This window comes from Primulina eburnea, chromosome 4 (assembly GCF_022965805.1).
Source record: "Primulina eburnea isolate SZY01 chromosome 4, ASM2296580v1, whole genome shotgun sequence".
NCBI lineage: Eukaryota > Viridiplantae > Streptophyta > Magnoliopsida > Lamiales > Gesneriaceae > Primulina > Primulina eburnea.
In genome coordinates, this window is record NC_133104.1 from 42,120,381 (window position 1) to 42,192,469 (window position 72,089).

Genomic DNA, 72,089 nt, shown 5'->3' on the forward strand with positions numbered 1-72,089 from the left:
GTGATGATGAGTTGGAAAATCTCCTCTCAAATCAAAATTCCATTTCTTTTTTTTAATCGCAAATATAACCTAAAAAATAATCAATCACGGTGCATTGGGCCTGAGAGTTGGAATGGGCCATCGCACAGAGTGGATTGATATAGTGTCCAACCTCAGCCATTGCGGCCCAACGCTTGAACTTAAGCCAATTAAGAAATTTTCGTTAAGATCTTGTAATAAATATATAATTTTGATTGTCCAATCCAAAATTTGAAAATATTGTCCTTATTTTAATCGAAAATCGTGAAACAAAATGAGGCTCCTTAGCGGCCAGGCCGGTCCCTTATAACTGTTAGTGCCAGACTTAGGCAGGTCTCGATTAACCAAGAAATAGTTTTAAATTATGAAACTCTGAATTTGAAAAGGAATTTAACAGCATACCTATATACTTCAAATCATAAATATGTAAAGGTGAGTTTTCGGTTAACTAGGGGAAACCTATTCCAAAATTTAACAACAATGATCAACTACTGACTACAGTTGGTCCAACTAGATTAATCCGTGTCGGGTTTTTTCCGAGCCGACCGCGGCTTACGGTTTTTCTCGGGACCAGACAAACCTTATGGGGGAGATTTATACTTCCACTAAAAAAGCATGCATGCTAGCTAAGCTGCATGCCCATATGCCCCAACTTGCTTCTATTATAGCTCAACAAAGTTGCATGGCTAATGGCAAGTGGCGTCCCATAAATCAGGCTCAACTTGTCCATTTAAGAAAAAACAGTACCAAGTTGCCTCTCCTTTGCTCCTACAAATTCCTTATCTGATGTGTTCTGCTGTCTGAAAAAGGACTATCTCCAACAAAAGTCGATGCAAACTTTTAACCATTTGGTACTCAAACACCCTTTTCTTTCCCCGACCGATTGAAAGATCTTAATGCGTGCCTTTCTATCTCTCCAAAAGTTTAGGCCGCTTTTTATCCTTTCTCAAACATCCTTTCCACCGCAACTTGCACAGGTGGGGTAGTCGGAACGGATTTATTTGAGAATATCGTTTGGATCATTGACACTCTTTTCTTGAATTGAAAAAAAAATAATCCTAACCTGCTATATATATTTTGCGTACGTCGGCCTAGCTTGTATCCGAGCATCCCGATAATTTGAACAAACTTGACGCACAGTTTTCCTATGATGAAACAAGTAATCCGCGGAGTGAGAAGTCAACAATGTGGAGCCTGTAATTTTGAATTGCTACCATGAATTTGCACTTTCGATCATTGTAATTGCACGAAACTGAAATCCCAATGCGAAGGGTTAATTAGTAACAAGTTTTGGTTAATTTTTTTACTTTTTAGGCAGAGAGGAGTTTGTTATAATTATGTCTCGAACTTGATATCTCGTCTCAAATTTGAAGTATTATTGTCAAATAAGCCGTAAGTCATCGACATTTTATATATAGAAGATTCTTCTTATTAAAAAGACATTTTATGAGGATAAAAATGTAAAACCTTTTAACAAATTAGCATTAAAAATTTCTTGCTTCTATTAGCTAGACAATGAGATATTGTTCTGATTTTAAATTTGATGTTTTATTTTCTTTTCTCTTTTTAATTCCAACAACGTTAACGCAGGTGAACATCACATGTCCTTATATCGGGCAATTAATACCCTTAAATATATGATGTCTAAAGATAAGAAAAACTGCAGTGCCAGCTACTTCATTTGACCTGGAAAAGAACAATACAAGAAAAACAAGAAAACATGCTTGGTGTCTTATTGAGAAGATCGATACATGTTAGAAATTAAGCTAGCTAGATTGGCGAGGTATTTAAATTTCAAAAAAAAAAAATTGGTTATTATATTAACTATCAAAATCAGCATCGTTTTTCTTTTCAATTATGAAGTTTTTTCATTTTAGTTTTTCTATGATCGGTCGTAGGATATAAAATTCATTTGACTCGACGTCACTTAATCATAAAAATTCTTCTCGACGAGAAGAATATTTATTTACTTTATTGGTTGAATCAACTGCTTTAATATTATTTACCTAGAATTCATGATAACAGGAATTCATCCAGGGACGGACATATGTTTAGCCCGTTCTAGGTTGTAGTTCAGCCCCATTTTTTTTACAAAGAGTTATAGAGATTCGAGCCAATTCTATTTTTTTTTTTTGGAAATATATATAGAGATTTAAGCACAGTCTAATTTTTTTAAAAGATATTACGTTGCAAATAACTCATAAAAGTTAATATCTACAATACCTATTTAAGTTTCACGATGAATAAATATAGATTTTCGATATTTCAAGGGGGTTTGGTGCAAATAACTCATAAAAGTGATAAATTTATTTTATCAATTCTTTTATTTAATAGAATTTAATTTTGAAAGTACATTAAAATATATTAAAAATAGTTTTAAAATGTAAATTTTGAATCTAAGTGAAATTTCTCTTATATTAGACGAGTTAAATATTAATTTAAATAATATATAATTTTGAAAACTGATATTGATTAAATATCTTTTTTGAAAATTAACTCTCCTATTTCGAATAGGCTAAGAACAATAGTATTTTTTTAAAAAAAAATACCAAAGCCATTTTGTTAACTATTTTCATATTAATATCTCATATATATATATATATATATATATATATATATATATATATATATATATATATATATATATATAGACACACACACACACACATACATACACACATTTTTAATTCAAGCCCACCTCAATTTTAATTCCTAGATCCATCCTTGAATTCATCTAATCGTAAAAACAGACATGACTTATCAGTTTCACGAATAAAGATATGTAAGATCATCTCACAATATACCTATTATGCAAGCAAAAAGTGAGTCGCTTCTTCCCTTCTTAAACCTAGAAAACTTCAATTTTTTGTTTAGTTTAGTGAAAAAATTAATTTCAATCTCCAAGATTTTATCAACAATTTCCTAATATGAAACTAAGTATTTTTCTATCATGACCTTTTTTTAGTTAAGAAGCCTAAATCATGTTTAAATTCATGTTGCTTTTTTGACTTTTCCGTGCCATGAGAATAAGCATTTTTGTCATAATGTGGACCAAACTTTTAACCTAAATCCATAATTATTTTCCCACTAGCTATTTGCGTGTCAAAATGTGGGAGAATTTGACTTGGAAAATAGCTAATTCTGTAGTAAGGACGGTGTTACCGAACTTTTCAGATTGAAGACCTTGAACTATCCCACAAACTTGGGAAAAATATGAATTCAACATTAGATCAAAAGAATGGTCAATGAATTAGGTTACCAGTTTAACGGTGGATGGTCAACAAGTGTGACGGTCTTGATAATATAAATTATATATATTGATGAATATTTTGGTGAATAGGGTGAGCTGAGTCGAGGCAATCTACCGGATGATGATGATGAGTTATGTTTTAGGAAACTGAGCAAGGGATATGACCTCAAGTCATAACCTGCAGACAAGGAAGATGACTCGTGAATAAGCGTCGGAGCCGGCGTGTCCACTCTGATGCTTAAATCAGCATGTTGAAGATGAAAGATAAAAGTTGTATATGTGAGTGAATATGTATGAAATGCTTAAGAGTTTCAGAATGTAAAACTTAACTCTCATGCCGAATGAGATGCATACCTTTTATTCGAACACTCGAGTGTGGCACTGTTATCGAGGTATTCTGGGTAAAAATTAACCTGGAGCCTGTAAAAGCCCGGGGAGAGGAGGTCTCAGACACTCATCTGCTCGATCTCTGAAGAATTCATCCTGCATATTTACTGATTTGAGCTATCTATTTTATATCTCGGGTCCTCCATGACCCGGGTTCTTAGGTAGGTATCACTATATATATATTGCATGATATTTGTATAGGTATATTGCATGATATTTTTATAATAATAATAATTGATGTCAATGTATTCGATACCAAATAGAAAATCTTTATGGAGAATAGTTCCATGCGCGCGGTTGAGCACATGTAAATACATGTGCACCCGTGGACTAATGAATTCTAGAGGTTGGCCATTTTAATTTTGACTGGCAACACACACATGCCCGCCATTAATTCTTGTCTAACATTTATTCTTTTTCATTCTATATGTGTGTTTATGTCTACTTTCACGTAGTTTATTGCATTTCGTAATTCGTTAGATTTAAGTTCCATTGGATAAGTATTTATAAAACATTTTAAAAATTTATAAAAGGTTTTTAAAGTTGTTTTAAGGAGAAAAAATGTGTTTGAACAACTATTCTATAAAAACATTTTTACAATTAAAAAGTACTATATTTTGATTTCTATCCTCGTCTACGCTTCTAATAACATAAAAAAATCTCAATTGTTCTTTTAAAAATATACTTGAAGAACATTTTTTTTATAAAAAAAAACGCATACTTTAAAATTTTCACTTATAAAACATAAAAAATGTTTGTAAAATATTTTAAAGTTTTGATTCATATTTTCAAGACTAATTATATAATATCCAATTCTATTAAAATTCTAGTGTTTAATTAATCAAATAAATCATTATCGAGTTGTTTGTATATTTCAGATTTCTATATTCTTGCATGTCATTAATTATGATTAAATCAGCTAAATTTTAATGTTAAAATTTGTTAAACCAAAGTATCGCTAACTAATATTATAAAATGTTAACTCACCTAAACCACTATACATTTTATGTTGCTAATCAATCATTAACGTTTCAATAACACAAATACCAAAGCTACGGGACACAATTATTTATAGGAGTCGTGGTCAAAAAATTATAAAAAAACAATTTTTTTTAAAAAAAATAATCAAATCTTTAGTTGATTAATAATGATTAGATATCACATGCATGGTTTAATTAGAAAAAGTAGTAGTAGATCACGGCAAATATTTGCTATCTGCAAATAATTATCATGTGCTGCGATCATCGTAATTAATAATTGAATTAATTTGTCACGAAAAATTTAATAAACGGACTTATAAGCCTTTCAATACAATAATATACAAAATAGTCGAACATGCAACATTTTGCTACCCATTACGGGATATATGAATTAAGGCAGATTTGATTTTATATTATTTATTTTTTAAAATATGTATATCGTTAATTGTGCCTCACTTGGGAAAATTCAATTGGAAATATTAAAGTAAATAGTCGGATGCGCTCGATTGGAAGAATAATTGAAATAATTGAAGAATTAATTAATGGACTGAATTAATAAGCGGTAAATCAATATTATTTGATTAATTTGCATGCCGACTGCATGTGCCTCACTTCAATTATTAATTATGTGTGACGATTTAATTATCTTATGGAGAGTTGTGTAATTATCAAGCCACTGCTGGCTGAGGATTTGTCTCATTTGACAAAATATTGTCTACTTGTCCGATAAAGTGTCATTTCATCCAGTGGATTAAAAAACCATATAGTTTCGTCCTTTTTTATATATATAAGGTATTTAAAAATAAAGTTGTTAGCACATATAAAAATTATTATATTTTCGTTTCAATGATAGACACAGAAGTGGATATAATTGATTGACACGATTTATCAAAATTATATATATACAAAAAAATGTTAGAGTTTAGAAAGTGAATCTTGTCAATGGTTTATTTTACATTTCACAAATAAAAAGGTAACTTCTAAATTATAATCAAGAAATGCAACGTGGTTAATGGTAGTGCATATAGGAGGAACTCATGTTTTAGGAAGAGGGCAATCTAAGTTATTGACTCTAATTCTATTAGTCAAATCATGCGACCGGTTGATTTACATGCTTCCTGGAGAAGATGCAACCCCACGATCATACATATACATTAACTCCCATTCCACGTGGTCTTCTTTGAGATGTCTAATCTGGTCCAGATTTAACATGAAAGCACCGAACAAACTCGACCTTCTCCTTTCCCCCCACACCGCTCTATTTAAACCCCCATTCTTTATCCCCCTTCACTCCCCTTTCTCATCTTAAGAACAAAGCTATTTCAACTTCTCTTTTACACACCTCGAGATGATTAAGCATATGGCTTCATCTTCTTCTGTGTTTGACACAAATTCAAGTTATTTGGCAGGGAGTAGAGTTTCTTGCCCACAGTTCTCGTTTGTCGAGGTGGGATATCGATCAAACTCTGTCTTGATGACGAATAAGCATTCGAAAAGAAATAGCATCAGCTGTGTTTTGCATTCACCTTCGATTTCCACTTTACCCAAGCTGCCCTTTCAAACAACCACGACACCTAGAACAGATTTGCCACCCAAGAAATCTGATGTTCAGGCGCCACCGCCCCAATGGAACATACTAAAAAAGGTGGCAGCCAAAACCTTGGACGCGGTGGAGGGCGTATTGGTTTCACACGAGCGCCAACACCCACTCCCCAAGACTGCCGACCCTGGAGTCCAAATTGCATGGAAACTTCGCTCCGGTTCCAGAGCAGCCGGTACAGAAAAAGCTTCAGGTAACCGGTAAAATTCCCTCCTGCATTAACGGCGTGTACTTGCGTAACGGCGCCAACCCTTTACACGACCCAGTCGCGGGCCACCACTTATTCGATGGTGACGGCATGATCCACGCCGTGACCATCCGAGGAGGCAAGTCCGTCAGCTACGCTTGCCGGTACACGGAGACGCAAAGACTGACTCAGGAACGTAAATTGGGACGGCCCGTTTTTCCTAAAGCCATTGGCGAGCTCCATGGGCATTCGGGCATAGCCCGGTTGATGCTCTTCTACGCCCGAGGCTTATTCGGGATACTGGATCACAGCCATGGCACAGGGGTGGCTAACGCCGGGTTAGTATACTTCAATCAAAGGCTCCTAGCCATGTCTGAAGATGATCTTCCCTATCAAGTTCGAGTGAACCAATCAGGAGATCTCGAAACAGTTGCGAGGTATGATTTCTCGGGGCAATTGAAAAGTGCCATGATTGCGCATCCAAAGATTGATCCTGTGTCTGGGGAGCTATTTTCTTTGAGCTATGATGTTGTTCGAAAACCTTATCTTAAATTCTTCAAATTCTCCAACGAGGGCATTAAATCACCTGATGTCGAAATACCACTCGTTGTTCCCACAATGATACACGATTTCGCCATAACTGAGAATTTAGTGGTGATCCCTGATCAGCAAGTGGTTTTCAAGCTTCAAGAAATGATCAAAGGAGGCTCCCCTGTGATCTACGACAAGGAAAAGATTTCCAGGTTTGGAATTTTGTCGAAAAATGCTAAAAATGCGGACGATATTATATGGATTGAGTGCCCCGAAACCTTTTGTTTTCACATATGGAATGCTTGGGAGGAGCCGGAGACTGATGAGATCGTGGTGATTGGTTCATGCATGACTCCACCCGACTCTATTTTTAACGAATGCGATGAGAAGTTGAAAAGCGTTTTATCCGAAATCCGGCTGAATCTAAAAACCGGCGAGTCCAAAAAGCGGCCAATCATCAACTCGTCCGTGCAAATCAACCTAGAAGCCGGCATGGTTAACCGGAACCGGATTGGCCGGAAAACCAGGTACGCTTATCTTGCCATTGCGGAGCCCTGGCCCAAGGTTTCCGGCTTCGCAAAAGTGGACCTCTCGACTGGAGAAGTCGAAAAGTTCATCTACGGCGATTATAAATATGGAGGCGAACCGTTTTTTGTCCCCAATGACACGAATTCCAAAAGAGAAGATGATGGGTACATTCTCACATTCGTACACGACGAAAATGAGTGGAAATCAGAGCTTCAGATCATAAATGCCATGACATTAAAATTGGAAGCCTGCGTCAAGCTTCCATCAAGAGTCCCGTACGGGTTTCATGGGACCTTCGTGAGCTCAAAAGACTTGGAAAATCAAGCATAAACAACGTACTGGAAGATCGAATTAAATGTATAGATACGCATAGCAGTTCGTATGTATATATTCTGTCGACGGCAGTGCCAGAGGGATCGGTAGATTTAGATCGGCGTCCCCGGAATTTTCTGCCACACTCAGATTATGATTTCGACAGTCGTTTTGTTAGCATAAATTATTTTAGTTTTACTCCGGTGCCAGGCTTGTAGCTTTTGCTGTAGGTATTAATGGAGCTCAGCCGGTTTCTGTTTCTTCTATATATTCCATGCTTGCTTTCGATTCCCCAATAAATGCATATTATTATTTTTTCTTCAATATGGTTACATTTTGTCAATCTTTTTTCTTTAAATTTAAGAAAGAAAAAAAATTATATTAAATGTTCTCACGGACCATATTTTGTGGGATGAATTTTTTATTTGGGTCATCTATGAAAAAATATTACTTTTTTATGCTAAGAGTGTTACTTACTTTTTATTGTGAATATCAATAGGATTAATTCGTTTCATATATAAAGATTAATGAGATCGTTTCATAAGAAACCTACTCTTTACGAAGTTCATATCATATAATATTATTATCAAGATTGTAATAATAATTAGATATACTTTATTTTATTTTCATTAATCATTCCTTGGATAGAACTATATATACTACAACTATTAAAAATGAATGTAATAAATTAACTAGAAAGTTGAAAAAATAGAGTTTTTATTTTTAAATTGAAATATAGAGTATTAATCAAACCGAAAGTTGACCTTCAAGTTGAATTACTAGCTCTCTAATTAACTATTTGGCTAAATCTTCCCTCGGAGCTATCTTATATTTATTGTTCGAAACAACTGTCTTAATCAAATAAATGGTATCGAGGAAGTAGGGGAAACACCAATAATTTGCATTCATCTCTATTACACTTCATATATCGACGCTTAATTTCATTGACATATTATAAATTTTACACTCGATAAGAAAGAATTATCAAATACATAAAGTACAGGGAGAAATGCAAATAACCCGGAAACATGTGTATGTAGGATTTAATTTGGTTGTTGTAAGAGACATGGTGCTTGTGTTTGTATTGAGATATTTGGATGATGAGTTTGAAACGACATTCATATTGACAAAAACTTGTGTGAGACGGTCTCACGAGGCGTATTTTGTGAGATGGATATCTTATTTGGTTCATCAATGAAAAACTATTATTTTTTATGCCAAAAATATTACTTTTTATTATGAATATCGGTAAGGTTGATCCGTCTCACAATAGACATACTCATTCATATTAGGGTATATCTCAAATTCATCACACACACACTTTATAGACAAGATTTTACGTGCTTTTCGAGTGTGTTCCGGGCATAATATGGTTGTTGCGATATATATTTTGAGTTAATAAAATAGATTGGGATATGTTTATAACGTCGTCTCAGCTTGGATAATATAATCAAAACATATAATAGATTTAAGAGCGGGTAGTGCTGCATTATCTGTGTACGTAGTTGGCCATTCTCTCAGTGTTGTTTTTCCATAAAGAATAGTCTCATCCTCAGCAAGTGGAAAAACCAACGGAAAGCTTTAATTTTGTGATAGATAATAATATATATCCTTTCCCTTGGAATTAAGTGTGCTCTAGTAAAATGTGGTCGATTGTGCACGTCCATATATATGTATATTCAAATGAGTTATAATTGACCCGACATGACGCAACCGCCTCGCACCTCCACCCACTCGGAGGAGAATATGTTTTATAGAATCGACGTTTCCAAAACACTTTCAAATTATATATTTTTAAATAAAATTGTTTTATATCTTTTTTTATGACGATGAATTTGCGGTCGTTCTTTGGATATTGGTGTTAGCTTGTAAACTGCACTAAATAAGTGTTGTGCGACGTGCTCGAACCGGGTTCAACATGTTCAACCCGAATCGGGCTTACCATGTCCATGTTCATATAAACCTTATTCAGGCATCTGCGCGCGTTTCTTTAATATTATACATTTAATTTATATTGTTAGTATTATGTGTGGTATAAACAATGGTAATAAATATATTGCAAAACGACAATACGAGGATTCGGCACAGAATTTCAAAAATTGAGTTTACGCACCACAAAATTGTTTGGATGAACAAAGTGCATGTGAAATTCACGTGGACCACAATATAAAACAAACTAGAGTCCAAAAATATGGGACAAGCTTTCGTATTTTATACAAATACAAAGATATTTATTACGTTATTTTATTTTACTCTAATAAATATAAATATTTTTTTATTGTATGAATATATTAACCTATTAAATAATTGAATTTTTTTACAAAATTAAATTTTTAAATATTATTTAATTTGATGTATGCACTTAAAACAGTACCGGGGAGAACTAATTAAATTTAATATTATTTAATATTATGTATGCACTCGACTAGGATTGAGCAGAAAACAAACTGGGAAACCCAATCGCTGCTTTGGATTGGTTTTTAATCGATTACGATTTTAAAAATAGTCAAATCAAAAAATTTGTTTTGATCAATAAAATCAACTGCATGTTAATATTTATCTATTTATAATAATTAGTTTGAAAATTTTCAATTATGTGAAAAATAATCAAAATATTTATTTTTGAAAATTAAAATTGATCCAAACAAAGTCAAATCGAAATTTACGTTTGGTTTTTAATTGTTGATACTTTAGTTTGTTTGCCTTCAAAATTCGCAAAACCGACAACATAGTTTGATTTGAATTTATCAAAAACCGAATCAATACGGTGTCTCTTACCCTACGTGTCGAGCATGATCTTTTCTAGACATTATTATTCAAAAGATTTTTGACAAAAAATCATGTGAGACGGTCTTACGAGTCGTATTTTGTAAGAAAAATCTCTTATTTGTGTTATCCATGAAAAAATATTTTTTTTTATGTTAAGAGTATTACTTTTTATTTTGAATATCGATAAAGTTGATCCGTCTTACAAATAAAAATTCGTGAGATTATCTCACAAAATATCTACTCAAGATTTTTTTGGATGATATTTTATGTAAAGCCGGTCGCATATCAGAGACAGCTGATGACATTAATCTCGGGAAATTCACTACCCAACTTTTTGCGCCGCTTTCTTATGTACCAACCCATCTTATTTTTTTATAAAAAAAAATATCTTTTAATTGTAATACATTTCAAATTTGTGTATGGAAATAAATTTATGTAATATATTCATTACAATATACCTTCCAATATTTATTTTATGCCATAAAATGTGTTTGTTATCAACTTAATAAGATTTGAAATAGAAGATGTGCAAGGCACTATGCTTATAAAGAACATCAAATTTGGTGCAAGTATGAAGTAGCTTGGTTGGATTCAGGCCGAGTTGGAACAAGAGTATCACAAAAAAATCTCGAACCAACCCGGGTAATTTCTCAACCCTAATTGATTTTTATTATTATTTTACTATTTAACAGAATATAAAGTAAAATTATGAAAAATCAAACATATTAATATATAATCATAATAAAAAAAATTAATTAATACATATGATAATAATTTTTTTTATCTAAAAATGAAATATATGTTTCATGCGTTTAAATATTTAAATTTAGTAGTGTAATTGTCTAAATGAATTAATTTCTCCGAAATTAATAGTTGTTTAGAAAATTCAAATATTTCATAAATAAATAAGAGTGGGTTTCATGTGAGACCGTCTCACGGATACTAATCTGTGAGACGGGTCAACCCTATCCATAATAATAAAAAATATTACTCTTAGCATAAAAAATAATACTTTTCATTGATGACCCAAATAGGAGATCCGTCTCACAAATTCGACCCGTGAGACCGTTTCACACAAATTTTTTTCAATAAATATTACACTTTAAATTTTTAAAATTTATAATATTATTAATATACAATAAAATATCTTCAAACATAAAAGAAGCAACTCAATCATTCCAAATTACACTTCTAGATCTTTTTATATTTTTTTGTACTAGTCAAACCATGAAACTAAAAATTTAAATAAAATTGAAAACCTTTTATAAATCTTAGTTTACAAATTTCAACTAACTTGTTTTTCAATTTACGTATCAATAACAACATTATCATAATTAATAATCAATGGTAGCATTATTTGATCTAACACCATAATTAATGGGGAAAAAATAATTTTTTGGGGTCATATTTCATATCTATCGGGCTGAACCCGACCCAACATATTTTCGAGTCAGATACCCGAAAATCCCCCATCCTCACCTGGAATTTGTTGAGTATGGTTGACGAATAGGGTTCGCTTTTGGCATCCTTATATATTTCATGCATAACTCAAGCCGAATTGATATAAATTTGAATGAAATTAGGTGGTTTTTCGTTACTAAAAAAAATCATATTTTATTTCTCGATAATAAGAATTAAGCAAAACTTGCGTGAAACGGTCTCATATGTCATATTTCGTGAGACATATCTCTTATTCGAGTCATCCACGAATTTTTTTTACTTTTTATTGTGAATATCGATAGGATTGATCTGTCAAACAGATAAAAATTTATGAGACCGTCTCACAAAAAACTTATTCTAAGAATTATTATTCCCCTTTTCTTGAATGCGTTCAATGGGGGAATTAATTCTATTTTGGGCAGTCAAAATATGAAGCAGATCTCCTCGAACTTAGCATGACATCATTTGTCCCGTAACTCAAAATGTTCAACAAGTGTCCCGTAAATCCTTCGGGCGTAATAGATATTTAACCAAGTGGGTCGAAGAAGTTTCTGTTTCAGAAATACCACTGAGATTACATTATTTAATCTATCAAACCTTATCGAAAAAGAGGGAACTAACTAGAAGAAGCACTTTTATATTTTCAATCGTTCTGTAATGGCGTTGACAAACAACCCATAAATAATAAACAAATTAAATTATTGAGGTAAATTTAGGCTTCGTTTGGTTGGAAGGATAAGATAAACTAATGATTAGTATGTAAATGATAAAGAAAATGATTGTGGTAGGATGGATTAATATGGGGTAAAATAATATTATATTTGGTAAGATTTTTAAGTGTAGGATAATTTTGAATTTTTTGATGAAAAGACGAAATTGCCCTTCCCCTTCGCGACGGCGGCGACGGCGTCAATGGCGGCGGCGGCCAGCCGGAAATGGTCCGCCGGAAACGGCCGGCAGGGGGCTGCGGCCGGAAACGGCCGGCCGGAAATTTCGACCGGCGCTGGAAATGGCCGGCCGGAAATTTCGGCCGGCGGGCGGCGGCGGCGGTCTTTGCGGCGGCGGGCGGCGGCGGGAAGTGGTGGTGAGTTTGAATTTAGGCGGGAAGTGGTGGTGAGTTTGAATTTAGGAGAAGGGTAAAATTGGAAAAATAGGATGGATTAAGAGTAGGATAAATAATCCTAGGGAGTGAGGAGGTATTATTTTAACCTACTTAATATAACCTAATCGTTCATATGAGGGATAAGGTGGGTTAAATAATCACGCGTACCAAACGAGGGATAAAGTAGATTAAATAATATAAACCTACTTTATCCTTCAAACCAAACGAGGCCTCAGTGTTTTCTGTCCATAGCCGTCGGTCAAATGCTATATATAGTATATAATTTTAACAAAAACGAGGTATTGTTTGATACGAACGAGAAAATAGTACCCAGATTACACATTTTATCATTTTTAACACTTGATTAAATTAAAATATGTATGTTATCGATATATATTGATTCATAATCCATATATCATTCATCATTTCGTCCCACGATTCAAAATGTTTCGTGTAACTGTTAGGACCAATGGAATCCAGATATCTCCACGCTGGTATGATATTGTCCACTTTAGATTTTAACCATCATGATTTTGCTTTTGGAACCATCCAAAAGGTCTCATATCAATGAAGATATCATTCTATCTTTATTAACATATGATCTTTCAACATGAGACTTTGATTGCATCCCAACAATAACACCGTCAAAGTTATCTCGTGATGCGTATTTAAATTCGTAGGGAAAGTGACATTTGTAGTATTCATATTATCTGGCAATAAATGGGCATAAAAATAATTAACGATTTGGCACTTAATTGGTACGATAGATCGCACGTGTCATCTTTGTTCTTAGCGTTGTGTCGATGGTGGAGGATCTGAATTACTTATTTAAGGCTAAAAAAAAGAAGAAGTAACGGTGTGGTATGAAATGAAACAGAGCTGCGCGCACTATATATAAATGATGTTTTGAATTTTCGAGATGATATATGTATATGATAATAATGTACTTTCGGAAATTATCAATTCAAGACTTTGTTAAACAAATAATTATAATATTATAATAAATGTAAAAAGGGATGAAAATCAATATATCTTTAGAAAAAAGTAATAATAAAAAAAAGGGTCATTAAAAAAAATAACTTTTAAAAAGAAAACCAGGCAGTGTTTTTCTAGATATGAAAATTAACAACTGATGGATAATGACGCCGTATGGCACATACATGCATTTTTTTAAAAAAAAAAAAAATTATCAATCAATTTCGCATATTTCGATAGATAGAAATACTTTGTATAAATACAAATTTAAACTTTCCATTGGATATATACGCATGCAGGAGAAATACCTAATTAAGAAGATTACGTGTTTTATGAAACGATCTCACGGATTTATACGTGTGAGACGGATCGACTTGATCTATATTTACTATCAAAATTAAATTTTTTATGTAAGTTAAATTTGGTCGAAATGTTCTATTCCCTAAATTTATGTATTTACGTGAATAACTATATTGTAGTCTTTCATAAGACTAATATATCAAGATTTTGACTTTTTAAATTCATTATTAATATTAAATATATGAAAGAAAAGAAGTACGAGTAACTTGATTCGGACTGTTCTCACGAAAAGTTTCGTGAATTAAGAAATATAGAAATTCTTACGCAAAGTAATATTGATTTTATATAATGTTTTGATCTTGATTTTCATTAAAGACAAAAACTTGTGTGAGATAGTTTCACGAGTCGTATTTTGTGAGATAGATATCTTATTTGGGTCATCCATGAAAAAATATTATTTTTTATGCTACGAGTATTACTTTTTAGGCAAAAAACTTGTGTGAGACGGTCTCACGGGTCAAATTTTGTGAGACGGATCTTTATATGGGTAATCCATGAAATAGTATTGTTTTTTATGCTAAGAGTACTACTTTTTATGGTAAATATGAGTAGGGTTGACCCGTCTCACAGATTGAGATCCGTGAGACGGTCTCCACATGAGACCTACTCTACTTTTTTCGTGAATATTGTAGTGTTGACCCGTCTAATAAATAAATATTTGTGAAATCGTCTCACAAGAGACATATTCTTAAATTAAAAACATATAGATATATATATATATGTTTTTAATTAAGAACTTGCATTGTGGCACCTATTCATTCCTCATCTTTAGGATGCTTTCAGTTTATATTCTCATATCACACCTGATAATCTATACTTACTAATATTATAAAGTTTTTTTACAAAAATAAATAACTGTATCGTAAAGTTTTAATATAAACGAAGGAGGTGATCGATAAATATATGTTGAACGTGTGTATAATATATGTATATGAGGAAGTCTTCTGTCAAGAATTTATATAGGTGAAATTAAAGTGTTGATTCGATCGATTTATATTTAGAGAGAAAAATAATAATTTTGATTGAAATATAATATTTTTTGAAAAGGATAATTGACATCAACGAAATTATGATTTAAAAAGAATTTTTTATTAAGTGGTTTTTCAAAAGTAGTTGTATATTCGGATAAGATACTTAAATTAACCGACCATCTGTCTCAACGTCAAACTTTTTGTTTCAAGAAGATAGATATTGTAGCATTAAATTATTTTAATTTGGCGAGATATTTGTGGCGAACATGTTGGATTCCTAGCTTGTGTTCAATTTGTATTGTTTTTGCATCATGATTTCATTTTTTTTAAATTTAATTTGTCCAGCTTTTGTAATTAAAATCATAGAAATTATTAATTAAAAATGTAAATTTCGCGTTGGTAAAATGCGTAACCTCATAATTGACGACAAAAACTTGTGTGAGACAGTCTCACATGTCGTATTTTGTGAGACGGATCTCTTATTTGGATCATTCATGAAAAAATATTATTTTTTATGCTAAGAGTATTACTTTTTATTACAATCCGTCTCAAGAGACCCGGTCTTAATTGATGGCATAAAAATGCTCTTAAAGGGTTTGTTTTCCAAAGACATAATTGATCAAACTCGTATGCTTCTAAAATTGTCTTCCACATGAAGAAAATAAATGCTCCGAAGATCCATGATATAATGCCTATGAAAGTGATATCTTTATTTTTTTTATTTTTTTTTTAAAAAAAACTTTGCATGGGGACAAATTAAAACCTCAATAAATTCTTATATAAATTCTTATATATATATATATATATATATATATATATATATATATATATATATTGGATTCTTGAATTTTGGCATGGAGCAATGGAAATTTAATATGCAACATTAAAAACCTGAAGTGTGTTGATGTAGACGACATACCCATGTTAGCATGTATTACAAGAAAACCCAAAAAATAAACATGAATGTGGAAGTTGAGGCATTGTCTCCATCAAATTTTGTATGCCGTTAGCTCTTTCACATGGCGGACCAACATGGAATTAAAGTCGGTAACGTTTATCATCTCTCTCGAAAACAAAAAAATATATATATTGGCGTGATATTTTTAGTCTTATATGTTTCGTTACAACAATTATAGTCACGTGACCATGTTTTTTTAAACAGTTTTAGTCATTCTTTTCCAAAACATGTAAACCACGTATTCATAAAATTTTAACAATGATATTAGTATGATTGTGAGGAAAATGACTGAAATTGTTACATAAATATAATTGATCCAAAGGAACTTATACGACAAAAAGTATCACATATCGATAAATATAATATTAAAATTGACATTTTGCCTTCACTTTTTTTTTAAAAAAAAAACAGAAGTTTTGTGCTATGAATAAGTGGAATATTGGGCTTTTTGTTTATTTTTTCGAAACGAGTATTGCCAATAAAAAGAGTTATGGATTGTAGAAGTGCAAGGATCCGATCCAGAAAGATCGCAAATGCTTAAGCCCATAACCATACGAGTTTAGTTGGTTGCTGTGTTCCCATTTTGGGCAAGAGAAATATGAAAACCTAATTCGATTTTAGGATGAAACAAATGCAAAGAATAATTTAGCGTGAAGGGTAGTTTATTAAATCCAAATATGACACTGGACACTTAATTTCTGAATCTTACGTGAGTTTTTGTGATATGATATGTCGTTTCTAAGACGGTCTCACAAATCTATGTCCATAAAACATTATTGTGAAAAGGAGAAAGGGCTTCTTTTTCTTTTATAGATGTTGAGTCAGGGGGTGACCATAAACCAATCGATCTAACCATGAGAATTGACCCGATCTATATATATTTAAAGTGAAAAAGTAATATTTTTTCCTATGTCGATTTGAAAAATATATATGTCTATTAAAATTGATCTGTTAGACGATCTTATAGAAGTTTTTGTGAAAAAAACTAGTTTTATTCGTGCAGCTTTAATTTAAAATAGCAATCTTATTGTTATTCGTCCTTTTTTTAAAAGATGATATGATTGATCGATATAAATTAATCCTTTTAAAGAATAACAAAAGCATGTGTGAGATGAATAATTTTATTTTGAATGTCTATAATTATTTATATTCTATAATCAATTGTTGCTTATATTATAAACTATAACTTAGATATTTTGTAGAATTTAACTTTAATATAGGATACTTAAACATACAAGATGGAATATCCCTCCTAAAGGTTGTACAATCTTCGACTATTAGACTTAAACACAAAGAATATAAACGTATAAAGGATTTAATAATAATAATAGGTGTATTGTGAGATGGTCTCACGAATCTTTGTGTGTGTGACGGGTCAACCCCATCGATATTCACAATAAAAAATAATACTCTTAGCATAAAAAGTAATATTTTTTTCATAGGATGACCAAATAAGATATCCGTCTCACAAAATACGATCCATGAGACCGTCTCACAAAGTTTTTGCCTAATAATAATTGTAATATTAAGTTTACACCAATTTTGCGCCGTTTGATGGGATTGTAGCCTCTTTAATTCATATACTACACGGTTGGAGAATACCCTATATTGCTCCTAAGAAAAACTTCATCATACAAACTTGCAGGAAGAAATCAATCTAATTGCAGTCGTTTCACTTGCAATATTCTTGCTATGTAGTGTAAAAATCATGCACGAATGGTGGGCTAAAATTGATAATTAGTCAGATAGATGTGTAGCCCAACTAGGAGCTATACTCTGATCCACAAATTGCAAGGCTTTTGCGGCCCAAATCTCAGAAACCTCCTTGCTTGGATCTGAACCACACATGTTTTTAAACCGCAGATAGCTTGTTCGTTTATGCATTATTTCGGCTCAGTACCAATTTTACTTAATCCAAATGCATTTGGTAATTCATTTTTTAAAAATCCTCAATCGCTAATACAGTAACCTGTAAACTATGTTAGTCATGTAAATCGCTCGTCTGAGAAAGAGCTGGTAGAGAGAATTGAAGTCGTAATCATTGCTCAAAAGTTAACCTATTTCACCAATTTTTATGATATTACTTTTATATACGCCTGAGAAGAATTTTATATGAAATCATAGTACCACGTAGAAAGAGGGAAAAAACGGCATCTGTGTCGGAGTACGTAAACAAATTTTGCCTATGTTGTAAATAGTTTCTTAAAAACCGTATACCACACGTATATAAAAAAAAAATAACAAAAGACAAATAATGAGGTGCCCCTTTAATCTCATACACGTAGACATATCTGTATGGGTCAATTTTATGAATGGGATTGAGGCCCATTTCTTGGATTCATGCCATTGTTCCATTTCAAATTAATTTGATCACGAATTAGTAGTATACATGTCAGGCCAAAAAGAACAAAACATTTCAAAGGCTTAATTGCGTAGCGTATAAGCAATGTATTTATTGAAAAGAGGTTTCAATCTTCTACGTTGTTTGTACCATCTGGCCCGTATATGATACATACATATCTAGGATTTAGTTAATTATTGAAGTATTGAATCCGAAAAATAACTAATTTGATGGTGGGTATCTAATGCTCTCACGTCGTCTGGTCAAATCCTCAAAATACATACAACAAGCGATGGATATGTTTTAAAAAAACTGTATTTGTTACAAACTTCAATTTGATTTTATTCTTATATATACATTACTATATCACCTTTGTCTTACTTCTATAATTCTAACATTAAAAATTTCGATGAAAGAGATTTCATTTGTAAATTTTGTTTTTTGTCATGTTTTTCGGTTTGTGAGAGATTGTTTACACAGGCTGAAATTTTTGCGGCTGAAATGTTTGGGAATAAAGTTTTGTCTTGCATTCGTGTAATTTGTGCATTCGGGAACTCGTCTCTATCTTGCTCCCTCAACCTCCCATTCACTATCCGGTCCCCATTGCATCCTCTTTTCCCCGAATTCTACTGGCGGCCGAAGCTAGAATCTTTCTTTCTTGATCTTCCCATTTTGCAATTCATTTATTGATAGATCCATAGTTTCTTGATCTTCCCAACAATTATCCACTCATTACTCGTCACTGAAGCTACACAAAATGGGCTCGATGAGATTAGATCTGGGTGGAAGACTCCACCCCGAACAGGTGGATCACTTCGACCGGCTGCCGGACTCTATTCTACTCCTGATCTTCAACGGAGTCGGCGATGTCAAAGCACTGGGCCGATGCTGCGTTGTTTCCAGGCGTTTCCGCGCTCTTGTTCCCCAGGTGGACGACGTCATCGTCCGCGTCGATTGCGTCATCTCGGACGATGATTCATCTTCACCTGGCACTTCCTCTTCTGTCTCGGTTTTAGATAAGTCCCGCTATCCCATTGTCTCTCTTTTCAGGCTATTCTTTTCTGGGCTCGTCAAACCCCTCCACTCGCTTATTACGCAGCTCATCGTTCCCTCCTCCACGTGTCGAAATCCTTCTCCGTCAGAAGATTTTCAATGTGATTCTGAACAAAATTGCGTCACGCACCACTCCCCTACTCAAGTCTTGAGGAATTTTAACGAAATTAAGCTCCTCAGAATTGAATTACCGAGTGGTGAGCTCGGGATTGACGATGGTGTTCTGCTGAAGTGGAAGGCAGATTTTGGGTCCACTCTTGATAGCTGCGTCATTATTGGAGCTTCAAGCGTGATTCGAACTGCGGATAATATTCTGCACAATTACTCAGGTGCTTGTGATGTTACTGAAACCGACATTGGGAATAACAATGGAGGTGGTGAGATCGATACTGGCAGTATTCCTGAATCTTTTTACACGAACGGGGGATTAAAGTTGCGTGTTGTGTGGACGATAAGCTCTTTGGTTGCAGCCTCAGCGAGACATTATCTTCTTCAGCCTATAATTGCCGAGCATAAGACATTAGAGAGCTTGTTTTTAACGGATGCGGATGGGCAAGGAGTGTTGTCTATGGATAAAGAGCAGCTGCAGGAGCTGAGGATGAAGCCTTTGTTGGCATCATCAGCATCTAAAAGGACTCTTGTTCCAGCTCTGAATGTGTGGTTGTGGTATTCCCCGCGTTTGGAATTGCCTTGTGGGATGGTGTTGGAAGGTGCAACGTTGGTGGCGATTAGGCCTAGTGAGCACCCGAAGAAGGAGATCTTGGGTCCAGAATTGAACTGGGTGGCCTCGGCGCTTGAGGAGCCATTTGATACTGCCGCAAAGATGTTATTAAAGAGGAGGACTTATTGTCTAGAAATGAACTCTTTTTGAGATGGGATGTGAATAAGGTGCAGGTGAATGGACGCTTGAGGTAATTTGTTTTTTTTGCATATCCTTGCGCAAGTGGCTTATTGATTACAAGCTTTGGAAGAACTAATTTGGATTCTCGGTAAAATGGGGGGATTAGAGAATTTTATGTTTTTTGTCACTGTTCTCGGTGAGGCATCAACATTGGGTCCTTTTTATGCAATCACGCGTACCTAAATTATGCTCGCACATTTGAATGGTTACTTTGGTTCCTGTATACTGTTAAGATAGTGAGTGATAACACGAATTAAATGGTTATTCTAGTACTCACTGATTGGGAAATGCGATATTATGACAAGTTTAGTTTGGGGTGTACCTCAACTGTGTGTCCTGACAGAACTTTGTATCTGTGAACATTGCAAGACAGAAATATAAATAACTTTTGAGTTAAGGTCTTCGTATAAATCTCAAAGCCCGCTGAATGTTATGCGTCTTTTTACGGTTTGATTGCCTTTTATGTTTATTTCTTCTTTCTTTGTTACCTCTTATTGTGCTATCGATCTTTCTTTCATGCAAAGATCAGTTTTTTGTTTTGTGTTACGTAAGAAATGGTTGTTTCTGCCACCATGATGTGGTCGATTTTCACTAAATTATTTGCTGTAAAGAAATCCTCCGCTGCATCTGGTCATTCAAAACTTGTTCTTGATGGGAATCAATCTTTCAGGCAAGTTTTTTTCAAGGGAAGCACAGAAATGCAGTTTCTTTTCATCCTAGCATGTTATGGAGTGGACCGTTCGTCTTCCTTTCCATTACAACTGCACTACGAGTCACTGATTGGTTACAATCCCTAGGGAATGTACTTCCGTCTAAAGTCCATGCTGGTTGACAGGCATCTACTTACATTTCGAACTCAGGCAGCCTGTACTTATGAGCGCACAAATGCTTGTAAGAACTGGCAAGCCCTTAAACTTTCCCATTTGTAAATATTTTAGGTTTGAAGATCTTATGCTTATGTGTCACCCGGTTAAAGATTCGCAACAAATAACTGATTTTCAAGCTAATAATAATTATCCGAAAATTTTGGAGTTGCGTTCATCTTCGAAATATTCTGAGTGGTTGAGATTAAATTTGGTGGTTGAGATAATTTATAGTGTGATTATTATTAAAAAAAAAAAAAAGGGTCAGACATACAGTGATTACATTTAACTTGATAATTAGTACATATTTTGTTCGATAATAATAATGTAGCACAGTGTGGTGTACTCGTTTAGAAATAGTTCTGTCTAGAATGAGATGTCGGCACCTATGAAATATCTAAACAGAAAATGTATGACTGTGTGTGAGTTACCTTGTTGACAGAAGTCGTGACAGAACAAATATTTGTACGATGTCTCCTCGACTGGGTCCATTTGATAATGGGTGTTTCTTTTGATCAAATCCCGTATGCATGTTTTGTGATCCACAAATCTACCTAATACCAATGTCTTGGAAATATTAAAATAAAAAAAAAAGTTGCATTTTTTTAGGAGAAAAAGTTGAATTATAATAAAACAAATTTTATATACATGCTAGTTTCTAACTGTACGTATGTTTGTATGATTGAATTTTTAATAAGTATTCTTGTTAGAAATCTAAGATTAAATTTGTAAAATTAAAATCAAGTTACAATTTTCTAATTTTTATTGTTTTTTTTTTTAAAAAAAAAATTGACATAAATTTAATTTTCCATGCTTAGAAAAGATAGGAGGTATTGTGGGGATTTTAAAAAATCACCATGACACTACCGAAACTTAATATATATTTCATAAATGTAATTTGTAAACATGTTAAAATGAAGTATATGAGTAAAACAGAATTGATGTCGGAAAAAAAAGGGGTAATGTAGTGATTCATGCATGACAAGTAGATGAAACTTGAATTTTTGTATGATAATTGTTGTAAAAATTTATGTGACAAGTAGTTTTTTGTGAGACGGTCTCACGAATCTTTATCTGTTAGACGGGTCAACCTTACCGATATTCACAATAAAAAATAATAATTTTTCATGAATGACCCAAATAAAAGATCAGTCTCACAAAATACGGTCCATGAGACCATCTCACACAAGTTTTTGTCAAAAGATATAGCCATGAATACATTTGATCTTCCTTTCAAATAATCCCCAACAGATTCCCTTCTTCCCAACCCCCTGCAACACCATTTAATTTTTTCAAGTATAGTGAAGGATTCCAGAACTAGGGAAAACCCATTCAGCGACCAAACATCTAATGATTACATTAGCTCTTTTTACATTTTCCTACAATTATCAAAACCAAACTCTAACAACCAACCGACCAATGATATTCATGGTTAACAACAAGAACAAAAAAAGGGACAAATAAACAAAACAATGAAACCAACCCGATCCGAACCTTGATGTACCACGCAGACATCGCAAACGCGTAGATACGAAGTAGTATGGCAGAAGAGACGAACCAATAGTTTCGCCGCACATTGAAGAGCCAGTTAGGGCAATCATGCAATGCATCTAAAACGGAAAAACAGGGAGAATCCTAATGTTAACAGTCTCGTGATGAATGACATACCAATCCTATTCACTGGCCTACCCAAGGGCAGTGCTGATCAAAACGCTCCACACAATGGTTGCAAATGAAATAATGTGAGCAACGAGGAGGACGATAGAGCATGCAAGTATCACAATATTTAACTATGGCAGGAAACCCACTGACCAATATCACTTCTTTAGTTCGAGGAAACTGGAAGGTTGCCCACCAACCTCCACTGATGCTGAATTGTCATAACGAAATTCTTCTTTAGGTGGATACAATACCAGCATCCCAAGCTCAAGTAAGGAGAAGAAGCACCAAAACCTGTCCAAATTAGTTAAAATCTCCTTATAAACCAACAAGTGCTTGGATTAGCATCAACCATGACATTAAATAGAGCAGAGTTAAAACACCAGCAAATAAAGGTAAGTGGACTGCATGACTGGAATATTCAAAGTCTAAGATTGTGTTTGGATGAATGAATTTCAAATCCATGGCACGGCAAACTCAAGTCAGTAGCATGTAAGGACGACTCATTAGGCTATGATTTAAATTACATCCTTATTAACTGCAGTAAGGAAACCATATGCACCAAACCACTCTGAGATCACATTCTCCTGCAACATCAATATAACAAGAAATATATATCCCTCAAAGAAATGACTTCCAGCCCAAAAAAATTCATCATTGAGAGCATAGAATCATTACAGACCCAGTTTTTGGATAAACCTTCACTCCAAGACATGTTTATCCATTTCCCTGTTGGATTATTACTTGTATATTTGATTATCAAGAAACCTACCATTCAACCCCTGATGCTATTAATTCAAGAAGTTACAGAAGATTGTTTTACAGATATAAATGTAGATGACAAGGATAAAGAAACAGCATCTGTCATCATTATACATATTAAACCTTCATTTCCACTCATTGTGCTGGCATGTATATAATCCTAGTTCTAAATATAAGCATTGCTCCTAAAAACATCGATATCCTATGCATGAGTATATAATTAAAAAATCCATAGTATAAAATAGTAAATTTTACATCAAAAATTAAAAGAGTACTAATTTTATGTGGACTTGAAAATTGAAATCCTCTAGACAATATTTGAGATTTATAAAATAAAAAATTATTCGATGAGAATATGAGTCTGATTATCCTACTAACTAGTGCAGTGCAATTCAAGTATTTTTTCAACAGTTGTTTTTATTTTTCAAATTTTGAGTTCGGTTTTACTCCATTTGGCACCTTCATATAATATTACATTGTAGAATAAAGTCTAATTCCATGTAAATAAATTTTACTATGAGATATAATTAATTATCTGTGTAATTATTATGTATCCCAGATACGTGTACATTTTTTTTTTAAATTTTATTTTGCCATTTGAGTTGTGAAAACATCAATGCTAGTTCAATGGATAATTATCCTACTAACTAGTGCAGTGCAATTCACGAGTCGTATTTTATGAGACAGATATCTTATTTGTATCATCAATTAAAAATATTATTTTTTATGTTAAGAGTATTTCGTCTCAAAGAAAACCTACTCGCTATACATTCATCGTTTCAGGAGCAGGCGGCGTTGTTGATGGCGGAATGGTGCAGAAGCGAAGTAAAGGCATTGGAAAGCTTCCATTTTGATGATCGTAAAAAGAACGACTTGTCTAGCTGTCGGTATAAAGCATATGGCCTTTAATCCTCGCGCCTCCATCCCAAATCTGCTCCGCTGTGTCCGTATGTCTGCTCATATATGCAAGGATTATGTGCACAAAAGAAGCAATTAGGGCTTATAACACTCAAAATAGAGCATTTCCATGTGATCCGTATTCGGGATGATGCTAATGTTCTGTCACGTCGTCTGGAAAAGCAACTCTACCCGCAGTCCATCGCAGTGTGATGAGGTCAGCAATTGTCTCACGCCATTAATGGTCTTCCAAGTTCAGTGACTGTGATACGTAAGTCTGCAACTGTTGCAGTTGCTCGTATCGGATTTCTACGGTTACTATTCGTCGACCCTAATTAAAGTGTCGCAGTCCGTTGCCAATAATATGACACTCATTACGTTTCTTTTTTCTTTTTCATTTTTTTACCGTCGTCGCCGTCGGTGGTTCAAATAATCTCCCTTTGTATTTTTTTTATACAAGTTGGCATAATTGAGTTTAATATTTTTTAAATTTTTAATATTTTAATTAATTCTTTTTTATCAAGAGTGATATGGATTTAGATCTTCTACTGAGTTGAAAACACAGCAGTTGGTGCTGTGTATTTTTTACACGAGATGATCATGTTCATCTCGTTTAATCTGACAACTTTTTAAATTTATCTCATATGGTGTGATGTCCACAAGATGATCACGTGATCATCTCGTGTAAAAAATAACACATGAGATGATCCAAATTCAAGTGATGATATTACATGCATATCATTGTATGTCATACCAATATCATCGTGACAAAATTTGAAAACAATAAAAATATAATATTAATATTGGAATTTGAGAATATAAATCGATAAAATCACAAATAATCGTAATTTAAGAGGACGTTAGCATATTTTCCAATGAATGCCATGATACAGAAACAGTGTCCGCTGTCCACTCTTTCAGTAATGAAATCTCTGTGCCTTTCATTTTCCTTTTTCATCCAATCTTCAATTTCCAGTTTTGGCCCACAGTGTACGTACGTGTTTTTTTATTATTATTGAATGGGCATATTGGTATTTTCGTGTGTAAATTAGAGGCCTATTTCTTTTCTGTCGCTTGCGAAGTTTTCATTTACTACACACCTAAAATGCACAACATGCAGATAGCGAAAGTCGATGCATCATCCCCTCTAGTAAAGGTGGGAGGCGGCGCCGGAGAATGTGCGGCAGAGAATATGAGAGGAGTGTATGAGAAACTGAGTGTCTTGGTTTCCGGCAACGCGGTGGTTGTGTTCACCGTCAGCGGTTGCTGCATGTGCCATGTTGTAAAGCAGCTGCTTTTCGGGCTCGGCGTTGGCCCCACCGTCGTGGAGCTCGACCGAGACTCGACTGGCCGTGATATTCAAGCCCTGCTCCGCGGCCTTGCCGCCGGATCCTCTCGTCTTCAACCCATCCCGGTTGTTTTCGTAGGCGGAAAGTTCTTGGGTGGCATTGAGTCTGTCATGGCTTGCCATATAAACGGCACTCTTATTCCACTCCTAAAGGAGGCCGGAGCTCTTTGGCTTTGAACCCTTCATGCCCGAACCACGGTCTGGGTTGGAGTCTTGAAGATTGCTGGACGGCAACTACTAACAAATTTTATGTAATCTCTTTTTCAAATTAAAAAGATGTAATTTTTGTTGATCAAATTCAGCAAGTATTTCGTTATATATTTCACAATTGGAAAATATATTTTTTTTCTTCGAAATATTCGGATCAAGTAAAGAAACCTAATATAAAAATCAAAAGTTAAATATAGTTGATGCAGCTGCGATCGAGTTGTTGTTAGCTATAAACAGGGACAATGCTTGGAAAAAAATCGATTGCAGGGCAACATCACTGTGCTACGCGATACATAATATTTTGTATATTTTTTATAAGAAAAATTATCTGTTTTATTCTTTTGCTAAAACACAAAAACTCATTAGGCCATCTCCAACCCATTACACTATCTTAGTGTCACACTAACTTTAAAATAGTGTAATTCTTACACTAAATCTAAAACTCATCTCCAACACATCAACTCTAAACTCTACACCAAAAAGAATATTCTCAGAATATTCCCTATTATTTTATTCACAACAAATAATTTATTTCACAAAATATTTTTAAACACAATAATTAAAATATCATTAATATCTAAAATAATGTATATATCGAAATCCATTATAAATATACATGAATTTAAAATTTAATTAAATAATGTTTTTTGAATTACATTAAATTTTTTAGTATTTAATATTATTATTTTAAATACTTAAGCTTAATACTTAAGTGAATGTAATAATTGCTAATTAATTCACATAAAAAAACGATGTTTTTAATAATTCTAATAATCTAAAAATGGTTTTACTGAACAAAGTTAAAAGAAAATAAAATATGAAAAATATAATTTAACATTTTTTTTATCTAAAAGAAAATAAAATATGAAAAATATAATTTAACATTTTTTTGATCTAATTTACACTATAAGTTGAATATCAATATTTATTTTTCAGAAAATGAAAAAGACTCACATTGACAAAAGTTTTTTAAACCAATAACAACCTTTGATATGTTTATTTTGAAAAATTCAAAAAATTCTCATTTGTACTTTATTTTACAAATTTTCATATTATATTTACTAATTTTTTATACAATTTAATATCATTCATTGGGATTTCGGCAACATTTTTTTTTGTTTTTAACAAGTTTCTCTATACTTGTACACGTTGACTTATTAATTCAAATCAAGTTAAATTTAGTATAATAATTAACTAAAAACTTATATTTAATAATAATTTTTAGCACCAGCTAAATTAAATAAATTTTATGTTATATATATAATTACATTTAAAATACTAAATATATATGGTCGGAAAAAACAACCCAAACCGAGCCCACCCCACCTTAGAATGACTCCATCTTGACGATAAGCATAGCTACATGGGCTTTAAGAGGAAGACAACAATAATGTATTGATATTATATATATATATATATATGTTCCTTTCCCACAAAAATAAGAGCTGAGTCTCATGTGAGACCGTCTCACGGATAATAATCTGTGAGACGGGTCAATCTTACCCATATTCACAATAAAAAGTAATACTCTTAGCATAAAAAGTAATATTTTTTCATGGATGACCCGGATAAGAGATCCGTCTCACAAATACGACCCGTGAGACCGTCTCACACAAGTTTTTGCCCAAAAATAAAAGCTTGAACCGGAGACCTATATCTCACGTTTTTAATGATTTCAATTTACCAGCAATAAATTTATTGGTCATAAATCGATTGATAAAATAATTGTGATATATCAATCAAGAGAGGAAACTTATAGAAGTTCGCGTAAAAATTGACAATCATTTACATATAATGTTTGATGTTATATCTTAGATAGGAATATCACAATCATCAATATTAGTCGATACATTTATTTATCACTTAGGAAAGTAAGTAGAAATAATTAAGTGTCATTAGCTAATAAACGAGTTGAATTTATGTAATGTAAACATCGTTGAGAATTGAACATAATGGAAAGCCAAATGAAATCGAACATCTAGTTTTTTTCTCTCATCAAACTCTCGTTATTGATATCATGTGCTTGTCTTAATAACTTGTTGAATAATTATTCCAAATTTTTCTTGAATATAATAAAGTTGAGATCATTTTCCTAGAAATGAGAAGAAATGCCGGAGTATCGTGCCTCATGGACTTGAGATAAGATGCCGAGGCCTTTTGTCTCTCGGACTTACTCAATAACCAAGGTGCGGAGCCTTGGGCCGGGGAGCAGGTCCCGGGACTTGGAATGGTCGAGATGCGGAGCCCCGAGCCAGGGTGTAGTGCCCTGGGCTTATCAATAACCAAGGTGCGGAGCCTTGGGCCGGGGAGCAGGTCCCGGGACTTGGAATGGTCGAGGTGCGGAGCCCCGAGCCAGGGTGTAGTGCCCTGGGCTTATCAATAACCAAGGTGCGGAGCCTTGGGCCGGGGAGCAGGTCCCGGGACTTGGAATGGTCGAGGTGCGGAGCCCCGAGCCAGGGTGTAGTGCCCTGGGCTTATCAATAACCAAGGTGCGGAGCCTTGGGCCGGGGAGCAGGTCCCGGGACTTGGAATGGTCGAGGTGCGGAGCCCCGAGCCAGGGTGTAGTGCCCTGGGCTTATCAATAACCAAGGTGCGGAGCCTTGGGCCGGGGAGCAGGTCCCGGGACTTGGAATGGTCGAGGTGTGGAGCCCCGAGCCAGGGTGTAGTGCCCTGGGCTTATCAATAACCAAGGTGCGGAGCCTGTTTTTCATGAATGGTCGAGGTACGGAGCCCCGAGCCAGGGTACGGATCTCTGGACTTAATAGATAACCAGGGTGCGGAGCCCTGGCCTTCATAAATGGTCGAGGTACGGAGCCCCGAGCCAGGGTACGGATCCCTGGACTTAATAGATAACCAGGGTGTGGAGCCCTGGCCTTCATGAATGGTCGAGATACGGAGCCCCGAGCCAGGTTTGAGAACCCTGGGCTTATAAATAACCAAGGCGCGGAGCCTGGGCTTCATGAATGGTCGAGGTACGGAGCCCCGAGCCAGGGTACGGATCCCTGGACTTAATAGATAACCAGGGTGCGGAGCCCTGGCCTTCATAAATGGTCGAGGTACGGAGCCCCGAGCCAGGGTACGGATCCCTGGACTTAATAGATAACCAGGGTGTGGAGCCCTGGCCTTCATGAATGGTCGAGGTACGGAGCCCCGAGCCAGGTTTGAGAACCCTGGGCTTATAAATAACCAAGGCGCGGAGCCTGGGCTTCATGAATGGTCGAGGTACGGAGCCCCGAGCCAGGGTACGGATCCCTGGACTTAATAGATAACCAGGGTGCGGAGCCCTGGCCTTCATGAATGGTCGAGGTACGGAGCCCCGAGCCAGGGTACGGATCCCTGGACTTAATAGATAACCAGGGTGCGAAGCCCTGGCCTTCATGAATGGTCGAGGTACGGAGCCCCGAGCCAGGGTACGGATCCCTGGACTTAATAGATAACCAGGGTGCGGAGCCCTGGCCTTCATCAATGGTCGAGGTACGAAGCCCCGAGCCAGGTTTGAGAACCATAGGCTTATAAATAACCAAGGCGCGGAGCCTGGGCCTTCATGAATGGTCGAGGTACGGAGCCCCGAGCCAGGGTATGGATCCCTGGACTTAATATAATGTGTCGAGGCCTCATACCTCCCAGACTTAAGATATAGTGCCGGATGCCGGGGCCTCATACCTCCCGGGCTCTGAATATGAGTGCCGGGTCCTCCTATCTCCTGGACTTAAAAGATTTTGTTTCTCCTGCTATATTAGTTTTATTAAAAACCAAATCACTAACCTGGAAATACTGAATCCGAATTCATTTTCGGTAGAGTGAAATTCTCTAGTTGAGCTAGACTACAGCTGTATGCTACTGAGTACATAGCAAATACTCTTCAACGTCAATCGGGATAGCTGCTGAGCTTCGAGCTCATATAAAATCCACATATAAGATCTGAATGCCGAGCTGGTCGGACTTCTATGTTTGCCAAGGAGAGTTGGGCTTACTGTGGTGCCGAGCAAGGTCGGACTCCTATGTTTGCCAAGCAGAGTTGGGCTTACTGTGGTGCTGAGCAAGGTCGGACTTGCTTCGCATGGAAACCATATCTACGTCTTGAGCTCAAGTACTTGATATACTTTTAAATAACACACTTTTCGCGTGAACAATATTTTATTCGTCACATATTAGAACTTGACATCATATGTCTACGAGAAAAAATACGCAACAGAAACCTATCAGAAAAAATAAATCGTTGTATATTGAGAGACGATAAACACCGTGTCTAGATATATTTAATTTATCTTAAAAAAAAATAGAATACAACTGTAGAATATACTTGCTGCCTGATTTTATTTTGTTTCAGTAGTACTGTTTATTACAACATTCCATACGACAACTTACATCAATTTAATATTTTCACCTCAACTCACGCCGACCCAACAACTGCTAGTTAATGGATATCGATAGATATGAAATCATCCTTGCGTTTTAAACTAAATTATTGGATATATTAATTATAAATTCACGCAATAAAATATCTGAAAGTTGACCGAAGTGTACCGTGTTGGCATTTAGTATTTGCAGGTATTGTCTTCTAATCGGGTGTTTGTTCGACACTGTAGACAGGGCAGAAATTAACCTCAACCAATGGATATTTATTTTGTTATTGCATGATGGGTTAATTACATTTCCATTTCTGTTTAAAACATATCAATTTGGAATTTTTTTTAAAAAAAACAATAATATATATATATATATATAATAATAATAATAATATGTGTGTGTGTGGAACAAATAAACTAGTTTTGATTTAGAATGCATTTTGCCCGCTCTCTTAAGTCATCGTTTGACTCGGGAGATATGATGATGGAAAATATATGATTTATGGATAACGTAATTATTTATATCCGAACTCTTCTTAAAATTTAATCAAACGTTGGATAAGACAAGCATCATATAATAAAATAATTTATCATTCTTTGCATTGGGGCATCCACAACGGTGGATATTATCCAATCCATGTCATCCAAATATCATAACAGTTTAAATATTCACCATTGCACATCATTGATTTGTGTGCCACAATAATATCCGGTTACAAATTTGTAATTGGATATATATTGTAATTTTTTTATTAATTTCTTGAAACAAGCGTGATTGAGACACGCTTGTTTTTTTGGTCGAGTTTTTTTTTTTTTTTTGGGACAAGATGGGCCGAGTTTTTTTTTTTGGTCGAGCTTTTTTTTTTTTTTGGTCGGGATAGACCCAAGCTTTTCATCTCGACCCAAGCTCTTCGCTTCACCTTCACCTCGACCCAAGCAGCTTTCTTTTTTATTATTTTTTTTTCATTTTTTATTTTTCATTAATTAATGTTTATTTTTTTACAAATTATTTATTAAAAAATAATTGTAATAAATTTTCTAATTTTATATTACAATAAAAATATAATACTAAATAATAGATAAAAGTAATTATAGTGTTGAAATGATTTTATTTAAATGAAAATGAAATATTAATTAAACAGACACTGTGACCCATAAATATTTGGTTGGTGTGAATATTTGACCGTGAAATATGAGATATTTAAGTAGAGAAATATTCGATTCATAACGTGGATCAAGGAGACCACAAATATTTGAAGGAAATATGATGGCCTTAAAAGATACTTTAATCTTCTACTTCTCGATAATTGCATATCAACGAGTTATGATCCGAGGAACATGATTATTTAAAACCATTTATTTTAATAAATTATATACTTATTCCAAAGCTCCTCTAGATATATACCTCTCTAGCTTGTAGATCATATTCAAGTTCTGGAACTTAAAACGACACTTTTTCTTCAATCCCACCCATTGCCGACGCACTCAGCTGCCTCTTCTCCTTCCTTTACTTGTGGCCCTTTTGATCATGGACGACGAGGCGAGATTACGACACGGGGATTATTTTCATCAGACTCCGTTTGAATAAGTACTTAAAAAAATATGCGTTTGAACAACTATTCTATTAAAAAAAATTTATAGTTAAAAAGATGTTTAAAAAACTTGCTCTATTATTTTAAAAACATAAAAAATATCTCTCACTTATTAATCTTTAAAAACTATAATTGGAGAACGTTAAAAAAATATTTTCATAAATTTTTTTCAAATATTTTATTTAAATAGATACTTTAAGTTTTCTAACTTATAAAATACTAAAAATATTCATCCAAAAAATATCAATTTTCATTTACTTGTAACAGTAAGGAAATCACGTATAAAAGGTCCATCGAAAAGAGTAGTGGGCAGTGGCGGAGCCATGAATATGGTTCTGACCTCATTAGAATTTTAAACTTTAGAATCTTTTAATATTTTAAATTGATCTATCCAGACTAATATCATATTAATCCAAAATTTACATTTAATTTTTTCAAAAAAATAAAATTGGGCTACCCGAGCTAATGTGGCTCCGCCAGTGATCGTGGGATCCATAAATATCTGACTATCTGAGCAATGTTTTGTATATTTCTATTAATATGGATTTCGTATATATGCATTGCATGTTGAATTGATGGAGGGAATAAAATGATTACGAGAGCTTTGTTGTTATTTTCAGTAGGTACGTATTTTCCCTTTATATACAAACAAAAAGAACAGCAAGAGAAATAAATGTTGATACGACCATTGCCAACTGCTACTTGAACTAAAAGAAGTGCCCCCAACCATTAAAATTGAATTTGGCCGTGGTTTTCGAGTACTGTCGGGGAGAGTGAGATTTGAATTCAAAATCCACGAGATTTTGAGGTCTCGTCTTTGTTATTTGGTCAAGGGATTCTTGGCTCGATGGGACTCAGCCATTTCTGAAATCACGCTTGATTAGTTTCCTGTCATATAATATCATGTATAAATTATAATTATTTCAATTTTGAATAATTAAAAATGTATTTAATGCTAATCAATTATTAGGACACGCAGACATGCATGGAAGAATGTTGTGTTGTTTATATGGTATATATTGTTGCTAAAAAGTAAAAATTTATGGTAAAAAGTAAAAATATCAAACTCTCAAAATTTACCAAACTACACACTTTATAATATTTTTCTCTCTACTCAATTGTGTTTTTCTTCACAAATGAGAGATCTATTTATAGAGATTCATTACACATAATCCAAAAAATAAAATACATCATTACCTACATCATCACACACAAATTTCTAACTTTACAACTCTTATTTTCAACATTCAAATATTCAACTATTACTTTTTCAATATTCAAATATATTATTTTCAACACTCCCCCTTGTGATGATGATCATGATACGATGATGTCTTCATTACGTGTTTTGTACTGCCTCGTTAAAAACCTTACTAGGAAAAACCCATTGGGATAAAAACCATAGTAAGGGAAAAAGAGTGCAGTCACGTAAACTCCCCATCATGTTGACACGAACAACTCTTCACAAATTTCGTAGATTGCGCATCCCAATATTATATATGTGCTTTCTGAATATTGACGTAGGTAGTGCCTTTGTGAAGAGATCTGATGAGTTTTCACTTGATTGAATGTGACGAACATCAATACATTTATTCTTCTCAAGCTCCTTGGTGAATGCGAAGAACTTAGGAGGTATATGTTTAGTTCTGTCGCTTTTTATGTATCATTCTTTCATTTGAGCAACACATGTAGCATTATCTTCATATAGTATCACAGGCTTCTCGTCGAATGATAATCCGCATGAAATTTGGATATGTTGGGTCATTGATTTTAACCACACACATTCACGACTTGCTTCATGTAGTGCAATAATCTCGGCATGATTTGATGAAGTTGTTACGAGCGTTTGTTTCTGTGAACGCCAAGATATTGCAGTGCCTCCACGAGTAAATACATATACAGTTTGGGAACGTGCCTTGTGTGGATCAGATAAGTATCCAGCATCAGCATAACCAATTATACTTGGATTAGCATCTTTTGAATACAAAAGTCCCAAGTATGTCGTTCCTCATAGATAACGTAATATATGTTTAATTCCGTTCCAGTGTCTCTTTGTTGGATATGTGCTAAATCTTGCCAACAGATTCACGACAAAAGATATATCAGACCTTGTACAATTTGTAAGGTACATAAGTGCACCGATAGCACTTAGATATGATACTTCTGGACCAAGAATATCTTCATCATCTTCATATGGACGGAATGGATCCTTTTCTATGTTTAATGATCTAACAACCATTTGAGTACTTAAAGGATTTGCTTTATCCATATTAAAACGTTTAAGGATCTTTTCTGTATAATTTGTCTGGTGAACAAACATTCAACATTCTTTTTGTTCAATTTGTAAACCCAGACAATACTTGGTTTTTCCAATATCCTTCATTTCAAATTCTTCCTTCAAGTATGACACAACTTCTTGAATTTCCTTATTCGTTCCAATGATGTTTAAATCATCAACATATACAGCAATAATTACACATCCGGATGTTGTTTTCTTAATGAAAACACAAGGGCATATTGAATTATTTACATATCCATTTTTCATCAAGTGATCACTTAGTCGATTATACCACATTCGACCTGATTGCTTTAACCTATATAATGATCTTTGTAATTTCATATAATAACATTCCCTGGGTTTTTAACTTTGTGCTTCAGGCATCTTAAATCCTTCAGGGATTTTCATATATATATTACTATCAAGTGATCCATATAAGTAAGCTGTAACAACATCCATAAGACGCATTTCTAAATTTTCAGATACCGCCAAGCTAATCAAATACCGAAACGTAATTGCATCCATCAAAGGAGAATACGTTTCTTCATAATCAATTCCAGGCCTTTGAGAAAAATCTTGTGCAACAAGTCGAGCTTTATATCTTACTATTTCATTTTTCTCATTTCGCTTTCGAATAAAAACCCATTTGTATCCAACAGGTTTTACACCTTCAGGTGTAAGGACTATAGGTCCAAAAACATTAAGTTTATTTAGCGAATCTAATTCAACCTGGATGACATCTTTCCATTTTATCCAATCCTGCCGATTTTTACATTCACCAAAAGATTTTGGTTCATGATCTTCGTTATCATTTATGATGTCGATTGCCACATTATAAGAAAATATATCATCAATTTCATCTATATCTTTTCGGTTCCATATTTTTCCAGTATTAATGTAATTGATAGAGATTTCATGATTCTCGTCAGTTTGTGGTTCCGACAGAACATTTTCATCATCATGTGTTTCTTCAGGAACATCATTATCTATTTTGTGATCATCATGTGTTTCTTCAGAAACATCATTCATTATTTTGTGATCATCGTGTTTCTCTATGAATTTTCTTTTTCGAGGATTTTTATCCTTGAAACCGACTGGCCTTCCACGCTTCAGTCGTTTAATGACATCATGAGTATCTTCCATTTGTTTCTTTGGAATTTCAATTCGAGCAGGGGCATTTGCAGCATGTATATATGATTTAGTTACCCGCAAATGCATTTGGTATTTGATTTGCTATTCTTTGCAAGTGTACAATTTGTTGTAAGTCTTTTTCACATTGTTTTGTTCTTGGATCCAGATGTAACAATGATGATACATACCATGTAATTTCCTTTTCGGTATGTTTCTGTTCTCTCCCTAACATTGGGAAGATTTCCTCATTAAAATGACAATCAGCAAAACGTGCTGTGAACACGTCGTCTTTCTGAGGTTCAATATATCGAATGATTGATGGACTATCATAACCGATATAAATTCCAACCTTTCTTTGAGGTCCCATTTTCTTTCGTTGTGGTGGTGTAATAGGCACATACACCATACATCCAAAAATTCTCAGATGAGAAATGTCTGGTGCGAATTAATGAAGCAGCATGTAGAATTGCATGTCCCCATATAGAAATAGGGAGCTTTGTTTTCATAATCATTGGTCTAGCAATCATTTGCAGACGTTTAATCAATGATTCAGCCAATCCATTCTGTGTATGTACATGAGCAACATGATGCTCAACAATGATTCCCATAGACATACAATAATCATTGAAAGTCTGGGAAGTAAATTCACCAGCATTATCAAGTCTAATTTTCTTGATTGTATAATCGGGAAACTGATTCCTCAATTTTATTATTTGAGCAAGTAATCTTGCAAAAGCAACATTTCGAGTTGACAATAAACATACATGTGACCATCTGATGGAGGCATCAATCAATACCATAAAGTATCTGAATGGTCCACATGGTGGATGGATTGGTCCACAAATATCACCCTGAATACGTTCAAGAAACATTGGTGATTCAGTTTGGATTTTGACTGATGATGGTCTTATAATAAGTTTTCCAAGAGAACATGCTTTACATTGAAACTTATTATTCTGAAAGATCTTCTGGTCTTTCAGTGGATGACCATGTGTATTTTCTATAATTCTTCGCATCATTGTTGAACCAGGATGTCCTAATCGATCATGCCAATTGGTTAATATCGAAGAATTATCAACTACCATGTTTGATTCAATGAGACTTATATGTGTATAATGCAATCCAGTAGGGAGCATTGGTAGTTTTTCAATCACATATTTCTTTCCTGATTTATATGTGATAAGACACATATATTTCTCATTCCCTTCATTCATTGTTTGAGTATCATACCCATGGGAATATATATCCTTAAAACTCAACAAATTTCTTTTCGATTGTGGTGAATATAAAGCATCATTGATCAAAAATTTTGTACCATTAGGTAACAAAAATTGTGCTTTACCACATCCTTTAATCAAGTCTACATGACCTGATATTGTATTCACCGTTGTTTTTGTTGGTTTTAGTTCCAAGAAATATCTTTTATCTCGGAGGATAGTGTGCGTTATACCACTATCGGGTATGCAAACTTCAGCTTTGCTCATAACATTTTCCATATTTGAACTTTAAAAAAATATGCAATGAAATAAATTACTGGCAATATATATTTAAATATAACACATATCATAATTATACAATAAAACATTATTCTATGAATACATGAAAAATAAATTATTGTACATTTATATTCTACCATTATATTGTTCATTTTCAGAGAAATCGTTGAGAAAATCTGCAGCATCAATATTGTTCATTTCTATCCCACCAACATATTGATCATTTACAGAGAAATCATTAATAAAATCACCAGCATCAAAATGAGTTGAATCACTCAAACGGTCACTGCGTTCAGTGAAGTTGGTTTCCTTTTCTTTCCCTTTTAATGATTCTTTATAAAGTTTACAAAGGTGCTCAGGGGCTCGACAAACTTTGGACCAATATCCTGGAGTATCACATCTGTAACAAGAACTTTCATATATTTTTGAGTGATTCTCATTAACACTTGTATTCTCATGATGCCTTTTCAGTGGATGGTTTGGGACGCTCTTTTGATATGAGTTATAAAAATAACTATCTCTATTATTTTCAAAACCATGGCCTCGACCACGACCACGGCCAATTCCACGTCCACGTCCACGTCCACGACCTCGACCTCGACCAAAATCTTGTCTTTGAATTTGATTTTGGTTCCGAGGTTTAAATTCATTTTTACTTACAGCATTTACTTCTGGAAATGCTGTTGATCCAATGGGTCGGGACTGATGATTTTTCATTAATAGTTCGTTGTTTTTTTCCGCCACAAGAAGACAGGCGATGAGTTCAGAATATCTCGCGAATCCACGTACTCTATATTGTTGCTGTAGAGTAATATTTGATGCATGAAACGTGAAAAATGTTTTTTCAAGCATCTCAGATTTTGTGACCTCATGTCCACAAAATTTTAATTGCGAGATTATTCTATACATCGACGAATTGTAATCACTGACTTTTTTAAAGTCTTGGAATCTCAATGTATTCCATTCATCCCGGGCGGTCGGAAGTATAACTTCTTTTATATGTTCGAATCTTTCTTTTAATCCCTTCCACAAAGCCATGGGATTTTTTTCAGTCAGATATTCACATTTCAATCCATCGTCGAGATGTCGACGCAAAAATATCATGGTTCTTGCCTTTTCTTGTGACGTGCATATGCCATTTTCTTTAATGGTCTCGCTTAGACCCAATGACTAAAGATGCATTTCTACATCTAGAGTCCATGGCATATAATTCTTTCCCGTGATGTCGAGCGTTACAAATTCGAGCTTTGTTAAATTTGACATGGTGGTATTAAAAAAGTTACTATGCATTTTATTAGTTAATAAATATTGCAATACAAAGTAACAGATAAACATCAAGTACAAGTATTTGTAAAAATAAAGAAAACGCACGAGGAGGATATTCTCCGATAAATACAAGACTCGTGAGTATGATAACCAAAATAATTAAAAATATCCTTGAGAAAACCACCTTCTTTTTTCTTCGAAAATTTTAATGAAGAATAATTTTTAGAGAAGAAAAGAAAGTTGGAGTGATTGAAAAAGTTTGTGAGATCATATTTATAGGGCAAAAACTAGCCGTTTTGTTACCGTTGATGTACAAAAAAAATAATGTATGTATTTGTATAATTTTATGGTAATAATATGATATATATAATATTAGACATGTTTAAATAATTATGTATATCATAATATTATAATGAGTCTCATAATTTATTTTGTTTAAAAACTTTATAGGCTTTTATACTTGTCGTATCCCTTACCGGGAGTGTGTGATGTCGTCTTAACATCCTCCCACGATTTATAACAAGTTTATGAAAAATTTATTTTTATTATTTCTAATAATAACATTATATTGTATATTAAATAAATACACAATAAATAAATAACAGTAAAATAAATATTATTACTTTTGTTACCTTTTTCTTCTGTTTGGAGCTTGGAAAAGTATGTAGGACTTTTAGAGCTTCGTGCTGATAACGTGTTGTGAAAAAGTATGAATTTATGATAAAAAGTAAAAATCTCAAACTCTCAAAATTTACCAAACTACACACTTTATAATATTTTTCTCTCTACTCAATTGTGTTTTTCTTCACAAATGAGAGATCTATTTATAGAGTTTCATTACACATAATTCAAAAAATAAAATACATCATTACCTACATCATCACACACAAATTTCTAACTTTACAACTCTTATTTTCAACATTCAAATATTCAACTATTACTTTTTCAATATTCAAATATATTATTTTCAACATATATTACTCTTTTATATATGTACATATTTGAATATTTAAAATTAAACAAAAACTAATATATGACGGTCTCACGTATCAATTTTGTGAGATGCATATTTTATTTAAGTAACTTATTAAAAACATTACTTTTTATTATAAATATCAGCAAAATTGAACCGACTCACAAAAAAAATCCGTGAGATTGTCTCACAAGATATCCCACGCTTAAATTTTTATGACTGTGAAAACGAAAGTAAAAGTAAAGTGATGTTATTATGATTAATATGAGTCCCAATTGACACCACTGCTTTATGATTGTTGGATTTTTTCCATTGATCGCTCGTATAAAAGAGTTGCACTCATATTTATTTCAAAATGATCATGAAACAAAACTCACATTAATATTGTATTGCTTTACGATTAAGTTTTTTACGCGACGTAAATATCGGTTTTGAAGTTCCAACTTCCAATAGATAGCACTTGCCTGGGGAGTTTGTATGTTCTTATCCATGCAAAATTATATTTTATTTTGCTTTCATCTTCACAGCTTTAAAATAAAACTTCATTTGACCCATCTTTGTCCACAACAAATTAAGTAAGATTGTTTCACGTATAAATTTTGTGAGATAATTTCTGACTCGATCTAACTCATAAAAAATATTATTTTCTATGTCAAAAATATTACATTTATCAACAAATATGAACCAATCAACATGTCTTACATATATAGATTCATGAGACAATATCACAAAAAGTGTCACAGTCTAGAATCACCGCCTCAGCGGCACTTAAGCACTGGGCGTCGTTTACCTCCCCAATTTTTTAAAAACGATGCCTTTGTGCGTTGTAAAAAAAATTAGCCGCCTAGTCGGCTCAAAATTTGCCTAGACGTTCATCAAATTTAATATATCGATATATTTTTTATTTTTTTTAAATGCTATTCATATATTTCTATCAATTTGTATTATATAAAGATAATGAATATGCCATTGCTTTTGAATTTAAATCCGATATAAGAATTATTGGAAAATATGGCGACAAACAAGAACAATAAGATCGTCCACCTAGCACCTAACGTTTTTTAGAAGACTGCTCATAAAATGCGTTCTCAAAATTATACTTTATTTATTTTAAAATAAATTATATTAACTAAAAAATAATATGAGTCTATATCACGTGTCAACTCGATCCAAATTTATCATGAAATTTAATATTTTTAATATAAAACTTAATAATTTTTTTATGAGTGGGTTGAGTCGAAGTTCAATTTTACAAATTTTATCTAGGGTTTTTGGGAAACGAAACACATAAATACATACATATATATATATATATATATATATATATATATTATCAATTTAATTTAATTTTGCACTAAACCCCCTTCCCCCAATACATCCGCACAACTTCGAGTAGGAGGGTTTTAGCAAAGGTCTAGGATGAGTTTGCTGGCGGGATCTTACGAGCGTTTCATATGGGGCTACAGCGTCAAGTCCTCCGCCTTAACCCTAACCCCACTCTTCTCCTTCCCATCCCACCTCTCCACCATCAAGTGCGTCGCCGTTTCTGGCTCCGCCGCTGTCTCTGGCGGCAACGATGATACGATCAAAATCTACGACCTCTCCACGTCCTCCGAGATTGGTTCCCTTCACCAATCCTCCGCTGTCTCCTCCCTTGCCTTCTACACCCCTCCTTCCCTCTCATTCCCCAGGAATCTCGTCTCCGCAGATGCCCAAGGCTGTGTCTCCATCTACGATGCTGATCCCTTTGTCCACCTCAAAACCGTCAAAGCTCACAAGAAGGGTGTCAATTCTATTTCCATCCACCCCTCAGGGAAGTTGGCGTTGACGGTAGGCCATGACGATTGCTTGGCCATGGTCAATTTGGTTCGAGGGAGGCGGAGCTTTTACTGTAGGCTGAACAAAGAGTCCTCAATCGTACAATTTGATGGTACTGGAGACAAGTTCTTCATGGTGGTCGATGAGAAAATCACGGTCCACGAATCTGAGGATGCAAAATTAATTTTTGAGTTGGATAATGGAAAGAAAGTCCTCTGTGCTGCCCCTGGCTCCGTATGTTCTATCTCTCACTTTTACCTTGTTTATGATTTAGTTTTAGCTGAGGAAAGTTAAAAAATGGCATACATATGATAATCATGAATGAGTATGATATTGATATTAAAACTATGTTAAATATTTAGTATACTGAAAAAAAGGGAAGGAATGAGTTGCAAACATTTTTAGATGTTTATGGTAGTTATATTTGTGCAATCTATTTACCTTGTTCAAATTCCATATCATAATTGTAAATTTTGGTTGTACGTTTGATAATTGTCTTTTATTCCGTGGGTGATTGATTTTGTTTTGTTTTCATTTATTTTATCAGAAAGGAATTTTGTTTACGGGTGGAGAAGACAGGAGTATAAAGGCATGGGATACAGGCAGTGGGAAAGTGGTTTACAGCATCGGTGATGCCCACACGGCTCGTGTGAAAGGCATTGTTGTGTTATCAAAGAGTTGTGATGGTTCTGGAGAGGATGATCCGGTTATAGTGGCGTCTGCATCATCAGATGGAGTTATACGAATATGGGATGTGCGTATGATTCATGAAGGGAAGCCAATTCCTGTAGCTGAGGCCAATACCAAGTCCAGGCTCACTTGCCTTTCTGGATCGTCTATCAAATGTAAGTCTCGATGTTGTTGAATTATTTAACAATTTCGACTATGATGCTAGATAGTGTGGATTTGGAAGATGGGAGTTACACTGAATTATCACCGTGTTAATCTAAGTTCTTACATTATTCTGGTGGATAATTTATGCACGGTCTTTACTTTATTCTACCTTCTAGGCTTATGGGTTTATGAATCATGAAACTCAACTGGTTTTTGGGTCCAATATGAAATAATTGAGTCTAAATTCGGAGATCAAAATGATTGTAACATTGGGGTAAACAGAAGTAATTTAATATTGTGAACTATAAAGTTATAATTGTATTGGTCAACGGATCTTTGTTTCAGCTTTCAGTTAAGAAGTGTCTTTCTTAGGTTAAGTCGCAACTGGCCTTGTGCATAGCTTGCCGTATAGTGCCCCTGTTACCTGAAGCTTGGATGGGTGCAAGCTTTATGCGTAAAAAGTTATTCGATATTTGATCTAACCTATTTATTCAACTCGTGATAGATATCACCTGACTTGCCAGGCTTTATTGATTTGCTTGTATCTAAAGCGCGTAAAATAAACCTAGCGGTGAAAATTGCCAGCAAAATTTAAGCTGTGGCTTGTAGTTTGGTTTGGATTTGTCGTGGAGGTTTTAAGAATAAGGTTTACTGCTGCGGTCGCCTCATTTGTGATTCACATCATTACTCAAGTCGATTGGTGTCTGTCAAGCGGTGATTGTAATTATGTTTATTTTCATTCTTTCAGCCTCCAAACGATCACAATTCTAGGCATGTGGATAAAATGAAGATGAGGCCCTAAGGAGTCGTCAGATTTGTGAGGATACACCCTAATTCACATCCAGCTTTCGCGTAATTTGAAGTCAGAACTTGTATAAATGCCTCATGGCGAATTCCTTTTTGAATTGTGTGAAGTTATGTTCAAGCTTTCCAGAAGCTAATTTACATTCGCATTGTGGCATTTAAATTTTCTCGATGTATCTATATATTTCTTCTTGAATTTACCTTTTCAAACACACAAGAATTAATGCCATTTAACCACACGCGCATTGCGATTGATATTAGAGGCTACTGATGAGTAGTTCAGTTTCAATTGAATGCTGATGAGGTAAGGGAGTGAATGAACAAGCATTCTTTTTTCTTGACGATTCTTCTTCTATTATTTAGTTTAAGGGGCTTAATTTTTACTATGTAATAATCTCTCTATCCAGTTTTGCAAATCAATTGGGATGATGATATAGTGTATAAATTCTCCTATATATATCCTATAGGTTTTTGGGATCCAATCGTATTAATTGGTTTCTCATCATAGCTGGTTGTAATAATTATTGTGACCATTGCGTATTGATTTGCAGCCATCTTATGGTATGAAATATTTTGTTTATAATTTTTTTTCTTTTTTAAAAATTTAAAAATGCACGATATCATAATTCATCAAAATCCTCAAGTGTACTGGCCAGAATTAACATGTGGGTCCCACAAGCCCAATAAATTTGGGCCCAAGTTTAAAAACATTGACCAATTAAATAGCTGGACAAGCGGAATTTTTTGGCAAATAAGCCCATTATCGGTCCAATTTGATGGCTGACCCGTTTGTTTCATAAGGCAGCGAGCGGATTCCATCATTGGAGGGAAACCGACCCACATGGCAGGCGCAGCGTGTTGCATATTCTCTGAAAAATGCTAGCAAATACGCACTTGACGGCGGCCGCGGAGCTGAGTCCCAGTCCAATTTCTGTTTACTAGTATATTCTTCATCGGCACCAGTGGCAACTAATCTTTCTTCGTTTCTACCCTTTTCAATCCATAAATTAACAACTTTTTCCCCGTTGAGGATGTTATTTGTAAGGGGGCTGACCCGGGTTACGAGGACGGGTTGCAACAGGTATCGATGGGCATGCTCTTCTTTTCTTGGTAATGGCCAGCGTCAATTGCTTCAGCCCTGCACTCTGTTTCGCTCTCATGATCATTATTCCCAAGAGGTATTATACTCGCCCATGTTGAGTTTAGTAACTTGATGTCGGAGTTTGTAATGGTCTTGTTACGGAGAATGAAGGAAGTTGCTTTTGCTGTTACGGTTCAATCTGTGAATATAGATGCGATGGAGTGTTATGTTTTGACATTGATCTTCCCGAATATATTTATTTGGAGGAAATAAGTTGCAAGGCCGGTGAAATTTGTTTTTGAAACTTCTGATTGTGGGTTAACTTAACGATGCGAGAATTTTCTTGTGGAAATTCCGTCGAACAAGTGGACATCAGTTGGCAATTTTTTTTGAATTTTTGCTGGATTTCTGGGGTACTGACTATTCAAATACGTAGAGAATGGTACTTTATCCAAATTCATTGCACTCTTGAGATGATTGGTTTGTGTCTGAGCAGGTGCTTGAGCCTCTGACATGGTTCTTGTAGTGTGGGTTGTAGCATTTTCACTCAGGTTGTTGATATCTTTTACTTGCAGTAGTTTTACCCAGTTATCTTGGCGATACCAATATTATGTTGTGTTTATAGTTCACTGTGTTTTTGTAAGAGCTTTTGTTGTAACAGTTGATCTTGATCATCTTGATTGTGTCACTTTGTCACTGTTGTTTGGCATATTAAAAAAATTTCTAAATATTTTGTACTGTGCTTTTTATTGTTGCTGGTGATTAGTAGGTTTTGGGTTGCAGAGTTATTTATTCTTGGGTTTCAAGTGCCATAAATAGTATTGGGCAACAATCTCAACTTCAGGAAACCTATGTTGTTGAGGTTAGTGAAATAATCATCTTCTCGCGGCTTATTGACAAACCAATCTGTTTTAATTGTGCACATAACATAAATTCTAATGAAGCGTTCTTCCTTATATTTGGTTTCTTTTCCTGTTATATTTACTCCGTTGGTGACATTTATGTAGAAGTATTAATACTTCATTCTTAATTTCTATCTCAGGAGCAATTAGATCCATTTTCTCTTGTTGCTGATGAACTGTCCATTTTGGCAAATAGCTTGAGGTCCATGGTAATTGCAAAGGTATTGACATCTACTTCTATAATTTGTCAGCTGACAGATTGATTATAATGACGGAGAGGTTGCACTTCTTTAATCGTTTAGGTCCCCAAGCTTGCCTCTGCTGCAGAATATTTTTTCAAAATGGGAGTCGAAGGAAAAAGATTTCGACCCACAGTAAGTTTCTCGTCTCCAATCATTCCTTTTTGTGATAGCCATAGCGCTCAAGTCATTGTTAGAGTATTTTTTCGAAACGGAAGTCGAAGGAAAAAGATCAATCATTCCTTTTTGTGATAGCCATAGCGCTCAGGTCATTGTTGGTATTTTGTAATGACACAGTCACGTTCTTTAGTGCAATGTAGATCAGGTGAAAAAATGTTGAGTGCTGTAAAAACTAATTGACGGTGAGAAGGCAATTTAATCAAAAACATGGTTTGAAAAGAGTCAAAAGCAGTCCTCAATAGCGGGAGCCAGTTCAGTGCTCGTCCAACCCCCAAAATTTCACGAGATTGCCATTTTGAAATATTGATGGCAGATTGAAATTACTACGGGAAAATGAAACGAAGAGCCTGTTTCCAGTGCCATGACATCAATCTTCGCAAACAAATTAATGAATTCAGCATCTTGTACCAATTTACCGTAGCTATAGACCTATTAAGTGCTGAAACTCTTTTTTTTTTTTTTTTTTTCACTTCTTTAATATTTGTACTGAGCGCTGACCAAATGTAATCTGCATAGATAAAATTTGCTATCTTTTTTGTACTTAATATGGTTGCTAGATAGACTGTAAATGCTTCATATTCTATTTCTATGTCTGCATCATTAAATGCTGCTTATTCCATTCCTGTAATTATATTTATTTGTACTGTACTGTATTACATAGATGAAAAAACTGTGAATTTCGCAAACGTGTAATGTTTTTATTCTCTTGATAATGCATGGTTGGTTTGAATGTAATGCATTCTAACAGAAGTGGTTTTTGTCCACGTTTTAGTATTATTTACCTGACTAGTACACAATGCAGGTTCTGTTGTTGATGGCTACAGCTTTAAATGTTCCGATGCCGAGACCAGTTCCTGATGCTGCTGGTGATACTTTGTCCATGGAATTGCGTTCAAGACAGCGATGCATCGCTGAGATCACAGAGATGATCCATGTCAGTGATTTTTTTCTCCCTAAGAGTCAATAACCAGAGTTTTTACCTTCCTATGCATCCCTTGGGCTCAAAGCAGATAATGGTCACGTTGTTCAATTTTTTCAAACATTCCTGACGAACTTGGTTAGTCTAGACATGCAGTTTAGTTGGACCAGTGATAGAGCCTAGTATTTTCAGTTGATATAATTTAGTTTGACTTTATTTTAAGATAACCAACAATTTACCCAGGTTTCATTCATCTGATGCTTGACCTCATGAAGTGTAGATCTGTTCTATCTGTGGTTTTTTAATAGAAGAATATGACGCAGAATGGAGGAATTGGTATTGTATTGGAAAGAGTGGCTAGTTTTCTTAGAGTTCTTCAGATTGAAACATTATATTCTGGTACTCATGTCACGTTCTTTCACTTCCTTTCGAGTCTACATATTTAAGATTTCTGTTTGGCTCCTTTTCTGAATGAGAATGACATAACAAGATGAATATCTGTTAGATCCTTTATTTTGATTTGAATACTCTTGAGCTTTTTCCAGGATAAAAAACTCTCTTTCTTCAAAGGGTAATATATTTGAAGTTGTCATCATTTTAGTTGTTTGTTGTGTGAATTCTTGTCATAGATTACGTGATGTCTAAAATATAAAAACTTAGGAGTATTGAATGCGTAGTTTTGTGTGATTACTTTGTTTGTAGCTTTCATCGACATTATTTCATCTCTATCTTATACATCCGTTATTAAGTTTTTTAGGTTGCCAGCCTCCTCCATGATGACGTGCTGGATGATGCTGACACAAGGCGTGGGATCGGTTCATTGAATTTTGTAATGGGTAATAAGGTACGTACCAATTTGCTTAATTTTTGCTCGTCTCCACCCACTGGAAAAATTTGTGGGTGAACCTCTTAAAAGTTTGAAAGAGAAGAAAATTAGCTTAAAAACTTGAAATTGATACTTGCAATATCAGTTGTATCACTTGACGACGGTCTTCTCACTTTTACTAAGATTATGATAATTTTTTGCATTATTTTTATTTTAACATCTTTGCAATAAACGATTTCTCATTTTAGTTTTTATTGTATCTATTAGTGTGCTCTCACATCTCTCTTTCATGCATTAATTTTGGCAATTACAAATTTATATTGAGACCTAATCACTGCTTTGAACTGGGTAGTCACAAAGAGTTGATGGGAGACATCGAGTGTGGGTTCCTCATTACTTATAATTTAGTTGAAACGTGTACTACTAAACTACTGAATTTTTTTATTTTTTTTATTATTATTATTTTAATCACTAAGTCTCGGCCAAATATGTATACACAAAAATATGTATAAAATTCGAACTATGCATTTTATAAACAATCCAACTACTGAATAAAATAATTGCAGTTCAAAACCTTAAATGTGTAATCGACTGAAACATTTACTGTTAAACGTAAAATACCAAGCATAATAAAATTTTCCAAAAACCCTCAACACAATAAAATCATCAACCTTTTAAAATTGTTTAAACATGTCCTCCTATAATCATGTAATGCGGAAAATACAAGGTCCTCAGGTTTCCGGTGCACCCCCAGCTTAGTCCACTCAGTCCTCAGCACTTCCACTTTTCTCATTAACATGATCTCCTGCATCAATCACACCTTGTGAGGCTACAGACTCAACACACCCGAACCGTGATAACAAAGTACGCATACATATCATGCAATATTGAAAAGTACTGTAATTAAAACAACTTTCATGATCTCCAAAGCGTAAACATAAACATAAACATATTCATATCATGTCATCGTAAACGGATACATTTTCCTTTATTGAATTCAGATAATTATTTTTGACTTTCGTATCAGTTATTAGTCGATGGATCCATCTACGTATAACCATGGTACCGGGCGGTGAGGACATCATCTACAATCTCACCCGTCAACTTAGTCTTGGCCTTACATGTTTTGTGTTCGTGTTCGTATTAGTCATTTCAAAATTCACCTTTTAAACATACTTTTTCAGTTATCGGGTCAGTGATAGGACTGACTCGTGTGCAAAATGATCATTTCGCCCCCGAAACCCTAATTTGACCATTTTACCGCTGGATCGTAAAATTTCGACCTGAGTCCATCCAAACTTATCAAAACACCATAAAACATAATTGTAATAATTTCTTAGGCAAAAACTTAATCCTGTTAACCAAGTTCCGTAATTCGTTTTAAAACTTAGACCGGAGTCCCGGTTTTAACCCAAATTAACCCGAAACTCATCCAAACTTTCCCAAACTTCAAGCACGACTTAATGACACCTAACCATACCTAAAACAACCATGTTCAAACCATATGAGACCCTGGAAAACCCCCAGCAAGCCGCTGGAATTTTCTGCACATGGACCGAAAGCCCTAACTCCAAGCCAAGCTCATAATTCGACCCTAGCCCAAACCACACCGGACCAGCCTCGAACCAGCCACCCCTAGGACTTAACTGAACCCTCCTAGGCTGATCTAACCATGGACCACAGCCCCATGCACGCGGACGTACATGGTTCGACATAGACACCCCAAAACGCAACTCCCTTCGAACCGACCATGCACCTACTCCTAGCTCTTCCAACCAACGATGCACCGGCCGTCTAGGACCCCGACTCAGACCCTTCAGAGTCTGAACCACAGCCTGGAACGGTCCTATGCACAGCTGCCCCTTCACCCAAGCGATTGAGCCAAAAACCGAGCCAAAACCATGAAGATCTGATCTAACCCTTACACGACTCGTTCCCGATCTGAACCTAGCACTTAGAACACATACTGTAGATCACGCCTCATACCTCAAACCTGGCAAGCCCCTTTCAAACCGCGATAAAAACGTGAGGAGCATGGCAAGAAAATCCATATTTTCATGTAATTCAAAATGCATATTATGATGTGATCGATGAGAAAAAGAAGGTGTAGGGCGTGCCTTTACGTTTAAACGCTCGAAAAATCAAACCAACGAAGCGAGGGACGAACACCGGAGGGACGGGACGATAAACCTACTGAATTCTCCTTGAAACGAGACAAAAAGCTGCTGGTATGCGTGTGTGTGAGTGTAGCCGTAAGGTGAGGGAGGGGATGCTAGGGTTAGGCGTGAGTTTTGTGAGAAAAGAATGAGAATATTGGGCCTAATTTTTACCATATGAAGGTGTAGTGAACTTTGGCCCAAAATTCTACTTAAACAGGCCCATTAGGCCCATTAGTGTGCACGTAAAATATTTAGTTTTGATACTTCTTTCAAAAATATCACCCGAGCCCTCAGAAAGTCCTCAATTTTGTCTAAAATCGACTACCGGTTTAAAATATGATTCGACGTGTAAAAATACCGTAAAATACCCATTTTTCATAAATTACATATTAAATACACTATATGTTAAATAATTATTTAATAAAAACATTTTCCTTAAATTGTCCTCGGTTTCCATTCCTCGTTCGAGCATCGAATACCGGTAAAAACCCTATTACATGCAACCTAGTAAATCATGCAATATAAACGTATAATCGTGTCATAACCATGCATTTAACGCATTTAAAATAATTAAATAAGCATTTTTCTAATACCACAGATTTGTATGCGGTCAGGATATGTCGTTTGAATTTCTAGACCTTACGTAAGTAGACACAAGAATTCCTATAAACTGATGTTTTTTTTCCAAAGAAATAGGTCTTTCATCTATTTTGTATCTGTTTTTCTATCTATGGTGAACCCTGGTATTTAGGGAGATGGGTGTATCAACTAACAACAAGATATGCGCATTTTGATTTAGTTTTTCAAGAGACACTAGTCTTCTTAAAAGTATTCTATTTGAAAAGAAAAAATGCTTACAAGGATTGTATACAAGATTAATTAGGATTCTAGGTGACTTGGAATTCTTTTTGAAAAATGAAAAAATGTTCTTGGTTCAGTTTTCAGATTAGAGACAGAAATAAAGTGGTTGAATCATGCTGAGTCTTAATCACAATGATCATTTGACAAAAATGATACTGGCTGTCAACTAATTGAGTAAATGAGAACTATTGACTTACAGAGCTTAGTCGACTTTAGTTACGTTTTTAAGTGTATACATCTGAGTGGTGTTCTCCATGAAATTGCAGTTAGCTGTACTTGCTGGAGATTTCCTGCTTTCTAGAGCTTGCGTGGCACTTGCTTCTTTAAAGAACACCGAGGTACACTTTGTTCCTTCGCATTTCCTTTCCTTAATTTTTAGGTGGTCCATGTGTTTTTTTCATTCTACTGTTTCATTGCTGCATGTGCGTTAGTTGAACAAAGAAAGAATATAAATGGTCATCCGATACTCATATAGATATATATATATAAGGAATAAACAATAATCGATACAATTGTAGCTAAATGTTGAAGTTTGTTGCTCAATCTGCCTCAACACTTGATATTTTATTGGTCAATAATTAGCTGTAGCTCTCTGTTTATTTTTCTGCTGATGTCAGCTGTCATTTTTTTATTTGATAATACGTTTCCTGCTTTGTTGTTTTTACAGGTTGTATCACTCTTGGCTACTGTAGTTGAGCATCTTGTTACTGGTGAGACAATGCAAATGACGACTAGTTCTGATCAGCGATGCAGGTACAATGCTCAATTTTTGGTTTATAGGCATAGCTTTGGAGCTTTTGAATGTGCCACAGAAAAGGCATGCTGCATTTGCATGTCATGGAATTTGATTTAAATCTGTTATTTGAAAACTTTCAGAGAAAGAACTTGATATTTATAATTTAGTTATATAATAATTGTGAGCAGTTATATTTTGAGGATCCCTTGCTTTTCAGTTGGGGCCTCTCTCTTCATCCCAAAATCACGTCCCTATTTGTCTTTGCAGCATGGAATATTATATGCAGAAGACATACTATAAAACTGCCTCATTGATCTCAAATAGCTGCAAGGCCATTGCCCTGCTTGCTGGCCAGACAGCAGAAGTTTCAATGTTGGCGTACGACTATGGAAAAAATCTGGTCTATATACTCTCTCCTACTTCTTTTTCATTTAATTAGATTATACGTTCTTTGTCGCATTTAGGCTGAAGTTTGTCATCCTCTTGATGGAAGATATGAGGATGTAGTTTTAAATTCATATGCCATTCATGTCCTGACTTGACTTGTTCTTTACATGTGCCAGTTTAGTTCAGTGCATTTCAACTTCTGGTATCTTTTAAACCCCCATGTAGTGGTTACGTTCATCAGTTTATCGGCGACGTTAGTGATGGTTTCAATAATTACTTGCATCGATGACTTTCCCAATTGTATATCAGCTTATCAATGATTGGTGCAGAATATGGGTGAATTCTGTGGAGGTTGACCTAAAAATCAGTTGTAACATGTATTATCTGACATTTGTTTTTAAAGTTTACGATATGCTGTTTGTCGATCTTATGAAATGCTTATTGTCTTCGCATTTATTTATTATTTTCACTTAGCAGCTATTGTTCAAATTTTGCATCCATCTTTACAGGGGCTGGCGTTTCAATTAATAGATGACGTACTTGACTTCACTGGCACATCAAGTTCTCTTGGGAAAGGCTCTTTGTCTGACATTCGTCATGTACTCTTCCCACTATTTTTGACTTATTATTTTGAAATCTTAAACGTTGAAAGTTCACATTGATGCTGGGTTTTCGACATATCTTGTTGAAGAATTGCCGGTGTATGTTGTATATTTGTTAGCATGTGCTTACATTTTCTGTTTAACCCTATATTTGTCAGCGCACTTACCTTGTGAGAGAGCTGTAATTGCTAATTTTCTATTATTTCGGAGAAAGGTTGACTACGTAATGAATGTATTTACTAAATGCTGCCTCCGGGACATCTATCAATGAATACCCACTTGTGATGTGACGAAATAATTTTACAACTTAAAAGTACTTTTCCTGTAATCCAAATCTTTGAACTGAAGTTCCTGTGTTCTGTTTTATTTGTGTACTTGCAACTGTTGTCTTCAATTTGATCTATGTTTAGCAACCTACTATCTAGTGTAGTGGTTGGAAGTAACACTCGAATATGACAAATTATTTCAGGGTATTATTACTGCTCCAATCTTATTTGCTATGGAGGAGTTTCCCCAGCTTCGGGCCATTGTTGATCAGGGATTCGACAATTCTGCAAATGTGGATCGTGTTAGTTTTTTGTTGACTCAACCTTGTGATCACTTCAGTCAGCATTATTCTAGCTATAATAATGAGTTTATTTATGAATTTATATTTCCGAAACATGCATTTAAAGAGAAACTGAAGTGATTGAATATCAAATCTTATTTCACACTACAGGCTCTAGAATACCTTGGAAAGAGTCATGGCATTGAGAGGACTAGAGAGCTAGCAGCAAAGCATGCTAACCTTGCCTCAGCTGCAATTGATTCCCTCCCTCAGAATGATGATAAGGATGTTCAAAAATCAAGGAGGGCACTTGTAGAATTAACACACCGAGTCATCACGCGAACAAAATAAGGCACTGTAACTTGGGATTAAATTAAATTTCATCTACAAGTAGTCCTGTAGTCGTAAAGTGGACATGATTCCAAGTATTACATCCATCATTATTTTCATCAATTTTTTTTTATATATCATGCTTTTTTCAATAAGCATTGTGCCTTGTAATATTCACACCATGTTCTTGCGTTACAACATCCAAGAATTTGTTTATCATTCCTGGAATCACAAGTCGTACACTTGTTAACTTAAAAAAGGATATCACTCGTATTAGTTGATGAAAGTTCTCATTTATTAGTTTGTTTTCTTGGTTTCTTGGATTTCGCAGGTTTCCAGTTAATATTTTAACCTCCCTCCTGGAGTTCTAGTTGATTTTTCAATTGGAACGACGCAATGTGAGCTCAGGATTTCCACATAAAAGACCGACGGTTGTTTGATTTGGTGCCATAACCACAGTGAAATGAATTCTTTAATAAATTACGAAAAATACAGGGGCGGACTCATCTTGGTTGGACTCAATATTACTATATTACTTACTAATATTACTATAATGCAGAATAAAAAAAGCATTGTAGCCAGCCACTGTTAGACCATAGAAACTGTTAATGTAACACGGATACTGTGTTATTATTGTTCGGCTGTACCTGTTCTACATGGGATGAGTCCGAAGTTTAATTCGCATGTTTGAAGATACAACATTGTTGTGGCACCCAACTCAGGACTTAGCCCTCGAGATATGCCACCATATGTAATAGCATCTCGTGTGGAAATGCTCATTTGAAGTATTGCAGGCAGTAAAAAAAACTTCTAAACTTTATTAACGGAAGCAAACTGAACAAAGCGCTATTAAATTACGATAGAGTTTTTACAAGACCAAACTAAAACATAAGATAAAAAAAAAAACAACGATTTATTACAAATAGTTTAGACAACCACTGTTAGATCATTCACCGATATTTCCTTCTTTATACAATTCATGTATACCTGCTTCTGAAAATTACAGTAGATAAAGAAAATAAAGAGGTTAACTCTTTAAGGACTTAACGAGAATTAAATAATCATAAATATAATGTTAACTTTAACAGAATGATATAATAGACAATATATTTAGCATCTGTTATATGAATGCGTAAGAAAAAAAATATGGTTAGCAAAGAATAACGAGCCAAGTGAACTAATATACTCGAACCAATGTCACGTTGTTCATGGACCCTATTTCCAGGCCAATGTCGGTTGTCCAAGGCTCTGTCTTGATCAATCACTTTATCATTCAATCATTCGTTCATTCATTCGATGATTAATCAAAATCTTATTTGGTGAAAGCTCGATAAGAATCACACTTAGCGTGATGATATTACATAAGAACTTTTCATTGAAGCATTCTTATTATGTAATAACAGTATTGAGTAAATCAAGGAAAACAAATTTTTGAAATACGATGCGATCATGATGATAGATTTGATCAATAAGAATGATATCATCAATATTGAGGATTTATTATGATAGAAGGGGTGGTCATCGAAGTGATGCATCAACGAGATTAAGAGATACAATAATTGTGCACATGCATAAGAAATCCATAAACTTATTGATTTACTATAGATGAATGTGAGAATCCAAAGTTCAAGCCAATCCTATCGACCAAGGTGACTAACATCAATATAATATAACACTTCTTAATTTATTTTAATATAGACTATCCCTAAAATAACCAAAATAACGAGTATTAGCCCATAAATTTATCATTTATTAGGTGACGAAAAACACCATAGTAAAAGGTTTATATAAAATATTAGGACTTGTCTTATGTCTTAGTAAGTGTACGTAATTTAAATATTCATAATAATTTACAAAAACATTATTCCAAAAGTATATAGAACAAGGTTCGAAAAATAAAATTTTGTTTTTCATCGACGTGTGTGTGGTTCCGACGACACGTGACCAGTGTTTGTCCCATACATGCGGCCCAAAATTTTCCAGCATATGTAAAATACGATTTCATACATTTCTTATGTTATAAGTTTTCTCAAATTCGCAGCAGAAACATTCCAGAAATGAAATAACTAGTAAAACTCACACCCCTACTTTGACTATTGGAAAATACTATTTCTGAGGCCGATTCCGGGAAACCAAATATATGAGTGAGAAGTATGACATATAATGAACAACTTTCATGCTTATACTAAGGTATAATACGGTCAGCAGAGGTACGAAAAATGAGAGTGAAAACAGTACCTGAAAAGTGAGTTTTTCGGTATTATTTCCTTCTTGGGCAACTGGTGGTTTCTGAATTTTATCGAAGAATCGGCTACTGATTTTTCGACACCTCCTTTTTTGATAGCTTTCTGGGTAATTAGAGAGTATTGTGGAATTTTTCTAGAACTTTTAGAGGATTTGAGGTATATAAATTACTTTTCCCTCTTTTTTCAATTAATTAAAAGCCCTATTCTCACACCACTCTAACCCTACTCTATATCAGCCTCTAAAACTCAAAATTTATGTTAAGAAACTCTTGAAATTCTTAAAGTGAATGGCTTTATTTTATAGGCAAGAAGCAAGGCTTTCTTCCAATCCATGTTGGACATCTTCCAATCACCGGTTGGGCAAGAAAGGAGGTGGTGTGTTGGTTAAGCAAGCATGATGATGATGATGATACCTTCCTATGTATGCATGTGAATCTATATATATACATTTGATTTTTGTGCTTGTTTGTCGTTCAACAAAATTTAGAAAATTGTTAAATGTTTCCGCTACTTCTTCCTTGGTTTTGAGTGCCTACACTCAAATTTTGAGAGAATGGTCATCGATAAAAGTTACCCAGTACCTTGCTCTCCGAGCTACAATGACATCACACCACATAGATCTTTGTGCACCAGATCTAGAGTTTTATTGGCTCTGTTAGGAAGTGAACTTTTGAATGATATCATGTTTTGTTTTGCTGCTAAGTAGCTAGTACATTATTTAATATGAACATGCTTTATATTTGGCAGAACTTGCTTCCTCACAAGACGTGTAAGATTATTTTCGTTTATATGACCAAGACATCAGTGCCTCAACTCCGTTGAGTTTTCTTCCTATGCGTTGTTCACACGTTCAGAATGATTCTCCTGAACATACAATTTCGACATCTTTAATCCCTTTGCCATCACAAGTAATCATCTTGAAATCTTACATACCCTGTTTCAGAAGGTTATGCATAAATATTCTTCATCAAGTATTTCGACTAATATCATACTCAAGCGCAAATCTGGCACATGCCTGACATATTTCAGGATCATTGTTGAGCCATCCACGGTAGTAAAGCTCATGTCTCCTTTTCTCACGACTTTCGATAAGCCGTTACTCCCCATCCTAACCACACCAAAGTCTTTTTGTATACAGGAAGTAAAACATTCTCTTTGTGATGTGATGTGGATTGTTGCTCCACTATCGATCATCCAACTAGTTACTCGAGTTACCAAATTTACAGGACTCCTGCTCTACCTCGTGAACAAAATTAAATTCATGAATAGCGTTCGTTTGTTTATCGCCGGTTTCATGTTTTTTTTCGGTTGCCGACCATATTTTTAAATATGTCTGATTTCTCCATAGCGATAACACTTTATGTTGGCATATCTCCTCGAGAACTTTCTTCTTCTTGGCATCTGATTTGTGTTTTTCTTGATCTTGTTTCTCTCTCTTGACTCAGCAGCCAAAACATCTGACTGTGAGTTAGAGGCTCGTTGAGATCTCTGCCTCATCTTTTCATTCAATATATCACTCTTGATGAAGTCCATACTCATGACTCATCCTGCTGTTGTGTTCGTGAGTGATACCTTCAAAGTCGCACAAGGCTCTGGTAATGAAGCTAGCACAGTCAGAGTTATCACCAGGCCATCAAGTTTTATGCTCATACTTGATAACTACTCCATGAATTCTTGAATCTCGTTCAGATGATCTGTGACCAGAGTCTCTTCTTTGTATCGAACCTGGAAAATCTTGCTCACATAGAACAATTTTTGTTGCCATTTTTGGATGCATATAATGTCTCTAACTTTGTCCAAAGTGTACGAGCATATATCTTGTTACAAATGTGATTATACACGTTGTCATCGACAAATTACCAGATGTAACCAGAGACTTGCTCGTGCTCAATGTTTCATTCAGCATCTGATTTATCATCTGGTTTATACTCATTGAACACCAGTAGGTACATCTTGGTGACGATTAGAAGATCTTTTATCTTAATTTTTCAAAGTTGATAATTAGAGTTATTAAGGCTAATCATTTGGCTTGTGCGTACCTCAATATTTTGTGACTGCTACCAATAAATTAATCGTCAAAATCTGAATACAAAGAGCCACTTCTCTAATATTGTCTAGAAAGTTTTTTCTGATGTGTTAATTCAGACTAAGCTGTAGCCACATAGCGTACGAGGACTTCATATAGTACTTGAGAATCTCGCTTTGATACAAGTTGTTGTTATATCCGGGGAAATAAATGAGGTAATATCGCAATAAAACATCACAAGTAATATCAACAATTGAATAAGATAAACACCAGTATTTATAGTGGTTCACTCCAAAATTGGGTCATGTCCACTCTAAATTTCTCAAGGAGATCACTTCTTTATTAATAACAAAGAAGACAAGAGAATTAAGAATACAAAATATTTCACTCAGAACACTCTGATTTTAACACTCACTTTCTGTTTACTAATCTTATTCCTTCCAAAGATAAAATATTTCTTAATAACTTTCACATTAAAATCTCTATTTTACTTCCATACTTGTTATTGTAGATGAGATAATTTTGCGTTATGGTATGATTTTGAAATGAACAATAGATGAGTATTTATAAGTGAAGTTTATGGAAGAAAACAAAAAATAAAACATCATTGTTTATATAAACAAATCAATCAGTTTTTACTAACTTAAATCATATATTAATTATTTGTCAAAGTTTATTGTCGAATTCGCTTGAATATCAACAGCTTGCTCTTGATAATGTGAATCAAATAATTTAAAGAGTTTTAAAAAATTGTATGTATTTTATGTTAGCGGATCGAATATATGTACATGTGCCAACAAACTGCATAGCAATTATCACATGCATCTTGGGTAAATTGTTTGTTGAGAAACATTATTTTATATAATAAGTTGTAAGAGAAATAATTATCATTAATTAGGTTTAATCTTCTTAAGATCCCAATTCTAGAAAACTAAATTTTATTACTAATAATTTATTATTATTATTATTATTATTATTATTATTATTATTATTAGCTGTACCACACACGTGGACAATTATTTCATCTTTTGAATAATTTTATAAAATAATATTAAAAATACAATAAATATATCATAAATCAATATTTACAACAATTATATCATAAAATTTCATATATATTTTTTCATAATATTTTGATATTATAAAAATTATTTTTATATATATAAAAGATGATTGCCCCCCTTGATTATTTGTTCAAAATGTTTGACCTCGAACAGGTACCAACGTCGGTATTATTTTAGCCACAGCGGGTGCCACGTTTTAAACAGTAGGTGCTTCAGAAATTATTGGGCATGGAAAGTACGTACAATATTTATAATTTTTTTGTCAGAATAAATAAATAAATAAAATCAAGGATGCAACACGAATTAGTTTTCTCGTATCTCATGAACATTTATTTTTAGCCACCTCTTTTTTTTCACACTAAATTTTAAATGATTGTAATTTGTCAATTTTGGGAGCATTTTTTGGATTAAAAAGGGAAAAACACGATTCTGGATTGATCGATTTAAGGAACATAAATTTGATGGCTGTAAACTCTTTTTCCAAAAAAAGTACGAATGTTGAAGCAAATATTTTTATTTTTGAAAAAATAAAAAAATATAGGAAGTAAATGCCTGTACTGTTGGTTGACTAAGTGTAGGTCCTGCATGTCATGTAAACATGCTTCTTTGTATTCTTTCGATTATTGGTGATTTACCAGCATTATTCGCAATCACAAACTTTAATCATTAAATCACAGTAAATCCGTGTTTGGTTTTAATATAATTTTACGTTGAAAAAAACGACCCCGAGAAAAGGAACGGAATATATATATATATATAATATATTATATATATTATATATATATATATATATATATATATATATATATATATAATATATATATATATATATTCATCACTGTTGTTTTGGATACATCAATGTGTTTATATTGTACATTATTCGAAACAACTAGGATAGATTTCATACAGTGATCAAAATTTTACTAAATTTCTCAAAAATAAAATCTAATATTGAGTACGTATGTATACATGTAAATCCACGTCCGAAGGTTATGACATTAAATCTGTGCAAAATAATTTTGTGAGGATTTTATTGTTGGCGCGAATCCCATTAGAACTATACATTTAGACAAGTATTAATAATATATTTTTTGTGAGATCTCCGAATTTTTATAGATGAATCATCTACGATATTCCAAAAAAAGTAATACCTTCATTATTTCTTGTCAGGATATATAAGAGATTGTCTTACAAATCGCCGTAGACCGTTTTAACAGTTTTGTCAATTTAAAAAATTGTTTGATAATAACTCAATTTTGAATACGTATGATGAATGTTCAATAGTTTATAAAGTTAGCAATTATGAAACATGTGTTCTTTTCAACCATACAGTAACTCAATCATTACATTTTGATAGATCTACAAACAAATATAATTATTATACTCCAATAATCCATCTTCAATAATTATATTCTTTGCAATCAATTAGAATCAAACATGAGATTTTATCTTTTATATCTTAATTGTAGGACCGAACGGTTGTTACTTTATCAAAAGTTATAACTGATGAAAACATGATATTTAGGTCATGACAAAAAGAACATGATTTCAATAGCTCCCTATCCATCTTAGCTTAGGTCCTAACAAAGAAAACAAACAATTACATATAAATATCTCATCTATAAACAAATTAAATAAGACACATTTTGGAAATGCACAGACATGTTATCCAGAGCGCAAGGTTGTTACTAATTTTACGTAAAAGAATTTGTAAAATCTGGAAAAATGGTGTGCGTGGCAGCTATAATTAGGTGTGTGTTCGTTAATGCGGATAACCGTTGTCGGCAAGTTCCCTTAATTTTTGCGAATGGTAAGATCGATTGAACTCCTAAATCAAAATTAGAGGCCAAAGATGGAGTGAAATAGTAATAATCACAATTTTGAGATAGTTAAAATTTCATAATTTAAGCTTATTTTTATTTGACTGATCTTGATTACAGATATAACATCACCGAGAGGGGGAGGGGCTGTTTAAGCCTATGAACCCGTGTGAAACCAAACCCTGCCCGACACCTACCAACTCTAAATAAAAATATAGGAAAACTTCTTCCCCCATCTACCACCTCCCAAGGTCCACTCTTACTACATACACACGTATGTGTATATATATATATAGCCTAGTCTCTCGATCGTAAACATTAAAAAGAAAGAGAGCTGTACATTTAAAAATCATCTTTCCTTTTTGTGATACATAGTGAAAAAAACGATTAGCCAGGAAGAGATTTTGCAATCAAGTAAAAATGGGGAGTGTTCAGAATCAAAAGCTCGAGAATGGATTCTCTGGAACGATTAAGCCTATGGATCCGGAGGAGTTCAGAAGGCAAGGTCACATGGTTATAGATTTCATTGCTGATTATTACAAGAATGTTGAGAAATATCCTGTTCGTAGCCAAGTGGAGCCTGGTTATCTCCGGAAGAGGTTACCAGAAGCTGCTCCGAACGACCCGGAACCTATTGAAGAGATCCTTCATGACGTGAAGAAAGACATTGTACCCGGGATCACACATTGGCAGAGTCCTAATTATTATGCATATTTCCCGTCCAGCGGAAGTATTGCTGGATTTCTTGGAGAAATGCTGAGCACTGGATTCAACATTGTTGGGTTCAACTGGATGTCATCTCCTGCTGCCACCGAGCTTGAGAGCATTGTCATGGATTGGATGGGGAAAATGCTTGATCTCCCATCGGAGTTCCTGTTTTCTGGTGGGGGAGGCGGCGTTATGCAGGGAACCACCTGCGAGGCCATACTCTGCACGGTGGTCGGTGCCAGGGATCAAGTGCTGAAGAAAATCGGGAGGGAGAGTATCAACAAGCTTGTGGTATATGGATCGGATCAGACCCACTCTGCTCTGCAGAAGGCAGCTCAGATAGCTGGCATCAACCCCAATAATTTCCGGGCATGTTGCTACGACAAAAACCACCGAATTCGGGCTGACAGCAGAAGCATTCCGCGCGACCGTTGAATCCGACATTGAAGCTGGGCTGGTGCCTCTGTTCCTGTGCGCCACCATTGGGACAACATCGTCCACGGCGGTTGATACGCTGGGGCCACTGTGCGAGGTGGCGAAGGAGTTCGGGATATGGGTTCACGTGGACGCAGCATACGCCGGGAGCGCATGCATTTGCCCAGAGTACCGCCATTTTCTGAACGGAGTAGAAAACGCCGACTCTTTCAGTTTCAACGCACACAAATGGTTCTTAACAACGTTGGACTGCTGCTGCCTGTGGGTGAAAGACCCCAGCGCCCTGATAAAAGCCCTGTCCACGTATCCAGAGTATCTGAGAAACAAAGCCTCCGAAACGAAGCAGGTGGTTGATTACAAAGATTGGCAAATCACCCTCAGCCGCCGCTTCAGGTCTCTGAAACTGTGGCTCGTCCTCCGCAGCTACGGCGTGTCAAACCTCAGGAAATTCCTTCGAAGTCACATAAAAATGGCAAAGAATTTCGAAGGTTTGATAGGAATGGATAAGAGGTTCGAAGTGGTGGTACCCCGGAACTTCGCCACCGTCTGCTTCCGCATCTCGCCCATCGAAATCGGTTCTATACTGCCGCAGCACCACAGCGTGTGCAAGGAGGAAGCTGCCAACAATTTCAATGCTAAGTTGCTGGAATCCATTAACGAATCTGGAAAGATTTACATGACACACGCGGTGATTGGCGGGGAATATGTGATGCGCTTCGCTGTAGGGGCGAGCCTCACCGAGAACAGGCATGTCATCCTGGCCTGGAAAGTCGTGCAAGAGCATGCAAATGCCTTGTTAACCATTTCCTAATGTTTTAACCTAAGTATGAATTTTCCTATCGCTTTTCTTTTTAAAATCCATCTTCGGTCGGGCAAGAAAACCTGCTTGTGATATTAATGAATAATGTAATATTGTTTGATTCCTAGTGTATAGATTACAATATTGTACGTTATTTGGAAATGAAATTGAAGTATCGTTTCATTCTCTGAAATAGCAGCGAAAAAGACTCCTGATATTGACGTTACTGGCCTCCATCAAAACTTGAAGTGATCCCTGCATGCATACCCATTCTAATACAAGAAAATTCTGGGTTTTAATCCGATCGATAATCTTGGCCATTTTATTTTTCTGTTTTTCCCCGTATTGATATGCATGCCATGCACTTTAAAAATCCAACTTTGATTTATATTTTATATGTATGTATAATACAACAAACATACATAATCATCCTGAAATCTCGAGATAATATGTCATTGGATACAACATACACTGTTATATTCAACACAAAATTTTCTTACATTTCAATGAATTTAGGTTCTTACATAACACTTGTTATATTTGACATTAAAAGACCAAAATTCAATCAAGATATGTAACGATGCCACTTTATAAATAGCAAGGAACATAATGTAAAGAGACAGTCTCCTGTAGAGTGAGTTTAATCGAATCTACGCATAATCCAGCTCAATTTATATATATATATATATATATATATATATATATATATATATATATATGTGTGTGTGTGTGTGTGTGTACATATTCGTGTGGACATGTGCATTACCTACCACCCCGAAGCAGTTGGGAGAGAGTTGCACTAAATTTTCTAAGAAATCATTGAATATTTTAATAACCTTTTTCCCCAAAAAACCCAAAAATCTTTAATGGTAGTGCCCAACTAGTTTTCAATTGCTTTGTAGGTGTTCACCGAATCATTGGACCATTCGATTTCTACAAAATTCTAGTCGTTGCCGTACTGTAGTTTATTACTTTGTTTCATTATAATTCAACATTCATATATTATTTCTTTAAAATAAAAAATGAAGTATATGTTCTTGGCTTATTTGCCAAGACATGGAAATTAGAGTTTCTTAATTTAATTTTCCCTTGATTTTATTTATTTATTTGAGATCGTGTACTTTTTATTCGTCTTCTATTATAAAAAAATATTGTAAACTGGAATATTATCAACATTTCGTCTGTGGTCGGCTAACTAACCTCTCAGGAAAAAAAACATCCATGATGAATTCCGATTAAGGTTTGTAGATATTGTTTTTAAATGTAAGAAAATACTCGGCAAAAGTTAAATAAAGAAGTCATTTTAAAATGATAAAACCTTTTTGATGAGTTGAAGAAATTTAAAAACTACCCTTTATAATTTTCAAAATACTAAATTCAAAATGTTATTTCTGTTGGTCCTACGTGCGACAATTTGAGATAATAAATATGGAAATAAAGAATAAATTGGACACCGAGATTTATGTGAAAAACGCCTAAAAATTATTAGGGAAAAAATCACAGGCAAGATGAAAAGAATTTCACTATAATATTTTATGGTATACAATCACTAACTGTGTTTCCAAAGAAAACACATACTCTCTTGATACAAAAGAACAAACATCTCACAAATATTATAGAACTAAGAAAATGCTATAAGATGAGAGAAAACTCGGAGAAGGGATGAATGAAATGATCGAATTGTTTCACTATTTGTAATCGAATTTTGAGGTGTGAAACCACATGCATTCATTATGTATGAAATTTTCGCAACCAACCGTCTGCTTCCAACTTTCAAATTTGATAGTACACACATTTAATGCATTTCATGGAAAACACGTTTCTTTGCCGACTTTCTCCTACTTGGAGATTTGATTGAGAATCAAATACATCTCCACATATCCTTTTACTCTTGTCATTACTTGATGCTTACGTTTCTGCTAGGCCACTTGAGGATCTACATTACTCAAACTTATCAATTTTCACTGGCTTGGTCAGAAAATCAGTTATGTTATCTTTTGTATGGATCTTCTCTATATCCACACTTCATTCTTTTACTACTTCCTAAACAAAGTGAAATTGGACTCCAATGTGTTTCGTCCTCGAATGAAAGACTGGATTCCTTGCAATGTACAAGACACTTTGACTGTCACAAAACAAAGTAACGTTATCTTGTTTGTGCCCAATCTCCTCCATATTTGTCTAGGGACTTGAACTCGTACATATTTGTCACAGTATCCCATATAACTTTTGTTGTTTTTATCTCAGAGATACTCGACAATACTTCGTCTGCTATAACCAAGTGTAAATTGGCAACAGAATTATCATTCTTCTCATTCCACTTTCATCGTCCATCATTTCCACCGATCTATCTCCAATAGCCGCCAATCAATTTTTCTTTTTTAAAACTGCTTGTATTTTATTTTCCACAACATAAAATTGTTTCCATTGAACTTTGTTATCTCATACATGTTCGCCATTATATCTACAACATTTTTAGTAGACTGGACAAAATAATCTCGTCTTAATAAAAAATCTCAAAAAAAAAAAAAAATTCTGATGTGGAAGATCAGTTTAGGCTGCAACCATAGAGTATACTCAGAATTTTAAGAAATTTTAAAAACAAGGCTCTGATACCATTTATTGATCTCACATGCGGCATTTTGAAATAATAAATATAAAAATAAAAAATAAATTGGATACCGAGATTTACGTGAAAAATCCCTAAAATTTTCAGGGTAAAAATAACGGGCAAAATGAAAAGAATTTCACTATAATGTTTTATGATGTACAACTACTTATTGTGTTTCTAAAAAAAACACATACTTTCTTAATAAAAAAAACACATCACAAATATTATAAAATTAACAACTCAAATTTTTGCAATCAACCGTCTGCTTCAACTTCAAATTTGACAGCACACACAACCAATGCATTTAATGGAAAACACGTTTCTATGCCGATAATTTCAAGATATATTTCATTCCAAAAAAATTTAATTTATTATCTCCTTATACTTGCCTATTAAATTAGAAAACTAAACAGTCTTGCACATTTTTATTTTCCAAATACAAGTCCAATCAAATGCAGCTATCACGAAGCATGGTCGCTCACGTAAATAGATTTTATTAATTATTTTATAATTATTAATCATAATTAAAATCAGTAACATTGTGTATAATTTTATAAATTTAAAGCGCAGATAAGGATAAAGAAATATGATCACGTTTGAGATTATTTTTTTTTAAAAAAATGCGAGTACGATAAGTGAGTTGATTTTTATGCTAATTTTTATTGGATGAAGAAAAAAGATTATACTATCACAAAGATATATCTAAATGTGAATATTTAATACATGCTAGATCCACTCAAAAATCATGAATCCTATATGTATCGGATAGGTTTCTTGTGAGACGATATCACGAATATTTATTTGTAAGACGTGTCAATTATATCGATATTTACAATAAAAAATAATATTCTTAACATAAAAAGTAATATTTTTTCATGGATGACACGAATAAAAAATCCGTCAAACAAAATACGATCTATCGATTTAAATGAACCATTTGGATGATGCTTAAAGGTATCAAAGGCACTTTTATATATATATATATATATATATATATATATATATATATATATATATATATATATATATATATATATATATATATATATATGCCACTTCATCAAAAAAAAAATTCACATGATTCAGTCCAGAAATTCTGATTCCCGAATCGGCCATCTCCCCAAAAAAATTGACCACAAAGCAAGCATTTTGAAATAATTTTTTTCCCATAAAAATTCTTTTCAATGCATGAATTTCGTGATCGACTTAATTTTGAATTGGCGCCGGAAAAGACATTTTTAAATCTTGGATTATTTGATTAATAATGGTCGTTTATAAGTATTTAGTATTTTAGAATTAGAATGACTGTATTTTAAATATTTTTAATTTTTTTTAGTACTATATATAGCTTTTAATCGTATCTCTTATTATAAACTCTAACAATATCCAACACCCACATTGTCTCCATTCCTTTCTTCACCTAATGGTCAAAATTGAATGTTTGGTGCATCTACGCAACAAGCACGTGCTTTTTAGTGCCATTACTCCTACCACCTTCCCCAGGGCACACATGTAATAATTTAGGCACATTTTTTACAATATTTATTTATTACTTATGATCCACAATATCACAAATTTAAGTTCATTATTTACAACTCTAATTGCTATGTTAAAGACATTTTAGTTCTTTTTAAATACGCTAATTGCACAAACTCTCAATGTGAAAAAGTGTAAAAGAAATAAAAAAGACCACAGAAATATTAATAGGCTAATAATCAAGTTAACAAAATTCAAGTACATCTGCTCAATTTCTAAAGTAGGTTTCTTGTGAGACGGTCGTCTCACAAATTTTTATCTGTGAGATTAGTCAATCCTTACCGATATTCACAATAAAAATTAATACTCTTCGCATAAAAAGTAATATTTTTTTATGAATGACTCCAAATAAGAGATCCGTCTCATAAAATACGATCTGTGAGCCCGTCTCACATAAATTTTTGCATATGAATGTTTTTTGTTTTAATTTTTACAGCGTTGCGACATAATCTGCCCGCTCACTTTAACTGAACTTTATTGATGCTATAAATTTTAGAGAGGACAACCAATTTTAAACTGGCTGTACAGTTTTAATTTGAAAAATAGAGACTTCACCTACCAATATCGTTCGACCCACTCACCCTCGTTTTAAAATTGATGAAAATAAGACAAAATATTCGCAATGCTATAATGGTTTTAAAGTGGGTCCAACTAGGATATAAAGTTATCATTAAAAATATAAAAAAAATTGCATAATACTCTTTTTTTGGGAACTTCACTGGGAAATTAGTGGGTGGTAGAAAAATCTTTAAAAAAAAAAAGAAGACAAAGAATTGGCTTAGCATTTGATTGAGTAAACCTAAATGGATGTAACAATTTAAATAGATTTTTTTTTAAAAAAGTTCGAGGCAGGAAAAAAGTTACCATGATTTGTACAATCCTGGATGTCGGATTCCCATATCCAAAAAATAATGACCCAAACAAGAATATACTTTTCCATAAACGAATTTACAATTCATGTCGGAAATAAAGAGTTATTGAACAAAAAAAAAACAAACAAAATCCTTTTAGTTGAGCAAATCTATGAGCCACAACCGTCTAAATTTTATGTTCATATTTTGAATCGTTATTGTTTTAATTTCCAATGATTAATTGCTTGGTAACTGATGAAGATATTGTTAGGCTAAGATAAATTTATACTTAAACTTTATATTCATGTGTAATCCATATTAGATTAGGTTCTCTATATATTAGTGGTTGTAATTGAAAAAAATTGAGAAGGAAAAAATCTGTCTATTGAAATAATAATACGAGATGATATTTGAAGATGACAAAAACTTATGTGAGACGGTCTCACAGGTCGTATTTTGTGAGATGAATATCTTATTTGAGTCATTAATGAAAAAATATTACTTTTTAAGCTAAGAGTATTATTTTTTATTGTGAATATCGGTAGGGTTGATCCGTTCGTGAGACCGTCTCATAAGAGACATACTCTTTGAAGATAACAATGATGAAGATGGCATATTTCCTTCTCTATTTCGAAATAATGAGGTGTTTCATTGTGAGATATGTCAATTACAAAACTATGTGAGACGATCTCACGAGTCGTATTTTGTGAGACGGATCTCTTATTTAGGTCATAAATGAAAAATTATTATTTTTTAAGGCTAAGAGTATTAATTTTTATTGTGAATATCGACAGGGTTGATCTGTCTCACAGACATGGGCAGAGGGAGAGCCTCCTTCACCCGGGCTTTAGCCCGGGTGGTCCAAAAAAATTTAAAAAAAATTATATGTATTTTTTTTATAATTTTGGATAAATATGATATTAGCCCGGGTAGATCAATTTAAAATTTTAATGGATTTTAGACTTTAAAATTCTAGCCCGGGTAGGATCGATTTCCTGGCTCCGCCACTGCTCACAGATAAAGATTCGTGAGATCGTCTCACAAGAGTCCTGCTTTATGTCAATTAGCTAAGTACACTGTGCTTCTTTTCCAACCTTCAAAATCATTTGCATTAATTCATAGTGATATTTGGGATCGTCTAGAGTTCGTAGTATCATGGATAAACGTTACTTCATTACTTTTTATTAACGACCATAATCGTGTGTGTTGGTCATACCTTTTGATACAAAAATCTGAAGTTGTCACGGTCAAAAAATTAAATTTCTCCGTGATCAAAACTCAATTTAATGCCAAATCGTCATCTTTTGTCTGAATTATCCCGAAATAATGTTTCCTGATCTATACCTCAACGTATTTGGGTGTAATGTGTCTGTTCGTAACTAAAATACCATCGTTTCCCTTGCATTTCTCTTAGAATGTCCATTGAAATGAGGTGATAGAACCAGAAACTCAAGACCTGCCAAGCTGCCAACTCGGGTTCTGGAATTGAAAGTACTCTAGATACTCAACTTGTGGGTAATCTGGATCAAAGGCTTTACGCAAGGGAGAGTAAGGTCTCGCACAATGCGTCCAGTAGCTAAGTTTGTTGCATGTGAACATTTGTCAGCTTCTGTTCAATTCCCTAGTCACTAATCTAGCAAAGGCTGAAGTTCCGAAGTACTGGAAAGAAGTTGTCTTAGATGAATTAAGAACATTTGAAAAAATGGAACTTGGGAGATTGCTCAGAAACCGAAAGAGATCGAGAGTTCCTATGGGGTGTCTTTACGATCGAATATAATTTGATGGGTAGTTTGAATGACATAAACAAAGACTAGTTGTGAAAGGATATACTCAAACCTATAGCATTGACTATGAAAAGACTTTTGCTCTCATCGCAAAAATTAACATGATCCGATGGTTGTTATCTTTGACAACAAATTTAGATTGGCCGATTTATTAATCGGATGTGAAAAATGTATTTTTTAATGAAAATTTTGAGGAAGAAGCATACATGGAGATACCATCAGTTTTTTATCAAGAAAGTAAAAAAAAGTATGGTATGTAGGTTGAAGAAATCATTGTAAGGACTGAAGCAATCTCCAAAAGATCAAATTACGACTTTGACCCAGTAAAATCTTCATCACACAAGTAGTGCTCTATACTTGAACGATATTTCTACTTTAAAAGTACGCGTTCTAATTCAGGCCCATTGGGCTTTTCTAATTCAGGTCTAATTAGGGCCCAAATTTGTTTTTGTTGTGATACAATTCGTTTCGAATGGTAGCATCTCATTATTATTTTTCCTGAAAAATATAAAATATATGTGTTAATTAATTATTTGGCCCGATTTGTTATTGATTAAATCATACGTATAAAAATATGGTGTAAAATTTAGTAAAGAAATCATATTATTTTTGATAAAGTCGTAATATCGTGTGTATTAATAAAAATCAACTATTTTAGTAAATACATAAAATAACTATACGAAAATAAAAATAAAGCTTTTACTTTTATCTAAATAATAAAAATGAGAACATTGTGACAAATTAATGCAAAAAATTTGTTACACTGTATAAACAAGGATACATATATACACAACAAAAGCTAACGAGCGAATTCCAGGAAATGAAATCGACGTTGCACTGAAATCAAGAACGTACAACGTTGCCAACGACCAACTATGTTAACAAACTAAAGTAATCTAAGCCATGCATGTTCCGACCAAAATGGGAGTTGCTTCTTCTCATGCTAGACCTTTTAGCTTCACACATTCCTGGAAGTAATGAAATATACCCTCGATCTCCTCCCGGACGTCGTCAGAAACATAGTCTCTCGAAGATAACGATATGCGTTCCTTGAAACGTCGAACTTTCTCGATACTCGTGATAACTTTCGCTCCCATTTCATCAATCGTGCTGTGCATCACCATGTTTTCTTCTTGTGCTTCTCTGAGCTTTTTTTTTATGGATCGGTATCCCTCTAGGGACTTTAGGAGTTGCTCCGAGAGTTCCTTGTTTCTCTCTTGCAATGCCACATTCCCTTGTGACTCTCCTCTCCCGGCCATACCATTGAACAACCTTTTCTCCTTATGCTCTGAGGCACATCCCCTTACTTTATCTAGCAATCTCTCGTTCTGCTTTTTGAGTTCAATAATAAGATCCTCCATTTCGTTCAATTCGTGAACCTTGAGTGAAAGCTGTGTGGCCATAATCTCCCTTTCTTTCCCTAAACCAGTGCACATAACACTCAGGCTCTTTTGTGTGGCTAAACATGAATTCAGCTCTCGTTTTAGCCTCTCTTTTTCGTCGTCCACGGGCTCGTTCCCATTTTTCGTGTCCCTTGGGATGCTGTCCCGCCTTACATCGGTGTCGCAACGCCGCAGCTCCGCCTCTGATCTTTTGTTTCCAATAGATTGGCATTTTTGGATTCTGCTTCTAACTCTATCAAGAATGGTCATCATAGTGGCCACCCTCAGCATTCTCCGGCTGTCGTTTTTGTCTTTATCGCAGGCATTTTTGTGATCTTGGATTAGTTTTAACAACAACATCACGTTTGCTGCCACCCCTGAATAACAAATTTTTTTGGTATTATGAAGAATTTGAATGGCAATCTTGCAACATTTCAAGGAAAAACACAAAATAGACAAAGCTCAACGGTGTTTCCATAGATCTTTCTACCAATTAAGGGGACGAATATCCTCGCACAAAGATGATTTAAGATGCAGTACCGTGTCTAAGAGAAGATTTAAAACGTCGATCGTCCTACAAATTTTATGATCTATTTCAACACACATAAAAAAAGATTATTAACTGGTAATTAAATAGGATAACACTGAGATGCTTGGCTACCTTCTAGTGCAGAATCGTCATATTGTTGTTCCATGTTTAATGGTGGTGGAACTAACTCGGGAGACGAATTCGCACGACCCTTATTCATATTTCCCTTTATAACAATAACCCAGAAAGAATACGGAGAATTCAAGAACAACTAATGGCTAATTTAATGTAATACGTACAAATTTCCAAGAAACGAAGAATAAGAAAATATCAAGAAGAAGCCGAGTCAAACATATACACCAATATATTAATCTATATTACAATATACTCGATCGGGTGCATTAAATAATTTGAGAGATCCAAAGAAGAGAGATTGTTTTATTACACACCAATGAGAGCATTGTCTGATGCGTGACAGTTTTTTCTTTCTTTTTTTTTTTGGCGCAATTATTGGTAATGGCTGAATGTTTCTTCGGCAGTAGTTACATTTGACCTTGTGTGACAAAAAGTTGGCTGGCTGGCATGTGCCCAACTGCTCCACAGTCACTTAATATTGACGAATGTTCCAATTTCGGACACATACATCAGAATATACAAAAATTCCTCCGCTGGATGAAAAGAAAACAGCTTTGGATGTTTTTTTTTTTAGAAAACCATATCTAATATTAACTTTTTTCATTTGAAAAAAATTGTTTGTTACTCATTTCAGTCATGTTCGTGACTCAAAATTTCGTCAATCTTCCCTTGTTCGCAAGAGGTGAATAACATTTTGTTAAGTAAGTTTCCAGAAAGTTTTTCTATTTTTCGCCCTTATATAAAATTCAATAATAATTCAGCAACTTTTCCATGTTTTTCTAACTATATTTATCATATTACACAGAATGCTAGTAAGATATTCTCTGTAAAACATTTTTGCGATTCTAGAAAGTACTATTAAAAGATTGCAGTCGATATTTAATAATAATAACATCATTAATTATTATTCTAATTATATTATTAAAGAATATTAATTGATTTTTATCAAATATTTTCATTATTATAATATCTAATATTAAAATAAAAAAATAAAATATGAATAAAATGTAATTTTAAGTAAGATGCTTTTTTTGAAGTAAATTAATTAATGACGAATAATAATGGTAATTGACTAATTTCTTAATAAACCTTTTTAAAAAATAGAAATCGTAAATATCAGAAGTAAAATTAATCTCCGGTTAGCTCATTCACCATTTATCGTCCGATTCCGATTCCATTTCAGCGAGACAAATAAACCCTAAATCAGTGAGCGAAGATGATGCGGAGGAGCTTCCTCTTCTCTCAACGGAGCCTGTGGCGGCACCCAACCTCGAAATGTGTTAATGACGGAAAATGCTACAGTTTGATACCGATGGTGATCGAGCACTCGTCGCGTGGAGAGCGCGCCTACGATATCTTCTCGCGGCTGCTCAAGGAGCGCATAATTTGCATCAATGGCCCCATTTCTGACGACACCGCTCACGTTGTCGTTGCCCAGCTCCTCTTTCTTG

The 72,089-nt window shown here is 34.3% G+C and overlaps 7 protein-coding genes and 1 pseudogene across 14 annotated transcripts in view; 7 read left to right on the top strand and 1 right to left on the bottom strand.

The window, feature by feature from the left end:
* Nucleotides 1–5,930: 5,930 nt before the first annotated feature.
* Nucleotides 5,931–8,083, top strand: LOC140829128 (9-cis-epoxycarotenoid dioxygenase NCED2, chloroplastic-like; annotated as a pseudogene).
* Nucleotides 8,084–19,137: 11,054 nt separating this feature from the next.
* On the top strand, nucleotides 19,138–21,628 carry LOC140829129 (F-box protein At5g46170-like). Of its 3 annotated transcripts, none has more exons than XR_012117396.1 (2): nucleotides 19,138–20,751; nucleotides 21,334–21,628. XR_012117396.1 is itself a non-coding variant. In XM_073192131.1 (2 exons), exon 1 carries the CDS (start codon nucleotides 19,467–19,469, stop codon nucleotides 20,631–20,633), a length of 1,167 nt encoding a protein of 388 aa, XP_073048232.1. In that variant the 5' UTR covers nucleotides 19,138–19,466; the 3' UTR covers nucleotides 20,634–20,680; nucleotides 21,339–21,628. The 3 variants fall into 3 exon arrangements, 2 of the variants coding, with proteins under 2 accessions (XP_073048232.1, XP_073048231.1); XM_073192131.1 differs by having other exon boundaries at nucleotides 19,138–20,680; nucleotides 21,339–21,628; XM_073192130.1 differs by having other exon boundaries at nucleotides 19,140–20,673.
* A 4,330-nt stretch (nucleotides 21,629–25,958) lies between these two features.
* Nucleotides 25,959–26,602, top strand: LOC140829923 (glutaredoxin-C9-like). Its single transcript, XM_073193208.1, has one exon. It carries the CDS (start codon nucleotides 25,959–25,961, stop codon nucleotides 26,367–26,369), a length of 411 nt encoding a protein of 136 aa, XP_073049309.1. The 3' UTR covers nucleotides 26,370–26,602.
* Nucleotides 26,603–40,843: 14,241 nt separating this feature from the next.
* LOC140829130 (uncharacterized) lies at nucleotides 40,844–43,182 on the top strand. Its single transcript, XM_073192132.1, has 3 exons — nucleotides 40,844–41,539; nucleotides 41,853–42,150; nucleotides 42,888–43,182. Exons 1-3 carry the CDS (start codon nucleotides 40,907–40,909, stop codon nucleotides 42,908–42,910), a joined length of 954 nt encoding a protein of 317 aa, XP_073048233.1. The 5' UTR covers nucleotides 40,844–40,906; the 3' UTR covers nucleotides 42,911–43,182.
* Nucleotides 43,183–43,742: 560 nt separating this feature from the next.
* Nucleotides 43,743–53,012, top strand: LOC140829131 (solanesyl diphosphate synthase 3, chloroplastic/mitochondrial-like). Of its 5 annotated transcripts, XM_073192135.1 has the most exons (13): nucleotides 43,746–43,884; nucleotides 43,989–44,121; nucleotides 44,808–44,886; nucleotides 45,067–45,147; nucleotides 45,229–45,300; nucleotides 46,148–46,279; nucleotides 47,022–47,108; nucleotides 50,377–50,448; nucleotides 50,778–50,863; nucleotides 51,114–51,246; nucleotides 51,743–51,832; nucleotides 52,305–52,403; nucleotides 52,554–53,012. In XM_073192135.1, exons 2-13 carry the CDS (start codon nucleotides 44,057–44,059, stop codon nucleotides 52,731–52,733), a joined length of 1,176 nt encoding a protein of 391 aa, XP_073048236.1. In that variant the 5' UTR covers nucleotides 43,746–43,884; nucleotides 43,989–44,056; the 3' UTR covers nucleotides 52,734–53,012. The 5 variants fall into 5 exon arrangements, with proteins under 5 accessions (XP_073048235.1, XP_073048237.1, XP_073048238.1 ...); XM_073192134.1 differs by having other exon boundaries at nucleotides 43,743–44,121; nucleotides 44,794–44,886; nucleotides 45,070–45,147; XM_073192136.1 differs by having other exon boundaries at nucleotides 43,744–44,121; nucleotides 44,791–44,886.
* Nucleotides 53,013–60,169: 7,157 nt separating this feature from the next.
* LOC140829133 (tyrosine decarboxylase-like) lies at nucleotides 60,170–62,003 on the top strand. The gene is given in 2 exon segments (XM_073192138.1): nucleotides 60,170–60,948; nucleotides 60,950–62,003. Coding segments are annotated over 2 exon segments (1,533 nt in total). The 5' UTR covers nucleotides 60,170–60,288; the 3' UTR covers nucleotides 61,823–62,003.
* A 7,306-nt stretch (nucleotides 62,004–69,309) lies between these two features.
* LOC140829924 (uncharacterized) lies at nucleotides 69,310–70,943 on the bottom strand. 2 transcript variants are annotated; one of them, XM_073193210.1, is made up of 3 exons: nucleotides 70,636–70,943; nucleotides 70,515–70,548; nucleotides 69,310–70,351 (listed from the first exon to the last, which is right to left on the bottom strand). In XM_073193210.1, the coding sequence occupies exon 3, from the start codon at nucleotides 70,332–70,334 to the stop codon at nucleotides 69,531–69,533; it is 804 nt and encodes a 267-aa protein (XP_073049311.1). In that variant the 5' UTR covers nucleotides 70,335–70,351; nucleotides 70,515–70,548; nucleotides 70,636–70,943; the 3' UTR covers nucleotides 69,310–69,530. The 2 variants fall into 2 exon arrangements, with proteins under 2 accessions (XP_073049311.1, XP_073049310.1); XM_073193209.1 differs by lacking the exon at nucleotides 70,515–70,548 and having other exon boundaries at nucleotides 70,636–70,942.
* Nucleotides 70,944–71,761: 818 nt separating this feature from the next.
* LOC140829134 (ATP-dependent Clp protease proteolytic subunit 2, mitochondrial-like) overlaps nucleotides 71,762–72,089 on the top strand; it is a 3,793-nt gene continuing 3,465 nt past the window's right edge. Inside the window, exon 1 of the mRNA XM_073192139.1 lies at nucleotides 71,762–72,089. This exon is cut by the window's right edge and continues 66 nt beyond it. Within this exon, the coding sequence (XP_073048240.1) occupies nucleotides 71,855–72,089 (235 nt within the window). The 5' untranslated portion in view covers nucleotides 71,762–71,854.

Coding starts and splice junctions, on each gene's coding strand:
- LOC140829131 (XM_073192133.1), top strand. CDS start 43,975: ATGTTATTTGTAAGGGGGCTGACCCGGGTTACGAGGACGGGTTGCAAC. Junction 45,301..46,147: donor GAAAAAGATTTCGACCCACA/GTAAGTTTCTCG, acceptor TACACAATGCAG/GTTCTGTTGTTGATGGCTAC. Junction 51,833..52,304: donor CTTTGTCTGACATTCGTCAT/GTACTCTTCCCA, acceptor AAATTATTTCAG/GGTATTATTACTGCTCCAAT.
- LOC140829923 (XM_073193208.1), top strand. CDS start 25,959: ATGCAGATAGCGAAAGTCGATGCATCATCCCCTCTAGTAAAGGTGGGA.
- LOC140829924 (XM_073193209.1), bottom strand. CDS start 70,723: ATGAATAAGGGTCGTGCGAATTCGTCTCCCGAGTTAGTTCCACCACCA. Junction 70,352..70,635: donor TGACGATTCTGCACTAGAAG/GTAGCCAAGCAT, acceptor TTTGTTATTCAG/GGGTGGCAGCAAACGTGATG.
- LOC140829129 (XM_073192131.1), top strand. CDS start 19,467: ATGGGCTCGATGAGATTAGATCTGGGTGGAAGACTCCACCCCGAACAG.
- LOC140829130 (XM_073192132.1), top strand. CDS start 40,907: ATGAGTTTGCTGGCGGGATCTTACGAGCGTTTCATATGGGGCTACAGC. Junction 41,540..41,852: donor TCTGTGCTGCCCCTGGCTCC/GTATGTTCTATC, acceptor TTATTTTATCAG/AAAGGAATTTTGTTTACGGG. Junction 42,151..42,887: donor TTCTGGATCGTCTATCAAAT/GTAAGTCTCGAT, acceptor TCATTCTTTCAG/CCTCCAAACGATCACAATTC.